The 72,089-nt window shown below is 35.5% G+C and overlaps 1 protein-coding gene across 1 annotated transcript; it reads left to right on the forward strand.

The window, feature by feature from the left end:
- The first annotated feature begins 19,993 nt into the window (after positions 1 to 19,993).
- On the forward strand, positions 19,994 to 52,687 carry LOC145675427 (glutamate receptor ionotropic, delta-1-like). The gene is made up of 2 exons (XM_081745833.1): positions 19,994 to 20,792; positions 52,674 to 52,687. Exons 1-2 carry the CDS (start codon positions 19,994 to 19,996, stop codon positions 52,685 to 52,687), a joined length of 813 nt encoding a protein of 270 aa, XP_081601959.1.
- Positions 52,688 to 72,089: the final 19,402 nt, after the last annotated feature.

The raw sequence follows: 72,089 nt of genomic DNA on the forward strand, positions 1-72,089 counted from the left end.
GAACTCGGGTCCCGCGATCAGAAGTTCAATACTCTAACCACTCACCTACCGCGTCACTACACGTTTCATTTAAAATTTTAACTAGTTAAAGTCGTTGCATGTAAGACTATACAAATACTATAATAAGTAGACGTTCCCTATGAGTGTCACAATGACTTACTCGAGATTTCCTTATTTAACTCAAAAACAAGTTATATAGACCTTCGTCAATGAGTAAAATATCACGAACGTTCAAGTTGAGACTACCTCATCGTTTTTACCTGATTCCGATTTACATTACTACTATTCTTCCTCATCGTAACTTCTAATTTCCAAAGAAGAAAGGCCTGAAGCATTTACGCCGGTCCCAAGAGTTTCAGTACTCGCGCGCTACCCTAGCGAGCTGTTTGAAGTTGGTCATGTAAAATGTACAGAAAAATTTGAGCAAGAGAACAGAACCTAACCAACCCCTGCGAGGCTTCTAATCCGTTTCTACTACTACTACTACTACTACTACTATTACTACTACTACCAGTGGCGTATTTACGATTTTGTTTCGGGAGGAGCTTTGCTAACTTTCGGGGAGGGGGCTTTCCTGAAAATGTGAAAATTCTGCAAGATATTTCATATACTTTACTATATTAAGATTTCGGTGGGGGGGGGGCTTGAGCCCGGAAGCCCCCATAAATACGCCACTGACTACTACTATTATTATTTATTATTATTATTTATTATTATTATTATTATTATTATTATTATTATTATTATTATTATTATTACTTTTACTATGAATCCATATACTAAAACAGCAAATTTATTTTAATGAAAAACTTATGAAAATTAAAAAATAACCCTTGTGCAGAGTTCGAACTCAAGCCAAAACTATCTTCATTACTAGAGTGTTCCCCTAGTACGCTCGGCCATGAAGTCTGACTCGGAACTAGAAATAATAATAATAATAATAATAATAATAATAATAATAATAATAATAATAATAATAATAATAATTATTATTATTATTATTATTATTATTATTATTATTATTATTATTATTATTATTATTATTATTATTATTATTATTATTATAGAGGATAACGTAATTACAACACCAATTACATAAACTTTATCTTCCCATTCAGAAATATTACTAATTACCACGACTGGATTTGAACCCAAGTAGCTGCAATGAGAGTTTCCTGCTTTCACATTTTTTTTTTTCAAGAAATCGCCCCAACCGGATTATTGTTCGTCATTGGCACCTCATGTCCTTTCGACGTATTCCAAACACTACGGGAAGACGAACACAGAAATACTGAGGACAATTAAAATTCCAACTTTGCTCCTCAGAGGAATTCGAACCCTTAGTGGATTGCGCCTGATTATCAGCAGCCTCATGATCATGTGGCCTCATATGAACATAAGAAAATAAACTAGTAATTATGGAACATAAATATAGAACTGTCTATTTCTACACGTGTTGATACAACTTAAAGAATATGAAAATAATTTCTGTCGTCTTTTCTTCTTTGGAATTTAGAAGTTTTGTTAAAGACGAAATGTAATGTAAATCGGGATCATCCCTGCAACTGATGACCAGCGCCGTAACTTAGATTCTTTTCTCGGGGGCCTTTGGCGTGGGAGACCCGGGTTCAATTCCCGGCGGAAGCTCATGTGGTTTGGATTGCACGTTAATCAGTAGGTCCCAGAGATGGGCATTTTTGCTAACCCTCACTCACCCTCACCCTCAATTGACTCCCTCACCCTCACCCTCAGCCACCCTCACCCTCAGTTGGCTCCCTCACAGTCACCCTCACTCACCCTCACCCTCAATCGACTCCCTTACCCACACCCTCAGACACCCTCGCCCTCAATCGACTCCCTTAGCCTCAACCTCAGCCACCATCACCCTCAATCGTCTCTCTCAGACACGCCCTCAGCCACCCTCACCCTCAATCGACTCCCTCACCCTCAGCCACCCTCACCCTCAATCGACTCCCTTACCCACACCCTCAGACACCCTCGCCCTCAATCGACTCCCTTAGCCTCAACCTCAGCCACCATCACCCTCAATCGTCTCTCTCAGACACGCCCTCAGCCACCCTCACCCTCAGTCGACTCCTTCACCCTCACCCTCAGACACCCTCACCCTCAATCGACTCCCTTACCCACACCCTCAGACACCCTCGCCCTCAATCGACTCCCTTACCCACACCCTCAGCCACCCTCGCCCTCAATCGACTCCCTTAGCCTCATCCTCAGCCACCATCACCCTCAATCGTCTCTCTCAGACACGCCCTCAGCCACCCTCACCCTCAATCGATTTCCTCACCCTCAGCCACCCTCACCCTCAATCGACTTCCTCACCCTCAGCCACCCTCACCCTCAATCGACTCCCTCACCCTCATCCACCCTCACCCTCAATCGACTTCCTCACCCTCAGCCACCCTCTATCAACTCCCTCACAATAAGTAAGGGTTAATATGACTCTCATTCAAGTGATTGAAATTTATATTACGTAGATATACGTTATACCTACGGTATAATATTATTTATATTTCATATACTTGTATATATATAATAAATGGCCATTTTGCACTGGGATCGCTTGCGCTCGGGTTCACCAAGACAAGAAATAATATCAAAGGGTCGCAGACATTAGCTCACCGGCAATAAGCTCACCGGGCATAAGCTCACCTTTGTTAATGCAGAAGCGGCTAATAATATAATTATATTATAATATTATAAGATAATTAATGCAATAAAGAATACAATAATGATAATTAAATACATTTATAGGTTAACTAATTTAATTACAAAGGAAAATAAACCTGAATAAAATTTTAAAAAGCACCTGAAAAATGACAAACAGAAAATATGGGAAAAATGAAAATCAGATTTTGAATGTTAACATGAAGTAGATTTTGAATATTAAAATATAAATTGAAAACGGATTTGAACAAACAAAAGAGTACTACTTCCTTTTACTGAAGAAAGTAATCCAACCCCCTCCCCTATGCTGAAACTCTCGGTGCAGGAAATTTTGCAGCACAGAAATATTGGTAAACGAAATTTTGGTGAAAGTCTCTCTCCTTGTTAAGTTTTTTTTTTTTTACTATGGCTGAAATCAACTCACAAATATTTCATTTTCCTTTAGAAAAAAATGAAATGAAATCTTTTAAGTTTTACGTCCCACGATTATGCCAGTTAGGCTAAAGAAGACGGATGAATATCGAATGAAATGGTGGGATGAAGAAAGTGGGAGAACCCCGAGGATACCCACGCACAAGGTAGTTGTCCACCACAAGGTTTACTGAGATGTAACCCGGGATCCAAGCACCAGAGGTGAAAACTCTACCACTGAGCTACCGCTCTCCCCCTTTAGAAAGATGTATGATGGGTATGAAGAGGTATTAAAATCTAGATTTTGACTAGTAGTACACCTAATTCAGTAGAAAATAGAGCTATTAATGCTATATACAGTATCAGTTGTCAGATATCAGAATAAAATAATAAGGATGTTGCAGGGTTTAATGTGTTAAACGTGGGTTGGCTTTGAGGAACTTGTAATAAAATGCTCCAAATATTTAAATCTGGGCTTTGACTACTAGTAGGCCTACCTTCTCAATAGAAAGTAGGCTATATTACTAACGTCATATAGGAGTTATTGGACATCAGAATAAAATATTAAGAATGATGCAGAGTTCAAGTCTTAAGGCTGTTATTATACTTGCAGACCAATGCTCATCAAATGAATCTTTCTTATTTTATTTATTAAGAACAAAACAACAACTTATTAACCAAAAGTAAAACTTTTTTGTTAGTAAATTAGAAAGAGTTTTCTTTGAGTGTTAGGCTGCAAACACGACGACAGCACTAAGAAGCAAGCCCTAATTACATCTGAGTATGATAAATTCGTAAAAAAAAAAAAAAAAAAAAAAAAAAAAAGTTACAAACCAGAATCACGAATCCCGTTAGGTAACCAAATTCTATTATGTAAGTATGCATGCCTAATCATGAAAATATTTTAATGCAGTGATGAATTGTCCGACCTATAACATGCACGTAGCCAGGATTTCATGATAGGGGGGGAGGTCCGTGACATGAAATTCTGTGGTCATCACACCAGGGGCTCGATCATTCTAAACAATTTTACTGGAACATATATTGGTTTGTTTAGCTAGGATTTCATAACGGGGGGGAGGGGGTGGACATGAAATTCTGAAGGCCCAGAAGCTCGATCAATCTAAACTACTTTACTATTAACATATATTGATTTGTGAGGATATATTGGTAAGTATTTTAATAAACTATGAAGAAATCTCGAGTAAAAAAAAACGTACTAAAAAAGATTATACAATATTTACATCCTTCGTCTGTTTATTCAAATATAACAATTTTCCTTTCATTATGACCTCAACTATTATAAAAAGTACATATTCACTATTATAAAAAGTACATACTCAATAATGTCTTGTAAAATAATTTGCAATATCTGCGTTCCTTATTATTCCGTGAACTACTGTCTGTTTCAAATGACAGGTTAAAGGAGCAGTAGAAAATTGTTTTTGAAATAACATATTCGATATTGCAAGGGTGCGATGACGAAAAATTATGATAAAAAAGGTTCACGCTGTTACATAACAGCACTATGCTTTCGGAAGCTTGAAATCTCCCTGACTAGTAGCAGAAATTCTGAGAATTCCGCAACTTTTCTAGAAATTTCGAATTCCCTGACTCATCCAGGATATATTGCTCACCTCGCAACCATGTATTGCAAGTAATACAAATTTCCTCATAAGAAAGAGTAACCAAAAGCTTCCTGTAGTTTATTTTTTTTTTACGCTGATCCTTCTTTTCCTCATTACATTTTCTTTCATCCTTCCCTAATTTTTTTTCCATTTCTGGTCTCGAAGGGGGGGGGGTCCTCCTTCCTGCTTATTAGAAAAATTTGGTTCCAAAATTTCCAGGGCAAAAATTACGCCTACTGTCGCCGATGCTTAACACATTAAACTTGCAATATTCCTATTTTATTCGGATATCTGATAACTGCTATACAACATTAGTAGCTCTGCTTTCTACTGAATTATTAGGCCTATTTGTAATTGTAGTCAATGTCTAGATTTTAATATCCAGGGTATTTTGTTACAAGTTCCTCAAGGTCTGTCCACGTTTAATACAACGCAACTCCCAAATTTTTTTTTTCTTTTTTACACCTGATAAATGATATAAGATAGTAGCTCCATTTTCCGCTTAGGAAGTAGCTAACGCCTAAATTTCAATATTCGGTGAATTTTATTAAAAGTCCGTGAAGGGAGCTTATGTTTACTATCGGTGAGCTTTTGTCCGCCCCTGTAATATAAGACTACCGGTCAGCTTATGTCCGACGGGCGGCGGTAATTTTGTCACCGGAAAGTTCGTCACGGTAATTTCGTCACCGGTAATTTTGTCACCAAAATATTATCTCTTATCTCAAATATGATACCTAAAATACGTAACTATTTATTTAATAATAATTATAATAATAATAATAATAATAATAATAGTAATAATAATAATAATAATAATTATTATTATTATTATTATTATTATTATTATTATTATTATTATTATTATTATTATTATTATTAAATAAATAGTTACACATTTTAGATATCGTATTTGAGATAAGAAATAAAAGTTTCCAGTAATTCTATCACAGAAATACATATCATATAGGAAATTTTGTCACGGTTATTTTTTCATCTTTCTTGAACTAAGTAGAGGCAAAGTACGAGGGCAAGTCAAGAAAGACTTGGACTGATTTTTTTCCCGGCAGTTCTGTTAACGCTGGAGCTTCATAGTTTGGCATACAAGTAGGGTGGGTCTTGCTGTGCATATATATATAAAATGTTGTTAAGGAATCATTGCATGTTTGGTAACCACGACTTTTTATTGCAGGTGATGTTCTGCGCCGCCTCTAGAAGTCGCCTGTAGAAGAAATGGAGTCATTACGAGATGAACAATTTGCAGCTATACGGTTCTGCTATCGCCTGGGGAAAAGTGCAACAGAAACTCTAGGAATGTTGAGAGCAGCCTACAAAGATGACGCTCTGCCACGAAGTACCGTGTTCTGGTGGTTCAAAGAGTTTAAAGAGGGCCGAATGACAATCACGAAAGCTGGTGGACCAGGTGTATCAGCGTCAGCTATTACTGAGGTGAACATTAACACGGCAGCAGTCATTGTTAGAGAAGATCGCCGCATCAGTATCGACGATCTGGCAGCCGCACTACGCATATCTCATGGCAGTGCCTTCAAAATTTTGCATGACCACCTCCACATGAGCCGAGTGTGTGCACGATGGATTCCGCGACTCCTGACACCAGAGCAGAAGGCCGTTCGACTGGAGAGTTGCAGGGAGCTGTTGCAAAGGTTTGAGGATGGTGGAGACGCCTACCGCACCGTGCGACTTTTTTCTATTCCCTGCCCTAAAAATCCAGACTCCGTGGACGCCGCTTCTCCGATAATTCCGAGGTTCTGAAGGCATCGGAGGCGGTTTTGAAGGACCTCTCAAAGAATGGCCTGCGACACGTGTTTGAGGACTGGAAGACTCGAATGAAAAAGTGCTTTCAAATGGGCGGGGACTACTTTGAAAAGGATCATGTGCCTGTTGCTGAGTAATAATAAATTGCCTAGAAAAAAATCAGTCCAAGTATTTCTTGACTAGCCCTCGTAAGTGACCTAAACAACTTACGTTATTTTAATCAAACTTGGAAAACAATTCTATTGGTGTTGAACTCTGCAAAATTTAAGTTTCGGGTACTCGACGCAGAAGCAAGCACCAGTACAAGAAAATAGTGCCAGCTTCAGCAAATGTTAAAAGCAAAGGCAACGTGGGGGAAGTAATGGGTTTATATATATCACTATTTACAAATATTAAGTTTCGCCAATATCAAAATTTCAGAACAGAAAATTGCAAACAAATATGGGAAGGTATGCCAATCCGTTCATTTTCCCGCAAACTAGACGAAAATTTTCATCGTTCTTGTACCGTTCTCAGAGCCCAAACTCTTGGACCTTCCTCCATGTTAACTGAGTCATGTGTAAAGAGTGATCTTTTTTAGGAGCTATTTCAACTCTGATTAAACATTGGCAAATTGTTATTAGATATATATGTGAAGAAAACAAATTTATATAAAGAAAGAAAAACATATAAATATTTCTAACAGTTTCCCTTAAATATAGCCTTATGGAACTATTAACAAGTGAAACACGGATGGTGGACGGAAACTTTTCAATGGCTCCTTAAAAAAAAATCACGCAGGCCCTATGTTATTTGAGGTGAGACTTCCTTTACTAGGTGTATGCCCTAATGCAGAGCAAGACACAAAATTCATATGAAGAACTATTTCGTGCGGTGGTGCATCAGTGCAGTGAATTTAGTGAATACTCTAAATAGTGAATAGTGGACCCTGTAACCTTGGTTATGGATTTCGAGATAGCGGAAATGCAGACTGTAAAAGCAACTTTCGGAAACTCAACTCGTGTACAGCATTGCCTTTTTCACCTGACTCGCTCAACGTGGAGAAAGGTCCAAGAGATTGGATTCCAGTACGGTACAAGAGCAATGAAAATTTTCGACTATTATGCGAGAAAAAGAACGGATTGTAATTTCTTCCCGCAGCAGATGTGCATCAGGAATACAAGAGGCTTCGGAGGAAGAGCTGGAACTTCTGGACTATTTTGATACTACTTAATTCAACAAGTTGAAGAAATGGTTTCAACTGTGCTGCATCAAGATGCTGTGGGTCAACCACCAAAAAAGAAAACTAGAAGAGTTTTTTTTTTTTTTTTTTTAGATTTTGCAGAAACGGCTCCAGTCTTTTTGCATAATGTATAACACTGGAACTAAATGTTTGAAAAATTTTTGCTTGTTGTTTCCTATCATGTTATGAATAGTAGAAAATCAACATGTAAAACCCTTATTGCATTATAACAAGTTATATTTTATTCTATTTTCTGTTCTGAAATTTTGAAAAATTTAAAATTTGTAAATAGTGATATATAAATCCATTAGCGGCCCATTTTGCCTGTGCTTTTAACATTTGCTGAAGCTGGCATTATGTTCTTTTATTATTGTTTGTTCTTGTTATTATTGTTCGTATCCGAAACTTCGATTTTCCAGAGTCGAACAACAACTGAATTGTTTTCCAAGTTTGATTAAGATAAGATTAGCTGTTTTGGTCGTTTACTTTGTCTCTACTTAATTCAACAAAGATGAAAAAATGACCATGACAAAATTTCCTACATTCTAATATTTTGGTGACAAAATTACAGGTGACGAAATTACTGTCAAAATTTCCGGTGACGAAATAACCTACATGCTAATATTTTGGTGACGAAATTACCGGTGATGAAATTACAGTGACGAAAATTCCGATGGCGAAATTTCCGGTGACGAAAATGTCCGACACCCACATCAAAACTTTATTTAGATCGCGGTGACTCAGTAGTAGAGGGTTCATCTCTTGTGAGTGGGGTATCTGGTTCGATCCCAGCTCGTGCCAAATGGGTTTTGTGGTTGACAAACACTGTATGCGTGAGTTTTCTCGGATTGCCCCACTTCCTCCTATTACTTTTTCATTCTATCACTTTGTTCATTATCATCATCGCCGTCTTCTGTATCTAGCCTACACAGTACACACTCTATAAAGTATAAAATTCGAAGATTTAATTTTCTTTTTTTCAGAAAAAAGAATGCAACAAGACTAAGTACCATATGTAATTTTTATACTTGTAAATGTCCAATATTCTGTATTTTCCTCCTGGAGATGTATTTTGGCGGACAATCTTCGCAAGAAATACTCGAAGTTTACATAGAAAAAAAAAAGCTGGGAGTAGGTGGTTTTAGTCTCTCTTCCGGGGGTTACTTTGCACCGGCCCAAAATAACCCTTAGATAGGAAATTATTACTACTGGCATCTCCTTTCTTCTAAATTTTGGTAAATAAAAAAAGAAAGAAAGAAAGAAAGAAAGAAATCCTACTATTTGGGCGGGCTTCAGCCTGAGAACTCCAAACCCCGTAAATCTTCCAATGATTACGGTTGAGATTATATTCTTGGACATAAAGAGCAACCAAGGAAAATAAGTTCACGGGGATTTTTTTTTCATTCCTCAGTTGACATTCTTGTGGGATATATGGTAAACTATCAGAATGTGGTTCCTGTGCCGGTACTAGAAAATACATACTTTTCTTTATAAATATCGATAAATCATAGAAAGTACTGATACCGGCACGAAATTCTAATATCAATATTTGTAGATTGAGTGCAATTTTGTGTAGGAAGTGAAATGTATAAATATTGAAGGGAAAACATTGCAAAGAAACATTATGTTTGTATGTTTTAAGTTTTTCTTTTTCTTTTCTTTTCTTTTCTTTTCTTTTCTTTTCATTTCTTTCTTTTTTTTTTTTTGTATGTATGTGTTGCAAAGTATCCTCACCTATAGGGTTACTTTGCACCAAAGTTTATATTCCAATAATCACGGTCATACTGAATGTTTACTAATGCACTTGCATGAATGTTTTCCTTATATATCTATTATATGTTTAAAATACAATGTTTTAAATCTTTACGTTTATAAGTTACATGCGATTTTCTTTAAAATTCCTTACACCTGGTGCAAAGTATCCAAGTCTTACGGTGCTTCTATTTGAGCTTTTTCGTCCGGTTTTTTTTTTTTTTTTTTTTTTGTTTTCCAAGTCCAGAGGCCTTGTAGAAGACATTACGTATGGTTTCAGACCGTCCTGCGTCCAGACATAGGTGGTGATGACGTCATAAGTCAAAAATTTCTTATCTCATTTTCTAAGCCTATGTTCAATATTTTTGGGCGGGCTTATTTTTCTACGTAGAAGATTGAAATTTTGCACAAATATTCAGTCCACCGAGTAGTATTTACCAGATTTTTTGTTCCGATGTCAGTGCTAAAACAGGGGGGGGGGACCAGAGGGGCAAAGGGGTGAAAAAAGGGATATTTTTACCCCCAAAATCCCGTTTCTCGTCATTTTCCCGCCTCACATACATGATGGGGACGCGTGAGTCATACCGTCTGAAAGGCAGTTCCATTCTGAAGAGAATGACGGTCGAATCATTGTCCTAGGGTAATTAGGGACGTCTCAGGGATTTTTTGAAAAATATACTTCTATATAGGGAAAAATGGGACATGGTGGGTATATATATATATTTTTTTTGGCGGGCTTACTTTTGCACCTAGAAGATTGAAATTTTGCACAAACATTCAGTCCACGGAGTAGTATTTACCAGATTTTTTGTTCCGATGTCAGTGCTAAAAGAGGGGGGGGGAACCAGAGGGGCAAAGGGGTGAAAAAGGGATATTTTTACCCCCAAAATCCCGTTTCTCGTCATTTTCCCGCCTCACATACATGATGGAGACACGTGAGTCATACCGTCTGAAAGGCAGTTCCATTCTGAAGAGAATGACGTCTCAGTGAATTTTTTTCAAAATATACTTCTGTATAGTGTAACATGGGGAAATTTCTGAATTTTTTTTCCTGACGGGCTTATTTTTACACCTAAAGATTGAAATTGTGTATAAACATTCAGTCCACCGAGTAGTATTTAACAGATTTTCTTTCAGATTTCTGCGTTAAAACAGGGGGGATCCAGAGGGGCTAAAAGTTGAAAAAAGGGAAATTTAGACCAAAAAATCCCTTTTTCAGCAATTTCCCGCCTTAGATACATGATGGAGACATGTGAATAGTACCGCCTGAAAGGCAGTTCTATTCAGAAGAGAATATGGGCGACACATGACCCTAGGGTAATTAGGGATGTCTCAGGATTTTTTTCCCTGAAATCATAGTGTTTTGTGGTAATTTGGGGCATGGTGGGAAATTTTGATAAAATTTCTCCCTCCCTTACTATTCAAGATAGAAACTTGAAATTTGGCACGAATGGCAAAATGGCAAAATGTTGTCGCCAGTGGGTGGGACGAATAACCCTTCGTCCTGTAATGACGCAGAAATTTCTTTGAATTTAGTGCAGGTGTCTTCAGAATAATAACTTCTACACAAAAGTGACATTTGTCTTCAAACTTTAAAAAGTGGGTAAAAGATTTTTCCACATAGGAAATATATACCACATAGACCTATTACAAAGTGTATTTTTGCTGGAAATTGTAACGAAATTCACTAAACTAATTTCGTGCAAATAATTAACTCAATTCCTTATATAAATCTTATATATATCCTTATATGTTAATAATTATAAGAAACAATATGTTAAAAGTTACTGTTGAAAACAACGCTTTCTGAACATCGTCACCATTATCACTCCTATAATTTGCATTACGAGACGAGAATTTTTTCGAGTCTTGTGAGCAACACTAATTCCCCCAAATCTTAGATTTCAAACATCATTTCAGTGCTAAACGATTCGTATATAAAACCTATAAATTATAAAAGTAATTATACGACCACAATGAAGAGTGACGCATTTATGAACCTTTAAAGATACTCAAATCATTACACAATATACTCCAATAAGTAATATGGTTTAAATGTTGTTAGATTATACCCTTCTTAGATTTCCCGTGCCGTAGAAGGAATCTGAGAACTTCTAAATGAGGGAATACATTTTGTACATAAATTTACAGATCGAGACGGGAAGTGAGTCCTTGAGAATCGAGACAAGACAAGACGAGACTTCTACAAAATTTACGAAACGAAATCGAAAGATATAAAGGATTCTCTATTCAAATTTTATCTGAACATATTCATGGTAATATTAAGCGTGGATTAGCCAATGATTTCAGTAAATAGTAGTGGGCGTGGGGGATGACTACGAATTCTTACTCATCGGTTTTTAATTTAGAAACCGGTAGCGCATTCAAAACTATGGAACTCATATTTTTCTTTGCAATTCCAGCCTCTTTATCTACATGGTGGTGTATCAGAGCGGAATAAGTTTGTTAGTTCTTCCTTTATGTTTCCTGAACTCCTAGTGCTACTAACGTCAGTGTTTCTTCCAGTGTTCCAGATACACTTCGCGGGTGGGTTGGGACAAAGTCCCCGGAACTAAGATAAATTATAAATTGCGAACATATTTTACTTTTGTGAACGTTGTTTTAGGAAATAGTGTCCCAGTGTAGCCCTTAACATTTTGATGCTGCCCCCTCCAAATTCTCTTGAAGAAAGACTGATCCTACTAAAATAGGATATTTGTATCATGCTCAATGTCTCGTACATTCACAGATAAATTAGATATTTCACATTTGCACACTCACTTTTATCCAAACGTTTGAATTACTTTTTTCCCTCGATGTTAACTTGTTTACGGCAGATTAGGCTTTAAGATTCCTAATCAACAGCAGGGTGAAAGTTAGGTGTTTTTAAAAATTATTCCTCATCACATGAGGGAAAATCTCAAAGAAGGCAGCTGGTATTAAACATGGTTATTTTCTTCAAATTTCCTAAATACTGATTAGATTCTGACTTCCATCATGCCTACTATACAAAACTCGATAAAGTTACTGGTATGAAGCCATATCTCCTTTTTTGTACTGAAAAATATTATTTTCGAGCATCCTCTTTTTCGGAAATCAGAAACATGTTATATTTATCATTAAATGCCACAGCAGTAGATAGGAAAACTCTTTCCAAATTGGGTGGGGCCGGTGGCTCAGTGGTAGATCATTCACTTCCGGTGCTTGGGGTCCCCGACTCGAACCCAGCTCGCGACGTGTGGACTTTGTGGTGGACAAACACCGTGCTCGTGGGTTTTCTCGGGGTTTTCCCGTTTGCTCCCACTTTTTTCATCCCACCATTTCATTCATTTCTCATCATCACCGTCTTTTTTACCCTAACCGGCATATCCGGCGGACGTAAAAGTCAAAGATTTTCTTTCCAAATTAGGTGCTTTGACCCGGTAAGGGGCGTCACTTCAAACTATCGTTTTCCTCATCGAGACTCATAGTTCAATCTGGAGTAGAAACTTATTTTAGGATCTAGTTTCCATGATTTTCACTCGAAAGACGAAGATGATTATGTATAAAATTATAAGTACCGGTACTTCTTGTTCATTATCGTATTAAGTTTATCTAATCTCTTCTTTCTTATAATATTCAATGTATTTTTTTCTTAAGAGAAAAGTAAAATATCAAACTTAAATATTTAATAATAAATTTATAAGAACTAGCTCCAGTATGCATTTCCATATGGACAGTATGCATTTCCATACCTGGACCGTGTACGCAAATTCTATCGGGCTGTTTGAATGCTTGTTGTGACTTTAGTTTTAAGACGGAAAAGAAACATTTATGCTGGTGTATCTACCTTACAGTCGCAACCTCGCCTCTTACGACTTTACCAGATATCCAAGAAAAGTGAAGGGCGTCGATTTGGCCATAAAAATCTATCATTAATTCCAGGAAAGGTGATAGGAGAGCACGACAAGTTTTATCCTTACTGTACTCAAGGTTTAATAAACATAAGTGTTGGTGTTCTATTTTCCAGCACCAAATCTCGCACACAGAGTATAGAATGCATTTAAATATATTAAAGAGTTAATAATAATCCTAATGAATTATATCATTACATATTTTGAAATAGTATATTACGTTGGTTTGTCGTAGTGAGATAATCTACCATATTTTAGTATACTGTACTCGTAAATGTCATTAAATATATGTTAATTAATTTGGTAATAGACAATGTGAGATTACGATGGAATGGCAAACGGTGGCAGAGTTGGGAATTAACATTGTGCTTTCTCTACTCGTTTGATAACTTCATATTCATATGCCATTCAAATCAAATACGCTGTAAATAAGCATCATCAAAGCGTCAAAGTGAAAACGGTTGACCTTCAAGGGACTGAACTGAAAGAGTTGTACATCATCAGAAAGCCCTGTCAGTGGTTTTACTTGTAACGCGCTACAAAAACTACATAATTCTAGTAGCAATAATTCTGGAAACTTTTCAAAAATCATACATTTTCTCTTACAAATGCATTATTTTAGATATTCTAGCATGTTCTATGACTACATTTTCTTTCTTACCTTATTGCTCTGTATTTCTACTCTACTTCAGATGTGTTTTTAAAATAAATATTCATTATTATTTCATTTTATTTAAATATATTGAATCTCTAACCTAAGAAAACGACTATGCACTCTAAAAGCCACATTTAAAAATTCAAGTACAATGTGATATTGTACAACAGGATGGCACGTTTCGTTCCTATTGCTCAGCAGGTAGATCGTATGATATTTTTAGACCAATCAGCAGCAGTTTTTCTTGAAGTATTGCGTAGCTGATTACAAATTTCAGTGCACATTTGATTTTTCAATGATAAGGACGTTATTAGTGTTTCTAACTTCTATGACCATGTAACAATACCTTGAAACAAGCCGAAACGAATGGATTGGTGACCAGCAAACGAACTAAAGCTGTTACCCTTCGTGAAGAAGGTTATACCTAGCAAGAAATAGCGAATAGGTTGGGGGATGTTACCATGAAATCAGGCGCCATATAAGCGCTATCGTGACACACGATCAACAAATTTGACTAAAATTATTGGCAGGAATCAAAAATTTCTGAATATGATGTGCGCAAGATTTGTCGCTTGTCGTTGCAAGATCGTCGGTGATCAGCAAAAGATATTAATAACATTATTAAATCATCATTTTTGAAAATATCTGACCGAACCGTTCGAAGAAAGTTGCGTGGAAATGTATTGCGAGGACTCCGAGAAAGAAGCGATATCTCAACAAAAAGCAAAGAAAAAACATACTGAATGGGCTTTAGCACCTGATGAACAGTAGAGTAAGGTTATTTGGAGTGACGAGACAAGAATCAGCATCATTGTAAATTACGGTGTAAAGTTTCTTCGTAGGCTACCTGGCGAACCTTTTACCACAAAGTATTGCAATTATAATGAACCGCCTTCTGAGTGTTATGATTTGAGATTGCATATCTACATATGGGTTCTGGCGTTTGGCTGTAACAGAAGGTAATATTAACGTGGCAAAGTATCAGGATAATGTGCTGGAAGACAATCTTCTGCCAACTATCAGAGATTTGTTTGATAGTGGTTCTTGGAAATGCATCTTTCAGCAGGATGGAGCATCCTCTCATACTGCCAAAAATGCATCAAATGGTTCCGTCATTACCCAATTACTGTTCTACCATGGCCTGGAAACAGTTCCAATAAGCGTGGGACGTAAAACTCAAAGATTTCATTTCATTTTTTTGAAAACAGTCCTAATCTCAACCCGACCGAAAATCTTTGGTCAAGGCTCAAAATATTGGTGTCACGCTACAACCCAAGTAATAAGAGGGAGTTAATAGAAGCTATTGTCCAGGCTTAGTTTAAAGTAATCACACCAGAATATTTATCTTGATCCGTGAACACAGTGCCTCGAAGAATAGAATTTGTCTTTAAAAACAAGGTATATCCCACCAAATACTGAAACAGACTGCCACAGTTCTTGACTATTTTTTAATACATACATTATTTAAAACTGTCGTTTTTTATTCAAACTTTATATTATACATAACTATAATTAATACCATTGTTAATTTTAACGTATTAATACTAAAACGTATCCACGGAAGACATAAACGCAAAATATTATCAAATTTTTAATTTCCTTGCCAAATTCTGGCATGTTTCTTAAATTTTTGAAAACTTTTCAGAAGTCTGACCAGTAGTGTGTACAGAAAATAAGCCTATAACGTTCATTCAACTGTCATTACAGAAACTTTGAGAATACCATTCCAATCCTGTTATTTTTCGTCTACATTTAAATTCTCATCCTTTAATATGATCTAAAATACATGCTTTGAGTACCTGGTAAAATACGGAGATGCATTTCATATCATTACATGCTATTACTTTTTATATTTCACCTAGTTTTTTGGAAATGCTCCAGATGACATAAGTTATTTTCACCATATGTATTCTGCCATTATTGGTAGGTCACGTGCTGTAACTGAGTAGCCTCCATGTTCCATGGTCTTCCGCTAACCTCTTCGTCTTCACGTACCATTTGTCTGTTTTTATATCGTCCATTAACTTTAGCGTAATTCGCCCCTTCCTTTTCCTTCCTGCCTCATACTCTCTAAAATGTCCCTCATGATACAGTTTACTCTTAGCCAATGCCCCAACCAGTTTCTCTCCCTCTTCTTAATAATATCTAAAGTTGTACTTTTCTCCTCCCTATCATTCGTTTTCCGCTACACCCAGCTGATTTTCTCTATTCTCCTCTACAACCACATTTCACCATTTTTGCATAATGTCCATATGGACAATACCCGACATGAAGCATATTATGAGTCTTTTTCTCATCTCTTTGTTTAGAGTCCCCCAAAATATTGTTTTCCTCCTCCTAAGACCTTCTTTCGCCATTCTTACAGTTGCTTTTATTTCACTATCATACTTCATATCATCACTAATAATAGTACCCACGTATTGAAAACGAGTCACCTGTTCTATTTTCTCCCCTCCTACTTCTATATTTGACACCCACCGCTTCGTTCCAATCACCATGGCTTTTGTCCAACATTTATTTTCACTCCATATTTTTATAACATCTTATTGATTTTCTCTTCAGACTCCGCAACAAGCACCATATCATCTGCAAACCGTATACATCTAATCATTCTACCTGTTCATTGCGTAGGTTCTTTGTCACTATTGTAGATAGATATTAAATAATGTTAGCGAGGGACAATATCCCTGCCAATTGCACTCTCCTCTGTCATTTCCTCTCCTGTTCTAACACTTACTTATTAGTTCATATATAAGTTTCTTATGAGTCTTCGATCTTTCCATTTCACTCCAACTTCCTTTAGAAGTTCCAACAACAATTCCCACTTCACGCAATCAAAAGCCCTTTCTAGATCAATAAATACCATATACACGTCTTTCCCTTTTTCTATAAACCTTTCGCCAATCATCCTTAGTAATTCAATTGCATCTTTTGCACCCTTACCTCTCCTGAATCCGAACTGTTCCTTCTCAAGTTCTTGATTTGTTTCTCCATACAGTCTTCTCCATAAATCTTTGCTGCACGAGATATGAGATTAGTCGTTCTATAATCCTCACATCTCTTTTTGGGTTCGATTTCTCAGCCATCGATATTATGATCGTCTTCAGGAAATACTTTTGCTACTCACTTATATCATATATTTCATTTCTCAATTGGAAAAATACTCTATTGCCCCTGTCTCCCATATTCCTAATGAATTTCGATAGATATATTATCTATTCCGGTTGCTGTTCTATTCTTAATCTCGGATATAGCTTATTCAAACTCCTTCAGGACAATACTAAAACCTTTATCATTATCGCTAACTTCATTTTCTACTTCAACATCCAGGCTACATGGTCTATTTCTATTGTCCTTTTTATTTTCTATTGCCATCGTTATACCTCCCTTGTTTTGTTCGAAGTTCCATAGATTTCACCTACTTGTACGTTTCCTCATACTTCCCAACTCTTTTCAATTCTTCTATGTTAACCCATTTTCTTTCCTAAAATTCTTCCCTTACTCCGTCTGTTTCCCTTGACAACTCGTTGTTTAACTTCCTGTACATTTTTCTGCCTTCTTCTCTATCAACCTGTTTACACGTCTTCCTTTCACTCGCTTTCTGCAACATCTGTTCTCAAACCCAATTTTTCTTAGCAGTTTTGTGCTCGCGGTGACCTACTACTTCTTCTACAGCCTGCTGTATGAGAAGTTTAATACGTTCCTATCGTTTGTTACTACCTGCATCTATCCATTCCTCGTCTGAGTATTTTTCTTCGAATTTCTCAACAAAAAGATTTCTTACTTCCTCGTTTTTCAACTTTTCAATATTCAACAGCCTGTTACCTAATTTTCTTCTTCCTACATTTTTCAGTTGAATACCTACTTCAGCCAGCACAAGCTTTTGATCAGAGAATCGATTATCGCTGATGAGATCTATATATGCAAGCTTACATAAGTTTAAATGTTTTATTTTATGATGTTCTTAGAAATTAGAGATAATGGGAAATTAGGCATACTTGCCCTATTTTTCCTTAATATTGGAAATATTTTGTTCTATTATTATGCTTTCTTTATTATTACATTACTATTACTGTAAGGGACATAAACTGTTCGAAAGGGAATGCAAGTATATCTAGAATCAACACAACCAATTTATTTATCATGAAGATAACAATATAAACATTTTTTTATATTGAGCTGTGTCCCAAGGAACTGATGTGGTTTGAAAAAATTAGGTGACGAAACCAGTTTTAATTATAAGGATCCCCACCTTACAGTGCAACCACATGTTATTAATACAACAGGAACTATTGTTTACAAACACCAATTCAGCAGACGACATACATAAAACGAAGAAGACAGGAAGCCAGCACAACGGGAATCGAGGAGGAACGCGCCACCTAGAAATGGCCCTAAAAATGAACTCGAAGAGGACAGAAATACCAGTTGACTACTGATGACTTAACCTACACCTGCTCCTGAGCTCGTCTTGGGCGAAGGAGTACTGCCTTGCCTAAATCCCTGGAAGCTGCCATGAGTTAAGCTGATTTCTGACCACAACAGAAACCTCTGAACGCTGCCATGAGCTAATGAGGTTACCGAAGTTCCGTAAACTGAAGTCGCTGCAAAACGCCCTGGAGGCTGTTATGAGCTAAAGTGTTCCCGTATAAAACATTTCCTTCATTCACCTCACTTCTTATAGGGAAGATTTTAAGATACTCTCTATAGATAGAAAGACTATTTTGTAACATCTGTAAAAAATAAATTAGGTGCAGGGCTAAAATTCCGGACTATTATTCTATCTACCAATATAGACATAATAGTATGTATTCATTATCATTCCTGATATGACTATTACTACAGATTGCTTCAGTACGTCAAAAATTTGCTAGCTCTGCCATGTTAAGTAGATTATTACAAAACATTCGGAATAATTTCGGTTTTCCCGCTATCTTCGATAATATAAACCAATTAATAACGATAGTCATTTCAACAACCTTACTTTGCCGTCTATCTTCAAGTTAAATATGTTATGATTACCTCACTTTGTGAGAGAGATTTTAGTGAGATATTTGGTAGAAAAATATTTCTATAGATCTCCCACGAAATGTAAGTAACAGTTTTATGCAGCTTACGTGGTAAAATTATATGATAAACTGCAAGAAAATTTCTGGGGATTTATTGTAAATGTATAGTGATAATAACTGTTGACATGAATGGATAAGATACATTGTTTGCAGAAGCTGTCTAAAATGTATTAAGGCTGATTATGTATTTTTCAGGTAATGGATAATAAAAGATGATACAGTTCTCCATTCCGATAACTTTGTTCCTAATATATGCTACAGCTAGTTCCAAAATTCTCCAAGAACAATATAGCAGGTTTGAAAACAAAACTGTGAAAGACATGATCAATAAAATCATCGCATCCTTCTTTCATGAAGATATCTACTCTGCTTCAATCACAGGTGAAGAATGTGAACTTAAAAATGAAATATCACAATCCATTTTACAAGCTCTCAAATATTTCCCAGTTCTAATATCAGACACTAGATCTATGGGCAACACATCTGAAATTAAAATCCCAAGCGAAATATACATTGTTACAAGCAGAAGTGTTGATAATATCCTACAAATCTTTACCAATCTTCTTGCAACATCAACATTATCATACTTTGTGGTTGTACCTTGTTATAAATCTACTAAATTGGAAGTTATCCTTAGCGACGAACTATTCAAATACTTTCCCAACGTAATAGTCATAAGCTGTAACAACAGCAACGTACATTGTAGTATTTACAGTCACACATATTCTCTGAAAGTTAGTATTATAAAAGTTGATGAGTGGAACGGAGAAACATTTATCTTAAACCATACACTCTTCCCTAACAAACTACGTAATCTAGGAGGAAAGGAATTTATTGTTACAAGTACACCCTTTCCTCCATATGTCGTGCTTTATAAACAATATGAAAATAACAGTATAGAGATGTTAGAAGAACCCATCCCTGGTCTTGAGAAGTTCTTAGATTTCACTGGCGTCGAAGGCAATCTCTTAAATGAGTTGTCTCTTCTTCGGAACCTAAGCTTTTCCTTTAAGTTACCAGAAGACAAATGGGGAGAGTACAAAGACAACGGAACAGCCACTGGAATGGTAGCCGATATTGTTAACCGTAATGCAGATATGGGTATTGGAGATTGTTGGTTGGAATACGAAGGGAAATATCCAACAGATACATCTACTTCCTACCTGAGAGTATGTCTGACTTTAATAACACCACGACCAAAGGAAATTTCGAAGGCCTATGCCCTAATATTTCCATTTAGTAGTTTAGTTTGGTATTGTATCATCGCAGCAGTGATATTTCCAATGGTATTTCTTACTATTTTCTCACATGCTCTGAGAATCATGAATCCAATGGAACAAAACTCCAAATATGTAGATATCAAGGAAAGCTTTACAGACGTAATAAGATTAGTAACTCAAACTGGGATAGAAGAATCAAACAAGGCTGTCTTGCGACATTTTCTATTCCTTATAACAGTAATGTACATGATATTGATTTTTGCCTATTGCACTGACCTATTATCATGTTTTACTGTTACTATTTATGAACGTCCAATTAGAACTTTTAGTGAAGTAGTAGATATTGGTTTGAAATGGTTAGGGTTTGAAACATATATGGTAAACCTTTTACATGAGTCAAGCGTTGCCAGTCATAAAATATTTGAAGAAAATTTTATTTTATTAGAGAATGGGGCCAATATGGAAGAAATGGCCGCTACAGGTAAGTATGGTATTTTTGTAGAATATCATAAACCTGGTATAATAAGTGGCACAGAGTACTTAAAAACAGAAACTCTTGACCAATTTCAGCTTCTAAAAGAGTGTATCTTTGAAGTAAGAGTTGTAGCAACGTTTCCTATTGGATCAGCATTTAAACACGTGTTCAATGAAGATGTTACAATATTTATTGAATCAGGAATTATAAGTTACTGGGAAAGACATTTGATCCAATTGTACAGTAAGCACAGTATACAGCAATTATTTCATATATGTTGGGCAAGTGATACGGACCCAAAAAGTATGTCTGTATCTGATTTACAAGGCACATTTCTATTTATGTGTTTCGGTCATCTATTTTCAGCTGTAGCTTTTATTTACGAAATTTATGATTCAAAATTGTCTTTGAAATTATTAGCAAGTCACTTTCACATCGAAAACCTTACTGGTAGACTGAAAGTGAATTTTTGAACCCTAATTACAGTAATGTGGCGACGGTAATATCTGAGTGATGTTTGGTAGGAGAATGGAGTTGGGATAAAATATTTAAATGATGGTTCAATTGGATTGGTGAATAAGGACTTATTCGGTAACGTTAGCCAGATAACTAGAAGAAAATGAATTGTCGTAGTGGTATTCCTCTTTGTCTTTAACCAAAGAAGATGAAAAGACCACTGCTGAGTTGGATTGTGAAGATATCTGCGAGAGAACCGATCGAAATGATTCAAGGATGAGCCACTATGTTGTACAGCGGGGGACACTTCTAAATGGTACAGCCATATGGAGATTTACGGCTAAGGTGTACCATTTAGAAGTGTCCCCTGCTGTACAATGATATTCAAGTCACATTTTTACTTAGAAGACTTTATAGCTTTGAAAAAAAATGTATTGCTATGAATTTTTAATTTTATATTGTCTAAATTTCAATTATCTATATGTAATATCAATATTTAATTTACATCACTTTTATTGCTTTATATTACCTACTAGGAAAAAGCAATTTGTTCGTGTCTTGTCAATTTTGCTGCAATTAGTACTGCAATTGAGGTAGTATCCGGAAAAAGGTCATATAGGCCTATGTGAACTTTTCCCAACTACCGTTTTTTCTAACACGCCATAATGTCGAAAATACTCTATGCAGGAGCGGATCCAGGGGGGCAATAGGGGCGATCATCCCCTCAGAAGAGGAAACTTTATTTTATATATAAATAAAACTCATCCCAGAGTTCGGACCTCTTAAAATTAGTTGTAAGTAGCAGTATTGCAACCCATCGCCCCCCAGAAGTCCGTCTTAGATCCGCCCCTGACTTTGTGAAAATTTCAGTTCAATAACTCAACACTTGAGTTCAGTAGCACAGTTCTTGTAAACACAAGTTTCAGAGTAGTTGTTGTTGTGAGTTTGTTGAATCATAACATAACCTTCTGATACAGTGTTCTCGTAGTTTGTGCGTTAAATGTTCATTATTAATTAACTATAATGATAGATAAAACAGAGCCAGTTGAAAAGAAGAAACGGTTGATGCATAGATATGTAAAAAAGAAACAAAAAAAATTCAAAAATGAGTAAAGTTCGAGGTGAAGAATATGCTACACACGAAAATAACGTAATTCGATAAAAAACGTTTACATTGGTTAGTGGGCGTTTTGGGAATAGATGTTATGAACATTTTCCACTTCAAGAAAACCATATCTTATTTGACTCATTCTACAATGGGCAAAACAAGGCAGTTCAAGATGCCTACCGATCAGTTTGTATGACCCTGTGTGCTAATATCAATCGTCGTAACAACCAAGGAAACTTCGCCTCAAAACATGGTCTTACTCCATCAAGCAGAATGGCGCTCACTATTTTTCAGCTATCTGTTAGACGCTTTCATATTATTCAGTCGAAGTCTTAAGTGGAGTCAATTTTCAGGAACGGAGAGGTATTCGCGATAACTTTTACATAAGTTACAATCTGATGTTTTAGATGCAATGAAGGCGCATTTACAACTAATACCTCTTGATTTTAGCCACTATTGTTCACATAAAACAAATATGAAGTAATTTTAAAATCCAGAACTCACTGTTAAAACCCTTTTGATAAGTTTAAAATCTATAATCATGAAACAACCAACAGTCCTCTGAAACTTACGTATGAAAACTATCGTAACCTGTTTAAAAGCCATTTTAACTACGGGTTGGCACGTCATAAGACAGACATATGCGATTTTTGTCTGTTCTTTTTCTTCCACATACATATTTCTCCCCAAGAATTAGTTTTGTAATCTTACAACCAAGATAATTTTGGAAACCTAACTCCTGGTTGGAAAAAGGGCACATAACGTATTTCTTTTATTTAACTGTCTAATTAAAACTACATTTTTTAAAATATCGAACACACAGTACGGATAAAAAGTACATAGTTATTAAAAACACTTATGATAAAACATGAAATCAATCATTTATATATTACTTGTTATCAGTGTTAAAAAATTTGGAGGCTCAATACGTATCTCAAAAGCAAATTTTGACCTATGTGCTCCTTTTCTGGATGCCGCCTGTATTAGAAAAAACATGTGAAGAATTTGGTTAGTATGAGGTGATAACTTTCGAAATTGTATTGAAACTGAAAGTGGTATTATATATGTATAATGCCTTCAGTTTTAGTGGGGAGTAAGTTATGGATCCTTGCGTACTACTGATTGGAAATAGATATTTTATGGGTGTATCATTGTCTTTGTTTTATGTTTATAAAAGAAAAGTGACATGAATATAAATATTTGAATCGTATTGTATACAAAATGTAATTTGTTCTCTCTTTTTAATTTGTTCCGAAAATGTCTTAATTGTTGTATTTAATTGTATTTAGTTTTATAAACAATGTAGGTTTTGTATTGTTTGTATGCTTAATTGGCGATGTCATTGTTATACAATAAGGGAAAGTGTTTCTTTATTTGTTTATTTACAAAATAAGTTATTCTATTGCATTTTTGAATTTTCTCTGAAGACGTAATTCTTATATTTGATTTTAGCAGAATTCTGTCGTTGTAAAGAAAACGATAGAATGAGAAAGCCTTTCTTTTATTTACAAAGTAATACAATAGTATTACGAAGGTTAGTTGCGTCATTTACAGCAGAAATGTTATCATTGTTACTTCTATTGGTAGTTTCGTTGCTACATGAAGAATCAAGAATCCTTTGATCTTCATGAAAAAGCCTCGTGTCAACATTGCGTATGACAAGTAGCTCTCTCAGTGGAAGAATAATTTAACTGATAAATAATAAGAATTGTGTCTGTTGAAGGTGGAAAGATCGGTTATGTTTAAAATATTTAAATTAAGAACAGCATATCATAGGGTGGGTATATCTTGTTTAACTTGGTTCGATTGGATCCAGCAAGATAGCCTCGTTGTACATGTATTTTATCAATGAATAATGTCATACATTATTATGAGTGAATTAAAATATTAGTTAGTACGTAAACTGTGTTTATAACAAAATAGGCTGTACGTCATTTTACATAATCGAATACAAAGCTCTCTCTTAAAACTAAGTTATTAAAATATTGATTGTAACTATGTTTGCTCATCTGAAATAAGAATTACATCCAAATATTATCAAATGAACTTTTCAAACGAGTGATAATATATGTTATTATGATCTATTTAAAATTGAATTGAAAGCATAATTTTCTCTTAAAAGAATTTTATTAATATGTTTTTTAATACATAAACTATGCTTACTCAAAAGCTAATAACAATAATATGTAAATATTACAAACTAATTATTTTTTTCCAATAAATGATAACATAAGTTGTTATTCATGAATTAAAATTAAATTGAGAGTATAGCTTTAACTTGGGACTAACTTTCTTGGAATGATTTTAAAATTATAAGTAAAATAAATTATTTACTGATTTTTGAAGTTTGCTTAAAACTGATATGAAACATAGCGTTCGATTGATAATTCTCTCCGTATAGAACTATTTTCTTTAAGGTGGATCACCACCCGGAATTCAATACATATTTTAGATCATTCCCTTAATTACTGCGCAATGAAACGTTACATATTATATTGTACTGTAAGATAACGTTATGTTTCAGCTACAACAAAACACACTGATTCATATGGTTGTCTTCTGATATCGAAAAAGATAACAAATAAAAGAAAATATTTGATTAGTTTTACAATGAGCACAAAAGATGACACTCGCTGTTAGATCTTAGTAGAAGTGCTCAGTTTTATGAAATGTTTATTTGTATGTGTAAAGTATTTTAAATTAGGATCTTATTAGGAAATAGATATATTGTTTGTCCGTTTTTCATGTTATGTTTCACATTTTATTTAAATATTAATTTACATTTAAGGAAATAGATTTTGATAAGAAGCTTGCGCAGAACGCCATAATGCGTTGTTGCCAAATTGGAACGCTTACTGTGGTAGTGATAATAAGAAAATTACTGAATTCTGGCGTTGCAGTTTGAGAAGCGGAACTTAGCTGTGAGTGGCGGGAAAGATCGAAAACCAATTTCTCAAGGAATTATCCAAGCAGAATTCCATCATTACTTCCTTTATTATCTGGCGTCAGTAACATTCGACACTATCTGGCAACGCTGCACTACTCAATCTGCGTTTAGCATAGCACCGAGAACACCTAGTGATCCACCTTAACTGCGTCTGCAAACATTTGTTGTGAAACAGATGAAACGGGAGATTATGTTTAATATATTTGAATTAGAAAAATGATGCCGTGGAACTGGAAAATGACATATTCATGTTAAGAATATTAAAAAGTAAAAACTATCTTTTCTTATATTTTTAACAACTCCAACACTTGCATTTAAAAATTAAGTAAGGTCTGTACACAATCCAACATTTTGTATTTTAAATGTTTGTAATCTGGTTTTAAATGACGTTTCTTTTAATTCAACTTTTAGTTCAGATATATTTTTTTAAAGTTTTGTTTCTTTAGATATGACTTTTTAAAATGGAAATAATTCATTCAGTTTAATTCCGTTTTGTTTACCATCATATTGTTTTATACTGTCAATCAGTTCTACTTTTCTTAATCAGAAACAACCTCTTATTCCCTTCCTTTGGATAACTCTCTCAATTCAATGACTGAATATTACTGCAAGCAGGAAACAACCAATTTAAACTTATTTTTACATATCACAATCCTCTCTACGTACGAACTCAATAACTTACAAGAAGTGAGAAAGTGACTTGACTGGATCGGGACTCGAACCTGAGATCTTCGGCATACAGTTTCGATGCGTTAACACTACCCTAAACAGTCGGCTTTCCAGGACAGCCAAACACTCACTGCTGCAGTCGTGCTCTGTACTCAGAATACATGGTAGTGGTTAACATATCTGCATGGTATACCGGAGATTCCAGGTTCGAGTCTCGGTCCAATCAAATCACTTTTTGTAAGTTACTCAATTGCTCCATCTTTATCTAAACTTTTCACGTTGTTGTTTTCTACTTTCACTGTTTGATTTTTTTGTTATATGATTTTACAGTAATATTAAAACTCATATTCTCTGTTATAAAGGAAATTTTTCTTCACATTAATGCAACAGTTAATGTTCATATGTCCTTCAAAAATCCTTATGTTTATTAACATGTTCTGTTAGAAATTTGGCTTTATGGGGATAACTTATCAAAGTGAATAATAATATAATAAATTAATTCATGCTTACAAATCTTCTTATTTATTATACACAAACATCTTTTAAATATTTATACTTTTTAAACCAAAAATGAAATTAACTATATTTATACACAGAAGCATTGTAATTGAGCATGTCATATGCTAAAGAAATATTCTCTTAAACTTGTATTCCATCGTGTGTATTATCATTTAAGTACTAATAAAGAATTAATTAATTTTTGCATTTCTATTGGCTTGCATGATCATTTGTTCAAAAACGCTACTAAAGAAAATAATAAATAATTTATACAAAAATAAATTTGTATGTTCTGAAGAAGTCAGATTTGATACTAAAACACTTGGGCAGATAAGCATTGGTCTCCTGTATGTTATAGCGATTATCAAGATGAATATAAACTTCAAAACGGCACACCAAGATTTCTCACATAAATATAAAGATAAAATTAATGGGAAAATCATTTAAAGAAAAAAACGCTTATCAGAAGATTTTATAAGAGCATTTTCAGATAACTTTGATTAGACATAGATTAGTAGATGTCTATGTTTATCCAAGATTTTATAAGAGAATTTGCATATAAAATTAGTTAGGGTCAAAGTCCAATTGCACAATCTAATAACAGGTTCTAACGTAGTAGCACTCATCAATCATTACATCTTTCTTTTAAATATACTATATTTAATGAATAATAGCTGGCAAGTTGGAATTCTTTAACATTAGCAGTATCCATCTTTCCACCCAGATTCCTCTTACTTGAATGAATTCATTGTTGCATACAAATTGATGATGTCATGCTGCCACATCATTGAAATGGAATGTTGCTGAAGTTGTAAGATTCAATTCACACAAAAAAAAAAATCAGTAAACATTAAGATCGAATTGTATATTAAATCAAAATCGATTACCTCTTCCAACGAATCCTGTGTAGAACAAGTATATAGATTTGATCTTTAAGAAACGTAATAGTTGTTCTTGTTTTGATGCTTCCATGAGTAAATAACTTGCTGGTAAAATAATATTATTATCATTTTTAAGAATCCAAGTTTTCTAGGAATAATTTTGCTAGACACGATCCTATAAGGAACATTCGGTTGTAAATTGATTTTTGATTTCATTTCAGTTTTAGTTGAGCGTCTCTTTCAGCAGCGAGGCTATATGATACATGGTTACAGCTTAACACGGAATCAGAACCACATTAACTCCCGCCAGGAAACGAACCTAGGTCTCCCACGCCAAAGGTGCGTATGCTAACAGCTTGTTGGAGATTGACATGACATGATGAGGTACGGACATTGCGTTGTTTTCGGTGTATTCAAATGGGTTCTCAAGATGACCTGTGACCGTGATCTGACCGTGACCTCTGACCTTGATACCTGATTGACGCATATTTGGTCGGCTTGCGACATAGAATCATACCATACAGCTTTTCCTTTGTTATCACTTCGATTTACTTTTGCTCAGGCTCTTTCAGAATTTATCATTGCAATCCCATAAGGAAAAAATCGAAATTTGATCGAATTTTAAAAAAATCGAATCTCTTCAATCTTTAGTACGAGTGATATGCTTCTATGGCAAAATAAAACTTATGTCCTTCTAAAGTTACAACGAGTTGCGCGGCTTTACCTGATACCACTTTTGCACAGTGAACAAATGAAATTGACACACGAATTAACCCTAGAACGCAGAACATGAGTCAAAAATGACCCAGTAGTAATTTATGTATAGATTTTTGTCTGCAATATTTGTTGCACAGTAGTTTTTCTCCGTGACATCTTCTATTGGTTTGTTTACTACATAAAAATAATGTATTTAAGTTTTTGGTTTTGTATTTATTTTTTACATTTTATTATATGTATTTCTATACGTAGTATACATAACATGGGTCATTTCTGACCCGCGGTATATTTTAGTATTAGATTACTATTATATATTAGTATTAGTATATAATACTAATACTAATCTTTATAGTAGTATTAGATTAGTTCTTTACTATAACAAATTAGTATTTGTTTTACTAAAATGTTATTATATTTGTAGTAGTATTATTACTACTAGTCTTGTACTTTGAACTTGATTTTTTTTAGAAATATATACTCTGAACAGACTAATCTTATGGACCATGTTATGGACCCATGGACTCATCATAAAGACCCATGTTATGGAAACTAAGGTACAATTCATGTCATGCGTTTAAGGGTTAATCTCACCCTCTGTATAATAAGTAGATAGATAAAACAGTTACAATATTTAAGGGCTGTGCCAATGCAATCCCAAAATTTAAGAGGAATGTATCAATGTAGGTAAGTCCTATGAAAATAAGACTTGAGCATGTACTTAACCATGTAACAATTTGTTGTAGTAAAGTGTGTAAGAAGATCAAATAGGGCAATAACATCCAATTTTGAAGTTAGCCAATTGTTTATCAATAGGAGGTAAGCAGAACCATCCAAATTTACATGAATCCCAGAGAATGTATACTGAATTTTGCTATTTGCAATTCCCAAATTTAAGCAGTTGTCCTATGTACACTTCCGAAAATTTTAACAAGGTAGCATCAAATAATATAAATAAAAAGGAGTGAACACCTGTATAATACGGTGTATGTTGAAGGCTCATCAAACAACATAAATTAGATCAAATACCCTACCATGTGGCGATACTAGTATTTGATAATTTAGGGAATAAAAAAAAGTCTAGACCCCTATACTCATCTATATAATCATACAAAATAAGAAGGCTTTATCCATGGCGGAGGTCAAAAACAAACGAATTTTGAATAGTAAACAATTTTATGCGCATGAAAGGGAACGAGATACTTCAACCGAGCTAACAGTGGTTATTTGAGTCGTAGAGAACATTTGCAAAATTTTATTTTTTAACAATTCCCAAATTTAAATGGTGATCATAGGTACCCCTCCCGAAATTTTAGAGTGTGTTAATGTAACCATGTCTTACAAACAAAATGAACACCTATAACTAACTACCTCTATGGCCTACGGAACCCGGTCATTCAATGCCGCGTTTACAAAAGCTCTCCAGTAACTTCTATCCTTAGCTAACTGGATCCAGTTTTTACTTTGTATTCCTATTTCCGCGAAATCTATCTTAATACTTTCCTCTCATCTGCACCTAGGTTTTCCTAATGGTCGTTTTCGATTGGTCTTTCAGTTAAGACTTTTATAGCCTTCCTATTTTCTTCCATCCTGGCTATGTGATCTGCCAACCTGAGCTTCCTACATTTGATAACCCTGACAATGTTTGGTAAATCGTACTACGGCCCTAACTAACTTCCATGTATTTAGTTTACTCTGCATTTACTTCTGTACTCATGTCCCTGCAAGCGTTTAATAAGACCTCTGCATTTCTTTCTATTGTTCTCCTATCATCCCCTATTAAATCTACATCATGAAAATGCGCCATAACCTTGTGAACACCTATACTCATTCATATAACCAAATACTATAAGATTAATAAAAAAGAAAGTTTGTTGTGTTAATTTGGTAGCTGTTGTATTAAAATATAATTATCTTAAAGGGAAATAGCATTCAAATCTATCAGACCTGAAGCATCTGAGCGTAAGAGATAGGTTCTATTTTTATCTGTGTGGAAATCAATAGAAGAACCGTTACAACCTCTAAATGCTGAAACTACAATTTGATAACATAAAGAAAATTACTACTTTACAGAAAGAGAATAATTACACAATCAATAGTTTCTCAGAGCTGTTACTGAATTAAATGTCTTGAACCAATATTCGCAAAGATACCGATACAAAATGCTCAGACTCTTCTTTTAACTAAATTTTACATGTGTTAATAAAATAAAATTTACATGAACATGATATGAGAAACTCTCAACCCAAGTCCAAGGTTTCTTCTGACGTGCATGACTAATACATTCTCAGACGATTCGTTACTTCCCTCGGTCTGTCTCTCTTGGTAGACAACAAGAGCAATGCTGCCCCCCGATTCAAGTTCTCCCATTGTTATTACAATTTTTCACTCATTAATTTTCAATCAGATGCTAAACTATAAGTCTTTAGCAATTAAAATTTCCATTTGCTTACATATCATACTTGTCCTTCAGGAAAGGTAATTTTTGAAATGAAAACATATTAATGGTCCATTAAGAATTAATGGACCATTAAGTACAGTCACAATGTCTTGTTCTTTCTATTACACTTTATCACTAAAAACTTGTAACTTAACTGCATCTCTATTAATTATATATTTTTTCACAAAATCTCTGTCCTCATAACGGTAATAAATCCTTATCCAGGAGGATACTCCGGAAGTTAAAATCTTCGACACATTTATACTCATGAAAGGAAAAGAAAGGGACCACCCAAATTTTACGGTGATATATATTTGGGGCCTTGAGAATATACAGAGTGGCCCGAAAGTAGGTATACAGTCCCGTACTGATCGGTCATGACATTATATATCATTTACTTATTGTTATTCATACAGGTATTGACTTAGTTTCTTCCTTATCTGTTCTTAATTTATTTTCACTTATACCTTAAGCTACGAAAAAACCAAAGCAAAAGAAATTCATTATCTTAATAAATTAAAATGTTATACTTGATCGATGCTGGTCTGTATACCTACTTTTGGATCACCTTGTATTGCAATCTTTACTTTTAATAATTCCTAAGTTTGATGGGTGGTCCTAGGTACCAGCCCCAAAATTTAAGAGAATAGCATCAATGTACCCAGTTCTGTAAAAGATAATGGACCCCTGTATTCACTCATATAACCATGTAATAAAGCTTCATGAAAAAGAATAATTAGGTTAAAAAATCTCCAAATTTTAAAATTTTTTTCAATGTTATACCCGCGAAAGGCATGAAAGGGAATCAGTCGGACCACTCAAATTTACAATGATACATATTAGTGTTCTAAAAAACCTTTTACCAATTATTATTTTTTGACCATGCTGAAATTTATGCGGTGGCCCTATGTACCCCTCCCAACATTTCAGAGGGAAGCATCAGTGTACCAATTCTTTGAAAGAGAATATATCTCCATACTCAAACATATAACCATTGACGGTAATAACGCGTTATCGAAAAGAATAAACTAGGTCACAAACCTCCGAAATTTGAATTTTGTTCAATTATCTATGCAGGGACCATGGCTCCTCTACCCGAGATCAAGGGGCACAAAAGTGTCCTCAGGTGCTGTCATTGCTACTAATGTCTTTATATTACAGAAAGGGAATGGAAATGTAGCTAATTTAATATTTATCATTTGATGCAAGAATATTTCATAACCTCTATCGACCCAAAAGTAATCTATAACTCGAATTTCAGTGAATGCTTTGCAACATTTTACTTTGAGGTTGAATACACAAAAAATATTTATTTTAAACAAAAAATATTTGTATTAGTGGCCTTCTGACGTCATGTAGCCTAGGGGCTACAGTGAGTCGTAATGATGATATTTCCAAGTATTTACACATTATGTTAAATAATAGTGTCGTAAGCGTTTTACACCCTCTCATATTGTAATATTTAAACAAATCCATTTGCAGTGATAGCTGGTATACAATAAATATTATTTTCAGCTTTTACATTAAATTTTACCCATTAAGTATTTACATTAAACATTTCTTTATGAACTTTTACATATGCATACATCATGTGTTGAAGACAGCATGTTGTGATACCCATCAAACTTTAGAAGAAGGTATTTTTAGGTCTGAAACCTTCTGAAACAAGTTCGGTTGGCATGAGGGGTAAAAACGAGAGGGAACACGGGAGGATGCCGTTCCGTCACTTCCAAAAATGTCTATGATGTCCTTCACCTCCAAGAAACATTACAAAGAGAAAGATAGGCACCTAGAAGGACGTGACGACATCCGTTACCCTCCCTTTTCACATCCACTTTTAGCCCTGGTTGCCATTCAAACATAAGATTATCTTACAAATTGTACATTGCACGTATGTAAACTCTGTGAATCCACTCAGTCTGCATCTAGATCGGGGATCCGTCTCTCACGTAATCACGAGGTGTAAACGTGACCGTTCTTGGAAGTGCTTCTGGTAGCAATGGTGTAACTGTACGCGTTTCTTCCCTCTGGAAGTAGTGGCTGGTGAGGGTTGCTCTGTTTCAGAATTTGAATCAGATTCTTCAATTTGTAAGGATGTATTGCTCTTCTCATTGGATATGTCAACTCTGCAGCAATTACCATTCTGTACTCAAAGCAACCAAGAGTATATTTCTTTGCAAATCTGTTAGATTTGGCAACTGCGATACTCAAGAAAAGCATCAGCAAGTGAAAAGCAAAAGACTGGTGGATAACTCTAAGTGTCCACTTATTAATAATTGCTAGCATAGCATACTTTGAAATTACCCTGTTTAAGAGATCAACACCATCTATGTTGTTGTTGTAATGTTTTATCGTCTTGACGCCTATTTGTCTTCTTCACCCTCCAAACAGCTTTCATTCCCATTTTGGCTCCGGATGTAATTTTTATCAGCATCACTGATTTCAGGTAGTTAAAGATCAGATATATTCCTATCAATAATATCCTAAAGATTTCGTATGTCAGTATTCGGTACAACTTTGAACAAAGAAAAAATAGTGCTGCCTAAATTCTCTGTGACTGCCGCTAGCGCTTGCTGCACTCCGTATTAATATTAGGAAAGTTATTAATAACTCTTTCTATTTGCTTCCAAATTATACTAAATGAATGCTAAAACTTTAACCTCACAAAAGCTAGACAAATAAACATATTTATACATACGAGTTCAGAGAAAAGATATTGCAGTTTAGTGTCCTGAATGAAAGACGCCTATCAACACTACTTTACTATGTAAAATAGTCGCCTGAACCCAATCTAGCAGCTGCGCTACATACAAAAGAGTAACAAGATGGAAAGTCTATTTCTGTGAAATTACACCAACAATCAATTTCTACATATTCTCCGTTTTATATTTTTTTCACTTCATAATAAAAAAGGCGAGTTTTGCAGAAAAATTATAGATTTACCTTCTTTTTTCTTCCTTAACCTCAGACGTAATTCCTATGTCATCTTTACAAAGTCATCATTACCCTACAACTGCACAGTTTCTTGAATTAAAAATGACAGACGCGTTGCGTTGTGTGTAGCAAAAGCACTGCAAGTAGTCATTCACATAACCAAAGCTTAGGTCTTTCATTTTAAAAAAATGAAATCTAGATGTAGCATATATGCTACAAATGGTGGATAGAGGATAAACTTATTGGTATCGTGTGTATTTATTTATTTATCATAACAACACAACAGGCATTCTGCCCATTTACAGTGTTTACATATGTGGTAAACGGCTTTATTTTTTACAGATTTTTTTACTAATTCAGCTTATCGGATTACAAATTCTATTCCTAAACACCCTTTCAGATATATTGGAAACATCTATCACTTCACACTTTTCTTCAATACTATTGTAGTAAGAGTGAATTCTCCATAAGGGGGATTTATATAGGACGTGCTTTCTTATAGTACATGATACTATAATTCTTCAACCTTCCGTTTTAGACGTTGGAACTTGCAGAAATATATTAGAAGTTAGTTCTATGCAGGCTATTTTATTATTTATTATTTTATACAGGAAAACTAAATCATTAACATACCTATGTTGCTCTAATGTCAGTATTTTGAAGTTGTTTAGTATGATATGTATGCAGGTTACAATCCTGTTGTTTTTATACATTAATAGTTTCAGAAACTTACACTGTACTCTTTCAATCGTTTGTGTACATTTTGCATTACAAATACAATAATATTACAAATGTGTATGAAGAGTCCAAATAACAGAAGCGTATTGCAGTTGAGGTCTTATATAGGAATAATATAATTTCAAAATTGTCATGTGGCAACGGATGCCTTCACTTACACGATAAACAAAGCCAAGCAAAAACATATTCATCATTAGTGCTTTCTTTAGAACTATTAATTTTACATCGACGCAGAAACAATTTGTGCTTAGTTTTTCTAGCAGACATAGAGAAACAATATTGCGATTTCAAAAAATATTAGAATATAAAAACTGTGAGTGACAGGCCCCGAAATGAAAGATCAATTGTCGTACAGCGCCGTAGCTGGGCGGAACGAGCAGCACGATTGACCCGGGCGCTCATAGCAAAAGGGCGCCGAAGAAGCAAGAAGAAAAGAAGAGTGTTCGGAAAAAGTAAACGACACTCTGCCTGGAAAAAGTATTGGTTCACTATTAAATCAATATTGTTGTCAGTTTGTAAAGATTTTCTTGCTAGCTCAGCTCGCAACCCTAACGTTTCAATAACAGCCACAACAACCTTTTACTGTCATTTAATAAAACTTATTATGATTTGTTAATGATAATGTAATATACAGGGTACCGAGTAATGAGTTATAGTGTATGCAGGAGTGTTTTCAAAATCAGGAAAGGTCAAAGTCTGAAATACGTGTTCGAAGTTTTTGATGGTGACGACTTTCCTTAGTTAATCTCGCTTTTCTACCCAATCAGATTATTCACGATGGTGAGAATAAAGGTATGAAAATGAGAGGAGTCAAGAGACACACGCAAGCTGCTGTTTGCACGACCAAACGAATTTCGTCTTTTTCTAAGGCTGAACACAACCGATGCTTTATTATTATCGTTCCATTGACACACACACATGTAATGCTTCCAATTTGAAAGAATTTATTGGGGTAATTTCTTTATCAACTACTTTTATCGCCAGCATATTTTTTGTGAGTACATATCTTGTTGTTGTTGTTTTTGTGTATGTGTATGTGTGTGTTAGTGTATTCTTAATATGTTAATTAATAATAAGTAAGCCCATATTCAGAACTTTTATTCACGCTTCTCTTATTTGTGATAGAGCTCTCACAACCGGTGCATGGCATCACTAGTTCTTTCCCAGGCAGCACCAAGTGAGCTTTGTGCTCGGCAAACAAGTGTTTCTGTGAGTTTTCTGAATATGCTTTTGATTTCCCACACTATCATCATTTCACCATTGCCTCATCTCCCTTAACCTCGATCCATAATCATTGAACGTAAAACTATCAGAAAATATGTATTTTAAATGCACCAATCGTGTATCAAGTAAATATAAAGTAACCAAGAAAGTTCTGACGCCTTTTCACCCACCACCTTCGAACATCGATACGTCACCCAAGACGTACTTGGAAGATTAAAAATAGTCCCCACCAGCACTGACGATCTTCAGTCAACTTTCTGGAAGGCCATGGATTCCATTGCGGTAGAACTTGGGGGGGCAAAGAAGATATCAAGTGCATTTTGCATCTCTACTAGGGATTTCAATTGACGTCTTATAAAGTGATTTTCCAAGAAATGGAATAGGTGATAATCGAACGGTGCAATGTTCGGGAAGTATGGCATATGCAGTAGTGTTTCCCATGCAAGGCATAGAATGGTGTCCCGGCTCATCGTAGCCACGTGGAGGTTAGCGTTGTCCTGCAACAGGATCCCTTTGCGATTCAGAGTTTTGAGTTTTTCTTGAACACGGCTCAACTACTGACACTACACAGATTCATTGATGGTCTGACCAGTTGGTAACAGTTCCCGATGCACGATGCCGTGAGCAGTCCACCAAACATACAGGAGGACCATCTGGTACATTGGTGGTTTTGTTTTTTTGGAAAAAAAGTTCATGGGGTGCTAACGAATGATAACGGCGCCGTGGAGCTTCGCACAGGACCCACTTCTCATCACATGTTAACACCCTGTCAAGAAATGGTTCCTTCCTCAGACGAGACAGCATAGAAACACAAGTGCTTCTGGGCCGGAGTCAAATCATGTGGGACCCATTGATCCAACTTGTAGTACTTCCCAAGTTGATGGAGGTGCTGACTAATGGTTTCTCCAATCACACTAAATTGTAGTTCCAGTTCCTGACATGTCTGGTCACTGTTCGAATTAATTGCTGCCTGAAGATATTCCTTTTATACATATATTCGTCTTCCGACATGTGATATATCTTCGAGTGTTTCGTCACCGTCCTTAAACTTGTTAAACCATAACTGCACAGTAAGCGTAGTCACAACACCCTCATCAAAGACCTTACATACCTTGCGCACCATGCAGCGGCGTCTAACCTCAGTTTAAACTCGTACAGCATACACACTTATGAGACTCTAAGGAGGTTCCATATTCACTCAGTCCTTATGAAAGTTCACTATGTAACTGAACTACCACAACCAGGTAGTATGTCAGGCTTTTGGTGCCCTTATACCCACACCAACAATTGACCTTCGCCTTTTCTCCATTCGCATTCAACTCACGGTGTGAGGTCCAATTGAACACATGTCCACACAAATGGAACTCTAAATCACTAACAACCAAACTCCGTAATTGATATATTCAATATGTATCACATAATCTATATAACGAAAACAACGGTAGTCAACTTGTCTACAAGTAATAGATCTTTCATATTATAGAAAAAAATGATGCAAGACGTTGAGAGTTTGTCCGACACATTCAATAAACAAAAATATATTTAATACTCTATTTGTAGCGACATTGATTTTCCCTTTCATAAAAACAAGTGAATTGTTGTTTTAATTTTCGGACCGTAGAACTGACACCTTTTTACTTTCCAAATATGGAAATAACCCTAAATGTCAGATACATATTGAGTAATTTAGTTTTGTTTGTCACTCCTCTGAAATTAGCTTCCATGGAATTGGCTGGTTTTCGAACCCAACGATCCAATTATATTGTTTATGTATCAGGCAACAGCAGTTTAGTTCTCTTAATAATTAGGAATATTGTTTGTTCCATGTTGAACGACGGAGTTATTTTTTAATATTTCCATTCAAAATAAGGTCAACACAGATAGGATTGGAAGAAAATTTACTACTCTTCTAGATATAAGATTCATTATGCAGTACTGGCCTAATTTTTAGATTGCACATTGATAAACAAAAAATAAATATAGATTTGAAACTGATAAGTAAGGAACTTATTTCTTTGAAAATGTTCTTTCAGTGTAGTAGCAAATGATGTAATAAATAGCTCCTATTTATTTAGATAATTAGCTTCTGTCTATTTAGATAATTAGCTTCTGTCTATTTAGATAATTAGATTCTGTCTGGAAATAATTAGCTTCTGTCTATTAACATAAAATTGGAATAAGGTAAAACCAACCTTCTTCTTTATAACTTGTATATTTTTGTGAGAAGCATATATTCTGTTATGGTTTGTAAAGGAAATCAGTCCTATAAAACTTCAGTTTTCTATGGGACCACGAAACAGTGTTTTTGTCCTACTATAAAGAGTTTACTAACACAATTCAAGATGAGCTTTTACGAATTTAGAGGAATGAGCATTTTATTTGAAAATGGAAAAAAGAGACTGATATACGTTATAACGATAATATCGCAGTCATTGGAAGTAAGTATAAGGTAGCATGCTTGAAATCAAGAAAATTTGTGTTTAATAATTCCTGGCCTTGTACACACTTACGAGTTTAATTATATTGTAAACTACGGCTGTCGAACTAAAATTTTACTTGGAGTGGATTGTTTTTTTCTCTCCGGCGTTTCTCGAGCAACGCATACACACTTGCCATCCTTAGGAACACCTTAGCAGCACTAACTTGTCTAGGATAAACTATATGCTACATTTTGTTTTGTCTTGAGTTACAGCATATCATTTCTTATCACAGGCCAATCTAGAAGGTAAAAACTGGGAGTCCAGCCAGAACCCAGACTTTGATAATTATATCATGACTTTACCATAAATTTCAAAACTGTATAAATAAGAGCTTAAATTACGTTTGTCACTAAACAAACTTTTGGGCTAGATCCTCCACTGTTTCTTATGTTGTTCTTAAATGCATACACATGCGTGAAGTGGCATAGTGACATAGATGCCTATCAATTACTAAGATGGTGAAAGAATACTGATTGTTCTCGATTCACATAATATACGGTGAAGCAGACGAAATAATCAGACAGTGACTGAAATAATTGTTAAACTCACTGAAAATGCATTGCTTGTATACTCATGAACAAAACTTCTTTGCTGGTTTCATAAAATTATAGGTGACAATAAGCGAGCTTCGTCTACGTTCTACGAGCAAATAGTATAGCTAATGATAAAAACAACTTAAATTAGAATTTCTTCTCATACGCGCCGTCAGAATTTTGGTAACCTGGGGGAAGGCTAGGATGGGACAACACATCCTACAATTGTTCCCAGAACGCTCTGCACTATTGGGCCTGAAGATCTCAAAAATAGTTCCTAAATCTTACTTAAAAAATCTAGAAAAACACTGTATGATAGTAAGTAACTTATTAGAGAGTTAAGAAGTCCCTCAAATATATCCAATCATAGGAAACAAGAAATATACAAAATAGAAACGTTTATTGTAGGAAATCTAAAAATCGAAGTTACCCAGTACACCCACTGTGGCGCCGACTATGTTTTTTCTTGAACTTTACATGGTAAAAGCGTTTCTTGGAAAAGGAACGAACTTCCATATATGATTGTATAATCTTATTAAAGAAAATATTTAACAGCACCACAACTTTGGAAACTTTCAAAGTCAGTTTTGTAGGTTTTGCTCCAAAGGTTTATTTTCTATATTTATATTTAGTGTCTTTCTTTGTTTGCTGTTTCCGCCTGGTTCGGTTGCAAATTCGGTAGTGTTCATTAGAAGTATGATCCAAAATACATTCTAATAAACCGAGTAGGTAGAGTAGGTCATATCTTCCATTCCAGGTTACTAATGTCAACTGGAGAAAAAGAAAAAAGAAATTGAATGAGTGCTATTCTAATGATAAATCTCTATCAGAAATACCCTATATTAAAAGTCTTAACTGAATCAATGAAAATTTACAAATTTTATAAAGGAAAGTTGGATGTTCCTTATAGATGTACCAGACCTTGCATGTTTCAAATTTCAAATGTAGATAAAACACATTGAATTATAGGATGGAAACAAATTTTGTGTCGAACTAGTATAAATTAAATAAGCCATTCTTTCATTTATTAACAAAACAAATATTTAATCTACGGTTACTCTTTGCTTAAACGAAACGAATAACTCACAAATGGAATACACTAATCTTTCTCTTGCGTTACTTTATAAAATAATAACAAAGGGAAGGATATTCACCCTGCAATTTCGTAACTTTTAAGCAGGTCAGTGCGATAGTAAGCATTAACAGAATACCAATGGACATTATTATTACATTGGCAGTTCTGAGCCTGACATAGCCCCTCAATGAGCTGTTTCTCAAATCAACTACTCCTGCAATAGTCATGTTAAAGTTTTGGAAACCAAGACTATTGCATATAGTATAGCATCATGACAAATTGGAGGTAGCAGCATTAATATTTTGAAATGATGTTTACTATTATTATAATGTTTCTTGTTCATTATATTTTATGACTCATAGAAAACATATCACAAGAGAAATAGGCCCAAGGTTGTACTTAGCAGGCCTTATCAATCCTACAAGTAAATAAGTAACGATAAGTTGGAATAAGTTGCTACAACATTTATAATTTTCGGAACATTAGTTATATATTATTGTTGTATGTCATATATTGTAATTAACAGTATTTTGCCTTTAGTATGCTGCACGATCTCTTGAAGAAAACTTTATTCTTAAGGCGTCTACACCTAAAGACACAAAATACAAAATATCAACTCTATAAAGAAATTTAAAATATTAAATTAGGCCTATACACGAATAGTAGACTAGTCTAGTAGATAGCAGAAAGTCTTTTTCGTACTATTGCTGCTACTACTACTACGTACTACTAATATAACAACACTATCCATGGCTTTGAATTAGATATTGTAAGGAAAGAAACACTAACCAAAGCTTAAACACACATTCAATTTTAAACTATTATATGTTACAGTTTCGGATATCTAATATATCCTTCATCAGACACTAGAACATAAATGAAGATATATATATATATATATATATATATATATATATATATATATATATATATATATATATATATATAGTTAGATAGACAGATATATAAATGAGTTTACATTCTATTGGCCGAAGCCTTCCCGTGTCCATTTTCCAACCAATCACGTTCCGCCATTTGTGGCCATTTCAATTTCATCTTGTTTATGCTATCTAAAATTCTCTACCATAATCCATTAATACACTAGGTAAGCTCTTATCCAGTTCATCAGCTTATCTCTTCCTACCTTCTTTATCCAATCTGCTTCTTTCCACTTCCTTATTATCATTCTCTTCTTTATCTCCAATACTTCCGTCTTACTCTAGTTAATTTCGCGATTAGTCTCCTTAACATGTTTGTGTATCGCATTGGTATCTTTCTTCCTCCTCACATCATCTTTATGTTGTTTTAACATTTCTTTCATTCTCTTTCCTGTCTCTCCTACATATGACATATCACAGTCCCTGTAGCTGACTCCTTCTTCCTCTTCATTAATCTTTTTGGTGCCTTTTCTATTCTTCTTCTTTATTGATCTCAATACGTTTCCTCTATTCCTTCTATAATCTCAAAAAGAGGGGCAAGTTAGGAAATTGTACCAGAAGGGGTGCTCGCGGAGGTGTTCTGCCACAAGAGGAGCGGCGTGGATACTAATACGAAGAGAAAGTTCATAACAAATATGATAAGAAGAATAGAAATGCTGGAAGGAAGAAGGTGAACATAGAGACATTCTACAGACAGTTAGAGAAGAATGGTTCCAGCAGGAAGCACTTAGAGAAGAAAGAAGAACACAGGAGGAGGAAGAGAGGAAGGAAGAGGATGAGAGTGGAAGATGGCATGGTATAGAAAGTATGGGAAAAGAAAACGGAGAAACTGAAGAAAGGAGGGGTCACAGCTTATAGAATGCCTGAGAGCAATGCAATTTAGACTTTTCATTTTTAAATAAGATGATTCAATGACTATATATAGTCATTTCCGTTCTAGTGTCTGATGAAGGATATGATAGATATCCGAAACCGTTACACATTACAGTTTAAACTACAGTGTGTGTGTGTGTTCAAGCTTTGGTCAGTGTTTCTTTTTCACTACTACTACCACTACTACTACTACTACTAATAATAATAATAATAATTATAATATAATCGATTTTTTTCTCGAATGATGTTTCAAGTTTAATTTCCGATGATTATACTTGGAGCAAAAGAAGATGGTGATGGTTAAATGGCTGATTATGGTGAAATGAGGAAAGTTCGAGGAACGGGAGAATCCTGAAAAAAAAAAAAACACTCACGTGGTGTTTTCCAGATGGGTAAAACATAGTGATAACTAGTAGTAATGTGCATTGGTGAACCGAGCGATCCTCAAATTTCTAATTCATAATTTTAACCCCAAACATTAAGAATAAATCAATAATCATCAAGACATACAGTATACTCCATAAAAATCCGGATGTTTTAATTAAAATTTTACTGAAAAATATTCTCTTTAACATCGGCGAGGATTCAGTTCTTCATAATTGACTCATTTGTACTCCAAGCAGTACAGATGACTGAGATTTCTCAGAAAAAAATAAGCTATATTTAAAAAAAGAAAAAATACTAAACTTAAAACAAATTTATTTTTAAAATCTTGAGAGGGAGTGTTAAATGAATTTTCATGTTTGGCTGACTTCAACTCTAAACATGGGGAATGTGTGAACCCTTTCAAGATTTTTGGTAAGTTTTGTTACCATGGCGTAGTATCGTCTTTGACTTCTTATTTAGGTTCTATAACAGGTATTTAAGCCGCTTTTTTATTGGTCAAGTCAAGGATGGACTAAAGAACACCCAGGAATGCGTTTTGGAACTCGTTGGTCAATTTAGGGGTGCGATTTTTTATTTTTTCTTAAGTCAAATTTCAAAAATTTTTCACGCCTTTATTTTTCAGGACACCCGCTTGAAGCTTTGCGTGCAAATTGTGTGTGCTATTGGGTATTTCTATTTTTTTTAGATTCCTATAGGGACGGACCTGAGGAGCGCAAGTGTTCCGATGGGTTGATTTTTTTTTTTTTTTTAGAAAAATTCCGGTTTCACTCGATTTTCCGGTTCAAGTGTATGATACGGACATATGAGTGGTACCATTGGAAAAAGATTCTTACAATGAAGAAAATAACGTTTAAGCCATGCCTCTAGGCCAAATAGTAATGACGCAGTAAAATTTTATAACATGTATATACTGTATATGTATATAGGCCTAAATTCACACTTTCAATATTTTTTTCTGCCCTTTGTTTTCAAGACACAAGATTTAAATTTTGCTCACGTATTGTGTACATAACAGACGGATGCGCACAAGTCGAGTCGAGTCGAGATTTAAGCCTGTCTCGACTCGACTCGAGAAAATGTTGTCTCGACTCGTGTCTCGACTCGAAAATATGTTGCTGTCTCGACTCGTGTCTCGACTCGACAGTCTCTGTCTCGACTCGACTCGAATTCGAGTCGAGACGTCTCGAAATTCGAGTCGAGACAAAATATACGAGTTAAAATATACACACACATCACCCAGACCATTATGACTACCTACCTAATTGTTAGTATGTCCACCTTTTGGCACGAATAACAACGGCAACGCGTCTTGGCGTGGTCGCAATGTTCCTCGGTGGGTCGCTGGAGAGAGTTGGCACCACATATGCACACACAGGTAATCTAATTCTTGTAAATTCCAGGGAAGGGGTGATGCGCCCTCAGGTCACGTTCAATCACATCCCAGATGTGATCGATTGGGTTCAGATCCGGAGAGTTTGGGGGCCAGCACATCACTTGGAACTCGCTCCTGTGTTCCTCGAACCACTCCATCACACTCCTGGACTTGTGACATGGTGCATTATCTTGTCGAAAAATGCCACTACCGATGAGAAACATGTCCGTCATGAAGGGATGTACGTAGTCTGCAAGAAGCGTGTGACGCCTCGGCCGTCATGGTGCCTTGCTCGAGCTCCACTAGACACATGGATGCTCACCTGAATGTTCCCCAGATAATAATTAAACCGCAGCCAGTTTGTCTCCGTCCCGCAGTACAGTTGTCAAGGAGCTGTTCCCTTGGAACACGACGGATTCGCACCCTCACATCGTCATGATGAAGATGATATCGGGATTCATCAGATAATGCAACGCTCTGCCATTGTGCCAAGCTCTAGTGGCGATGGTAACGTATTCATTTCAGTTGTAGTTGCCGATGTCGTGGTGTTAACATTCGCCATCGGTAGGAGTGTTCGGTGCACTGTGTGTTCAGACTAGTGTTGTGAAGGTCTGTGAAAAAAAACAGAAATTTTGGGTTTTAAAAAAACAGTTTTTTTACGGTTTTCCCGAGCTGGGGAAAAAACGGAAAATTCGGGTATTATCAGAATCATCACTTTTGCTAATCACAGAATCATTTTAGTTAATATGTTAAATCAAACATATTTCATACAGATATCTTCATTGTTCTATGTAAAATTCCGGAAATTTTGAAACCATTAGAAAAAAATCATTTGTTCGGAAATATTGGCAAAAACAGGAAAATATAGTTTAAAAACTATTTGTTGGCTTGATGCTAGTAATCTTACTTGCTGTAACATGTCTGCAACATATACAATGGGAAGTCGAAAATTCGAACTAATTGGGACCACAGGTAGTTCGGATTTTCAAATTGTTCGGATTTTCGAAAATGACCAAGAAAATGCCATTTAGGCTTACATACACTGTACGGTATGTTCTTCTATCGATACAGTGGTTATTGAGTACATACAGTAATTACAATACCGTACGTAAGGCTACTTACATTTAGTGTTTCTGAAGAACCTGCTTGTACTCTAAATAACACTGTTCTTGTAAATCACACTTAAAATTTATAGGCCTAAGAAAAAAATAAAAATAAAAATACATGACGAACAATTACATATAAATGAACTTTTGTAAAAACACTGACTTCACATAACGTCGATGGACACGCTATTTTTTGTTTCTCGCTAACGGAAACATACTTAAAGCAACAGGTTTTAATTCTACTTTACACACATATACCGCACAAGTGAGTAAATTTGAGCAGCGAGAAATATATTATGTGAAACTTCCGTTAGTTATTATTACAGACTAGCAGAATATCCGTTCTTCGCACGGGGAGAATACGTTTCATTTTGGACGCAAAGGGCACCAAAACTGTCCCCAATGAAGTTGCGGAGCCCCAAAACTATGAATTTGACATTAATACCAATAATTTTCAATTATCTTTACATGTCACCATCCCCCTTAGAGTACTAATGGGGCTGAATTTGTGGATTTAAACGTGGATTGAGTGTGGATTGGATGTGGATTGAGTGTGAATTCACACTCAAGTATACACTGCATAAAATGGGCTTCAATCCTGCTTTACACTGGATAAAACTGCAAATATGGTTTAGCCTCTCCCTTGATCATATCCTGGATCCGCCACTATACTGTATATAATGCTCAAAAAAATTAGGAGTTCAGCTGAAACATCACACAAGACGTTAAGAGAGTGTATGAATAAGCTTGTGTTTGACTCATATATATCATACAAGAAGGAATGCTTTAAGATACACTAGAAAAATGGGGCACATACTGGTGTTGGGGCACGGAAAACCTTGTTCACATGGCTCATGACACAAGACGGTTATGTGTGTACCTCTCGAACTGCTCACAAACAGGCAAGGCAACAACACTGATTGTTCCTTAATATGTCATATGATCACTTCGAATAGCCAAAAGAGCCTCGCACCTGCGTGGCATGGATTCAATCAGATTATCGATGAGTTCTTGGGGAATGTTTTGTCACTCATCCAGAAGAGCGACTTCCAGATGGTTAATGGATTTACTGGCCTAGCGGCAATTCGTCTGCCATGCATATCCCAGACATGCTCAATTGGAATGAGATCCGGAGAGCATGCTGGCCACTTCATCCGAGCGATACCCTCAGCATCCAGCATCTCATCCACTAACCGAGCTCTGTGAGGACGAGTATTGTCATCCATGAAAAGGAACGAATCACCAATGGCACCAGCATAGGGAAGAACAAGAGTTTTCATGATCTCATCCCTATATCTGAGAGCCGTCAAAGAGCCATTTCGGATGATGTGGAGCTCAGTACGCTCACCAATGCTGATTCCTGCCCACACCATCAGTCCACCACCATGATACTGGGATCTTTCTCGCACAAACATGGGATTCTGTCGTGTTCCACAATCTCTCCAGGTGAAAACACGTCGATTATCAGGCTCCACACTGAATCGAGACTCGTCAGAGAACAAAACATGGCCCCATTCATTGCGTCCCAACCCACGATGTTCCTCTGCCTACGCTCTTTGATCAACGCGGTGTCGTGCAGTTAATGGGACACACATATCATAGGCCTACGTGCGTAGAGACCACCTTCTCGAAGGCGATTGCGGACCGTTTGAGTGGATATTGTGCGTCCTGTTGTTGTTCGGAAGGCTCGCTGAAGCAGAGTTGTATTCTGACGCCGGTTTCGACGAGCTGTTAACAAGAGGTAACGATCGTCTCTGGCTTTGGTTGCTAGTGAACGGCTCTGTCCTTGTCTTCTTCGAACACTTCAAGTTGTTTGTAATCGATTCCACAATCGGGAAATTATACTTTGTGCCACTCCTATGGCATGTGACACCTCCCGCTGTAACTGACCAGCTTCCAGCCTGCCGACAGCTCGCCATGCCAACGATTCTGGCAAATCACGTTGTTGCGCAATTTCACTACGTAGATTTGTGACGCACTAAACACAATGAGAACAAAGGTATCCTGGAGCTGGAATGTGTTGGCAGCGCCACACTACGAAATGATACCTGTTAGCGCCACGTCACTGATCACGTGCACAGATGTTTCAAACGGTTCGTTTGCACGTTGGGCCTTCAGGATTTTAATCTGAACTGGACAAGATACAGTGTTCTCACATTATTCGTAAGAAGTTTTACATGTGTTTTCATCTGATTCCCTAATTTTTTTGATCAATATATATATATATTAGATAAATATAACCATTCTTCGCATGAAAGTCAAGGCCTGTGGAAGTATTACCCTCATTTCCGCGACCGCGAAAACTATGGATCTGAGACTAAATCGATCATTTTGGATTACTTTTACATGTCTCGGTATATCTCCCCCCCGCCCCCCGCTGATTCTCAGTCCGCATACAATGGTAGCTGAATTTGCAAGTGATTACCAATGAAAGTGTCACCATTCATTTCAGCGACCGCGAAAACTATGGATTTGACACTAATATCTGTCATTTTGTATTACTTTTACATGTTTCGGTATCCCCCACCCCCCGCTGCCTCCCGGCCCACATGCACTGGTAGCTGAATTAGCAAGTGATCACTAATGAAAGTGTCACCATTCATCTCAGCGACCGCGAAAACTATGGATTTGACACTAATATCGGTCATTGTGGATTACTTTTACATCTCTCGGTATATCCCCCCCACTGATTCTCGGCCCGTATACAATGGTATCTGAATTTGCAAATCATCGCTAATGGAAGTGTCACCATTGTTCTCAGCGATCACGAAAACTATGGATTTGACACTAATACTGGTCATTTTGTATTACTTTTTCATGTTTCGTTATCCCCGCCCCCGATTACTCCCGGTCCGCATACAATAGTAGCTGAATTTGCAAGTGATCACTAATGAAAGTGTCACCATTCATCTCAGCAACCGCGAAAAGTATGGATTTGACACTAATATCGGTCATTTTGGATTACTTTTACTTGTCTCGGTTCCCCTTCTCCCCGCTGACTCCCGGCCCACATGCAATTGTAGCTGAATTTGCAAATCATCGCTAATGGAAGTGTCACTATTGATCTCAGAGACCGCGAAAACTATGGATTTGACACTAATATCGGTCATTGTGGATTACTTTTATATGTCTCGATATCTCAACTCTCCCTTCCCGTTGAACCCCGACCCGGTGCCGCATAGCATGAATTTGTAAGTTAATGTGATCGGAGTTTCACCATTGATTTCAGCGACCGCGAAAACTATGAATTCAACACTAATATCTGTTATTTTCTACTACTTTTACATGTCCCGGTAAACAACCCCTGAGACCCCCCTGGTTCGAATTTTGACAAAATCGTTTAACTCTCGTCTGGAGCCTGGACCAAGGTATTCGTGACTAAAATTTGGTAACTCTTGGTCAATTTGTCTGGTTCCCAAGCCGGTTCCCGTAAACGCCTCCCCATGAGACTCCCCTGGTTCGAAATTTGAAAACAACTTTTCGTCTTGATCTCGGGCCTAGGCCAAGGTACCCCTGACCAAAATTTGGTAACTCTCGGTCCACTCGTCTGGTCCCCAGGCCGCATACAGACAGACAAACACACAAACAAACTGTTTATTTTATTTATATTAGATTAGATAGATTCTTGGAAATTATACCAGATTTTCATATTATCTTTCCGAACTAATTTTAAAGACCCCTGGAGGACCCCTTTCTCAAAGAAATTGCTGGGGAAACACTTGTACAAACTTCAGTTTTCGTACCGGATGATTACCGAGACCTGGTGGGAAAAAAAACTGCTTTTGCGTTCGAATTAAAAAAAAATAGTTCTCCTCAGGTTAGTATTCACTGAGAATATTTTTATAAAATTTAAATATTATTTGTAAATCAGTGGACTTTGAATACATCCACATCGTATCCACTGAGTTGCGAAATTGTGTACCTCCAGACATGGACGGCCGAAGAAAATTTTCTAGGAGAACATCTTCAATGTTTGCTATATTAGTCTGGCATTTAATGTGCATGGTTTGTTATATTACGTATACATTTTCGTGAGCCAGGGAGGTTCATTCTTATCAAACACGGAGATTATGAAGGAGCAGATCTACTGTACAAAATATAATAAAAACATCTCTTTCGGATTTCTATCATCCCGCAGTCCAACCCCGAGACGGAAACGTAAGAGATAGGCTTTTTGTTTTTAAACAAGATAACGTGTCTAGCGAATGCTTTACATTGTGAAGATTATATTAGTGAAAATTAAACGAATATAATTTTACAACTTAATATACATATTACTAAATGTTTAGCTCCCCGTTGCTATGTTGTTAGCGATGCGCCTTTCTCGAACGAGGTTTGATTCATGGTAGGAGCTCATGTGTTTCAAATCCGACATTAAACTGTACGTTCACGTCTTGTAGAGCTTTGCTCCTAAAAACAACGCTAAACTATAATCTAATTTAATATTATTAATATTAAAAAAATAATGACTTATCAATGTGACGTCAATTTGGCAGTCCATTTTATACTTTCACTTAATCCAGTGGATATTATTATAACAATTACGAGACACACGCGCATATAAATACTCAGAAACAAGCACATACACACGTACACATACACAAATATGAACACTTCAAATCTATTTACATGTGTTGGACTGCACTGCATCAAGTATCTTCTCATGTATCTGCATTTTTTGATTGATGCACAGATTTGTTATTTGTACGCATCAATCATTTTAGAATTTTCGGGAAGGTTCAGGGTTCGTTCTTCATTTAAAGAGTCGGTTCTCTGTATTGAAAACAGAATGAGGGGAGGATGGGGGAATTTATACTTTATGAATGGACTAGCAGCGTTCACCCCGCTTCGCTGCGGTCACCCCGGAACGCAATAAACTTTGTTACTTAGATAATTTTTACTTTTTCGCTTTCAAATTGCAGTAAATGTTAACATTATAGCGCCTGTCATTTATGTTAACCCGCCGAGTGACCCGCTTCGCTGCGGTCACCCCGGAACGCAATAAACTTTGTTACTTAGATAATTTTTACTTTTTCGCTTTCAAATTGCAGTAAATGTTAAAATTATAGCGCCTGTCATTTATGTTAACCCGCCGAGTCACATGGTCATGCGGGTTGCATATAAATACGTTTATTTTTACCTATGATGAACTAATAACAAAGGATTTGTACGTATGGACACTTGAATGGTCAATTATCTCAAGACACTGGTAATTAAAAATTAAAGTGATATGATAAAAACCATCTAGGGTCCAAATCCTAATAACCCCCCAAAAATGAAAGAAATTGGTTCAGCCGTATTAGCGTGATGAGTTCACAAAGGATTTGTGCGTTCTCTTTTATATATATAGATAACATTTTAACAAATATATACAAAACATGCCGCTTCCGACGCAGCACTAAAGCATTTCTTTTAGCGGTGTACTACTAGTGGTACCCTGATGATAATACCCCCTCCCCTTTCAAGTTGTTAAGTGAGAAGGGACAGAAACATCCCAGACACTCAGGGTTCAGTTGACAATAATAAAACTATGGGTAAGTAAACATCTTGTGCAGAGTCACGTTTTGCTTATTTTTGAACATTTCTGTGAAATCAACAATACAACAGCGGAAATACTAACTGGTTTTATTACTCCAACCATCGCTTCAACAAAGGATAATTCCCAACGGTCAGTGTTCTCTTTCTCTTTTTCTGTCCTCGTTATTATTCTCCACATCTTTAATGAAGTAGCGGGCGCCCAACCCCTCGACATTTGGACGTCTTTTTCTGTTGGTTTCGCCACTTGTTGAAGACACATCACCACAGCACTCTTCGAACACCTGACAAGTCCTGCAGTTTCCGAAATTCTCGTGCCGAGTGTTTCTGAGCGAGTACTTTCTTCAAAATAATATTAAAAATTATAGAAAGATTTTCGAGACATTCGAGTCGAGTCGAGATTTTTACCAGCTGTCTCGACTCGACTCGAGTCTCGACTCGAAAATTCGAGTCGAGAAATACGTTTGTCTAGACTCGTCTCGAATTTTACAAAGAGTGTCTCGACTCGAATCTCGACTCGAATTCGAGTCGAGTCGAGTCGAGATTCGAGACATGTCTCGACTCGAGCGCATCCCTAGTCAGATCTCTACCTGTACCCAGGCCCAGACCAGAGGGGCAAAATATTTTGGCTGGAAGTTTCCAAAAAACCTCCGGGTTTTTCCGGTTCAGATGTAGCTATGTTAGGGATATGTGAATGGTATCTCTTGAAAGGGCTCCTTATTCTGAAGGAAATGGCGCTTAAGCCATGCCTCTAGGTCAAATAGTAATGACGCAGAACATTTTGTATGTACATATTTATACGAAAAAATGGGTCACCTTGAGACATTCAAAAATTTCTCCCGACCTTAATTTTCAAGATACAAGATTAAAAGTTTGCACTCGTATTATGCACATAGCAGAGTAAGTTTTGAAAAGAAAATGAGATCCATAAGTGAACCCAGGCCCGGACTAGAAGGGCACAAACATTTCGAAAATAAATTTTTTGAAACATCTTCCGGCTTTACTCGATTTTCCCATTTTGCTATTGGAAAGTACGCTCTATCTTGAAAATATGAGGTAAGAACCATGATCCTACGATAAATTTGAAGGAAGCAGTAGCTGTTTGAGTGAAAGTCTAAAATTTACCTCAAAAAATCGAAATCCTAAAAGTGTTAAACATACAGACCCTACAATATATTAAAACGGATTGTAGCAGCTAAAAAGAAGACCACTGCAATGAAAATTACATCTGAACTCAATTCCAGCCTACAGAACCCGGTTTCATCGAAAACAGTGGTACGGGAACTTCATAAAATGAAAATTCATGGCCGGGCCGCTATCGCCAAACCCTGATCACAGCAGTAAATGCGAAGAGTTGTATCCAATGGTGCAAGGACCATAAGGCGTGAACTCATGACCAATGAAAACACGTAATGTGGTCCGGTGAATTGACCTTCACCTTTTTTCCAGCAACCGGTCGTGTTTGCGTACGGAGAACACCATCGCAGGCCTATAATACAGAATGTCTGTTCCCAACTGTAAAGCATGGGGGTGGTTCTGTTACAGTATGGACAGTAATATCCTAGTTCCGCAGGTCCCATTATAGCCTTGCATGGAATGATGAATGCTAAGGCGTATGAGGCCATTTTGGGGGACCAGGTTCTTCACATGGACCAAATATTGTTCCCAGATGGTGATGGCATCAACCAAGATGATTTGGCACCCTGTCACGTTGCAAAACAGTGAAATCATGGTTTAAGAAGCATGACCAGGAGCTATCACACCTCCCCTGGGTCCCACAATCACCCGTTCTGAACATCATTGAGCCATTGTGGTCTCAGTTAGAAAGGCGTGTTAGGACTCATTACCCTCCACCAGCATCCCTTAAGAAACTGGAGTGTTTTAGAGGAACAATGGTACAAAAATTCCACACACCACAATTCAAGAGCTGTATACGTGCATTCCACGTCGGATCCAAGCTGTTTTGGACGCAAAAGGAGGCCCCACACCATAGTAGGTATGATTTTCATACTTTGGTAAACGTTTTAGATTTTTTATCCAACCCCTGCATATTGTCCATTCCGGTTGCTTTTCCACTCTTAATTTCGGATATAGCTTTTTGAAACTCATCCCGAAGAATATTAAATCCATTACTATGTTCAGTTTCTACTTCAGCATCTAGGCCACGTAGTCTATTCCTACCTCATATAAGTTCTCAACATATTCTTTCCATCTTCCTAATACTTCCCTTCTCTCGCTGACCATCTTGTCTTTCTTTAATTTTTACTGCCGTCGTTGTACCTCCCTTGTTACATCCGAAGTTCCATAAATTTCCCTTCGGTTTACATTTCCTCATATTTCCCAACTCTTTCTAGTTCTTCTATTGTTTCGCAATTTCTTTCGTAAAATACTTCTTATAGGGAAGATTTTAAGATACTCACTTTGTAGATGCAAACACTATTTTGTAACATTTTTATAAAATAAATCAGCTGAAGGGCTAGTATCCCGGACTGTTATTATCTTTACCAAAATAGACATTTCAATATGTACACATTCACAATCTTGATATGATTATTACTACATATTGCTTTAGTTCTTTAGGAATTTGCTAGCTCTGCCATATGCAGTTGATTATTATAACTCCTTTGGAATAATTTCGGTTTTCCCGCTAGCTCCGATAATAAACTAATGAGTCACGATAGCCATTTCACCAACCTTTCCTTGCCATCTATCTTCAACTTAAATATGTTATGATTACCTCACTTTGTGAGGAAGATTTGAGTACGATATTTGGTAGAAAAATATTTCTGTAGATTTCCCACGAAATGTAAGTAGCAGTTTTATTCAGCTTAAGTTGCAAAATGAAATGATAAAATCCAAGAAAATTTCTGGGCAATTATTGTAAATGCATCTTAACGGCAACTGTTGATATGGTTGCCATCAAATACATTGTTTGTAGAAACTGTAAAAATGTATTAAGGTTCTTTGTATCTTTTTCAGGTAATGCATACTGAAAGATGACAGGATTCTCCATTCCACTAACTTTGCTCCTAGTTTATGCTACTGCTCCTTCCAAAATTCTTCAGGAACAATACAACAGGTTTGAAAACAAAACTGTGACAGACATGATCAATAAAATCATCGCATCCTTCTTTCATGAAGATATCTACTGTGCTTCAATCACAGGTGAAAAATGTGAACTTAAAAATGAAATATCGCATTCCATTTTACAAGCTTTCAAATATTTCCCAGTTCTAATATCAGACACTAGGTCTGTTGGCAACACATCTGAAATTAAAATCCCAAGTGATATATTTATTGTTACAGCCACAACTGGTGATAATATGCTGGAAATATTTAACAATTTTCTCGCAACATCTACATTATCGTACTTCGTGGTTGTACCTTGTTATAAATCAACTAAATTGGAATTTATCCTTAGCGACGAACTATTCCAATACTTTCCCAACGTAATAGTTATAAGCTGTAACAACAGTAACGTACATTGTAGTATTTACAGTCACATATATTCTCTGAAAGTTAGTCTTATGAAAGTTGATGAGTGGAACGACGAAGCATTTATCTCAAACCATACACTCTTCCCTAACAAATTACGTAATCTAGGAGGAAAGGAATTTATTGTTACAAGTACACCCTTTCCTCCATATATTGCGTTCTATAAACAATCTGAAAACGATAATATAGAAATGTTGGAAAAGCCGATCCCTGATCTTCAGAAGTTCTTGAATGTTTCTGGTGTCGAAGGAAATCTGTTGAACGAGTTGTCGCTCCTCCGCAATTTCAGCTTTTCCTTTAAGTTACCAGAAGAAAAGTGGGGAAAGTACGAAGACAACGGAACAGCCACAGGAATAGTAGGAGATATTATGAACCGCAACGCAGACATAGGTATTGGAGATTGTTGGTTGGAATACGAAGGGAAATATCCAATATATGATAGTACATCCATTTCTTACATGAAAATATGTGTGACATTAATAACACCACGACCAAAGGAAATTTCGAAGGCCTATGCCCTAATATTTCCATTTAGTTGTTTAGTTTGGTATTGTATCATCGCAGCAGTGATATTTCCAATGGTGTTTCTTACGATTTTCTCACATGCTCTGAGAATCATGAATCCAACGAAAATAAACTCTAGATATCCAGACATCAAACAAGGGTTTTCAGATGTAATAAGGTTATTGACCCAAGCTGGGACAAAACAACAAAACGAGCCTGTCTTGCGACATTTTCTATTTCTTATAACAGTAATGTACATGATATTGACTTTTGCCTATTGCACTGACCTATTATCATCTTTTACTGTTACTATTTATGAACGTTCAATTAGAACATTTAGCGAAGTAGTGGATATTGGTTTGAAATGGCTAGGATTTGAAATATATATGGTAAACCTTTTACATGAGTCAAGAGTCGTCAGTCATAAAATATTTGCTGAAAATTTTATATTTTTAGAGAATGGAGTCAATATGGAAGAAATGGCCGCTACAGATGAGTATGGTATTTTCATAGAATATCATAAACCTGGTATCATAACTGGCACAGAATACTTAAAAGCAGAAACTCTTAACGAATTTGAGCTTCTAAAAGAGTGTATCTTTGAGGTGAGAATTATAGCATTATTTCCTAGAGGGTCCCCATTTACACACATATTCAATGAAGATGCCACAATATTTATTGAGTCAGGAATTATAAATTACTGGGAAAGACATTTGATCCAATTGTATTGTAACCACAGCAAAGACCAATTGTTTCATATATGTTTGGCATGTGATACTGACCCAAAAAGTATTTCTGTGTTTGATATACAAGGCACTTTTCTATTTATGTGTTTTGGTCATCTAGTTTCGGCTGTAGCTTTCATTTATGAAATTTATGTTTCAAAATTGTTTTTGAAATTAAAAGCAAGTCACTTTCACATTCGAAACCTTATTGCTAGACTGAACCTGAAACTTCGTATCCTAATTAGAATGATGTGGGGACGCTACTAATTTAAATGTTTTTTTTTTTAAAGGAAAATGGAGTTCAGGTAAAATATTTAAATAATGGATCAATAGTATTGGCAAGTAACGACTTATTCGTTATAGCAAGTTAGCAAAATAATTACAAGAAAATGAAATATCATAGCTGTATTCCTCTTTGTCATGGTAACAAAGGAAGATGAAAAAGAAAACATTATGGGTTGGATTGTAGAGATATCTGCAAGAGAATCAATCAAGATGGTTCCTGGATTAGCCACTGTCTTGTACAGCGGGGGACACTTCTAAATGGTACACCTTAACACACACCTAAATGGTAAATCTCCATATATGGCTGTACCATTTAGAAGTGTCCCCCGCTGTACAAAGATATTTTCTAGTTTTTTTTTTTTTTTTTTTTTGTTTCTTACTGGAAACGTTTTTTTTTTTTTTTTAAATTTTACGTGGTCTAAATTTCAATTAGCAAGGGCTAATATCAACATTTATTTTTCATAAATTGTATTCTTTTATATTACGTACTAGAAAAAAAGCAATTCTTTCATGTAATGCCAATTTTGCTGCAATTAATACAGCAACTAGGAAAACCTTTAATTATTTATCTACTAGCAGTGTCAAATATACCTGTGTAAAGCATTTGGTGTGCATGACGTGATATTTTCTCAAATAACATTGAAACCGGATGCGACATGCAAAGTTACGTTAATTATGAAGCCATGTGTACATGGTCGTTTCGCCTCGAAGAACCACCACTTTTTGGGAAAAGCAAAAACATTCCGAACTCATAAAATTTTGTAAATACACTGGAACACTTGAAACATGCAATAAAATTGGTTTTGCATATATTATGCACTGGACATTGTTGTTTCTTGCTTCAACAATATTATATTACTATTTTTGTGTTTAAGTAACACCTCTTTGGCCTTTATAAGCATATAGAGAATTTGTACGTGATAAGAAACCTTTAATTTCAATCTATAATTTTTCTTTGTTGTGCTGAAACAATTGAATTTTATATTATGGCATTATAAGGGACGTTGGCTGACAGCTTGATGGTTTATTTGCACGGGATAATTTATTTTCGACATAAATGTCACATAGCTCTTCTTCGAAGCGCAGCGACCATATATTATTGTAAATAAATATAAAGATTTTACTCTTCGTGGATAAAATATGTAGTTTGCTTTGCCTTTTGACAGAAATGTGTGTATTTAATTGGCTTCACCAATATGCAGTCATTGTAAAGAAAATGATGGAATTTGAAAGTGTCTTTTATTTGAAAAGTAATACAATAAATAGTATTATGAAGATTAGTTCCGCCAGTTAGGGAAGAAATGCTTCTTCTTTCTAATAGTAAGAATATTTTGATTTGATTTTTTTGAGTTTATCATGCCGTTCAGCAGCGAGGCTATATGAGACGTGGACCTATTGATTAAAGTGGAATCCGAACAACATGAGCTCCCGCCGGGAATCGAACCCGGTTCTCCCACTTCAAAGACGTGTACGCTAACCGCTTAGAAACGAAGAAATTTAGTAAGGAATATTAATTAAAAAGTGAGTAATAAGAAACAACTTCTATCTTTTCCATTGTTTTGCAGTGTAATATACGAGTGTACATATACAATTTTGGATGTACAATTAAATTTAATGGAATTCGACATAAGTCTGTGTTTTAGGATTATTTTCAGTGGCGTATTTAGGGGGGGGCTTCCGGGCTTAAGCCCCCCCCCGAAATCTTACTTACTATAGTAAAGCATATGAAATATTTTGCAAAATTTTCACATTTTCAGGCAAAGCCCCCTCCGAAAGTTAGCAAAGCCCCCCCCGAAACAAAATCGTAAATACGCCACTGATTATTTTGTATAGTCTAACTGGAGTGGGGAATGATTCAAAGTGTTGTTGAGTTTTGATGTATTCCAATAAAGTGAAAACTGTACCTAATGCAACGAATGCAACGAATGTTTCGGGAAGCTGCAAAAATATTTCTTTAAATGTCGCAGCATATGCTTGTAGTATTTACTCTCTTTCTAAGAGTAATAACATATATAAAAGTATGAGCGGATTAAAAATATAAGTTGTTTAATAATTTCCAGTTTCAATATATCTTTTGCAAAACAAGCCTCATTATTCATTACTATGATTATTTGATTAATATTATCCTTTCCATTTATTTGTTTTGCAAATTTGTTATTAAATAAGCCCCTAATCTGATTACTCAATTTTCCACACAGAATTTTAAGATGTTCTTGAGCAAGGAGTCAATCTCTTCTTACACCTTCGTTGTTTAAGAGTACAAAGGGCTAGATCTACTTGCGTTACTCTTGTCAATTTAATTAATAAAATACGAAACACGATATACGGTATTTTAACTGAAAAAAAACAGTATCCTAATAGTTATACAACCTTTCGTTAAACAAAGTGTTAGAAGCAACCAAGAAAGCTAACATTGATATACAAATATCCAGATCATGTCTTGCCCCCCCCCCAATTTTAATGTCCAACTGCCGCCACTGAATGCCACCATTGTTATTTTTATTGATGGTTTCGTTGTTAGATGAGGAGACAAGAATCTTATAATGTATCTCTCTCTGCGGAGGACTCACCTAACTGATATGTACATCACACAATATACTGATAATAAAAATGGAGTCTGTTGAAGATGAAAAGATAGGTTATCTTTAAAATATATAAATTAGAAAGAGAATAATAAGGGACAGCCATCTTGTTTAAATTTGTTTCTATTAGATGCAGCAGGATATCCTCTCTGTGCACGAATTTTAACAATGAATTAAAATTTTACTTTTTGTATAAGCCACTTTACTCATAAGAAAATACAACTAAGTCATTGAACACTATTGAATGGATTCTCTTAAACAAAGTTTTTGAAATATTTATTAGTACTTAAACTAAGTTTGCTCATACGAAAATAAGAGTAATAGACAAATACTAGCGAATTAACTTTTCCAACGAATAGTATGTTATTATGTACTATTTAAAATTGAATTTAAAGTATGATTTTCTCTTAAAAGTTATTTATTAAAATGTTTATTGGTACGTAAACTATTACACAAAAGAAAATAAGAATAATGTGTAAATATTACGAAATAATTATTTTTTCCAATGAACAATAAGTTATTATAAGTGAATTAAATTGAATTGAAAGCATAGCTTTCTCTCAGGATTAACTTACAGGATTTGGAATGATTTCAAAATTATGAACGAAATAAAAATATACAGACTTTTCTTGTTTATTTGAAACTGACAAAAAAACAGCGTTTGACTTCTAACACTCTCAGTATAAAACTATTTTCTTTAACTGCGTCTGGTCATATTTGTTACCTTAACGGTAAAAGAGAAGATTATGTTTAATACATTTAAAGTAGAAAATGATACCATGGCGTCGGTAACTTGTTTTTGGCGAGCAAGAAATATGGCTGGAAGATTCTGGAACTTCTGACATCGATCTATGGTCTCCAGACGCTACCAACTGGGTAATGGATTACCTATTCGCACCTAGCGACCAGGTTCCAGTTTACCAGACAGTAGCGAGTATACACGGCTCAAGTCCAGCTTAACCCTAACAGCACAATTACATAGCAGGCATATGAGTAGTAATTGCATGACTTGGCCTAACTTTGGACTTTGACCCCGACCTTTATGACGTCATAGGTCAAAGGTCAATGACCTTGGCCCGGGGTCAATGACCTAAGGGTACCTAGGACCACCCCCTCTAAATTTTGGCAGGGGTACCTTGGCCCACCCCCTAAATTTTGGCAGAGGTACATAGGACCACCCCCCTTAAATTTTGGAAATTGCCAAATTTAAAAATAGGGTGTGGTAGCCTAGGACCATAGTATGTACCTCTATCAGTATTGGGTGTCTATGTCGTTCCCTTTTATGGGTAAAAAATTGCCAAAAATTTAAATTTCGGGGGTTTTTGACCTAATTTATCCCCTTGGATGAGGTGTTATTACCCTATATAGTTATATGGGCGTATACAGGGGTCCATTACCTTTCATAAGACATGGGTATATTAATGCACCCCTTGAAAAATTTGGGAGGGGGTACGTTGGCCCACCCCTTCAATTTTGGAAATTACCCAATTTAAACATTTGGTATTATAGTACCGGACCCTAATATGTATCATGATAAATTTGGGTGGTCCACCTCGTTCACTTCTAGGGGTACACAATTGCCAAAATATAAACGTAAGCAATACGTTGTACCACGTGTTTGGTTTCGACCTAAGTTATCCCTTTGATGAGGTGTTATTACCCTATATGGTTATATGGGCGTATACAGGAGTCCATTACCTTTCATAAGACATGGGAATATTAATGCACCCCTTTAAAAATTTGGGAGGGGTACCTTGGCCCACCCCTTCATTTTTAGAAATTGCCCAATTTAAACATTTGGTATTATAGTATAGGACGCTAATATGGATCACTATAAATTTGGCTGGTCCACCTCGTTCCCTTTTAGGGGTACAAATTGCCAAAATATAAACATAAGCAATACGTTGTACCACGTGTTTGGTTTTTAACCTAATTTATCTCCTTGGATGAGGTCCTATTACCTTATATGGTTATATGGTCATGTATAGGTGTTCATTCCCTATCATAAGACATAGGTACATTGGTGCACTCCTTTAAATTTTTAGGAGGGGGTACCCTGGCCCACCCCTTCAATTTCAGAAATTCTCCAATTTAAGCATTTGGTATTATAGTACAGGACCTCATTATGTATCATGATAAATTTGGATGGTCCATCTCGTTCCCTTTCATGGGTACGAAATTGCCAAATTTAGGTACAACCACGTGTTTGGTTTTTGATTTAATTTATTCCCTTGGATGAGGTCCTATTACCTTATATGGTTATATGGTCATGTATAGGGGTCCATTTCCTATCATAAGACATAGGTACATTTTTGCACGCCTTTAAATTTTTGGGAGAGGTACCTTCGCCCACCCCTTTAATTTTGGAAATTGTTCAATTTAAACATTTGGTATTACAGTATAGGACCCTAATATGGATCACTATAAATTTGGGTGGTCCACCTCGTTCCCTTTTTAGGGGTACAAAATTGCCAAAATATAAACGTAAGCAATACGTTGTACCACGTGTTTGGTTTTTGACCTAATTTATCTCCTTGGATGAGGTCCTATTACCTTATATGGTTATATTGTAATGTATAGGTGTTCATTTCCTATCATAAGACATAGGTACATTGGTGCATCCCTTTCAATTTTAGGAGAGGTACGTACCTTGGCCCGCCCCTTAAATTTTGGAATTTTTTTGATTTAAGCATTCGGTATTATAGTACAGGACCTTAATATGTATCATGATAAATTTGGATGGTCCACATCGTCCACTTTCATGGGTACGAAATTGCCAAAATATAAACGTAAGCAATACGTTGTACCACGTGTTTGACATTTTGACCCAATTTATCTCTTGGATGAGGTCCTATTACCTTATATGTTTATATGGTTATGTATAGGGGTCTATTCCCTATCATAAGACATAGGTACATTTGTGCACCCCTTTAAAATTTGTTAGGGGTACCTTGGCCCATCCCTTAAATTTTAGAAATTGCTCATTTTATATATTTGGTATTATAGTACTGGACCCTAACATGTATTATGATAAATTTGGGTGGTTTACCTCGTTTCTCTTTCATGGGTACATGTTATATGGGTATGTACAGAGGTTTATTACCTTTATATGTTTATGTTCCCTTTTAAATTTGGGGAATTATCAAATAACAAAATTCGGTAAACCTTTTTCTAGGACCCATTGTAGATGTTGGTGTTCCTCTTATGGCCAAATATTCAAAATTTAAAGGTTATTGACCGGCTTTATTATTGAATAAGTACAGGATTTATTACTTTTTCATAACACACAGGTGTATTTGTGTACCAATCTTAAATTTTGGGAGGGGTACATTTCTTATTGTCATATCAATAATTGGTAATGGTTCTTAAAATTGGATAGTATCTCATTCATTGGGTAAATCATTGTGAAATATGAGTATGATCACGTAATCAGTTATTGACCTATGATGGAATTAGGAGTCCAGGACATTGGAACATTGAAACTTTGTAGGATAATTTGAGAATTGCGTTATTGGTTTTGATTATTCCCGCCAAATATAAACGTAAGCAAGACGTTGTACCACGTGATTATCCTTGATGAGGTAGTGTACAGGGATTCATTTCCTTTGTTGTGGTACTTCTTAAGTTTGAGTACACACACACACTTCTAGAAAACAGTTGGTTCTACTCAGGTAAACAATTGACGGACATTATTGACCTTATTGAACATATAATGATATGATTAACTCTAAGACTTAGGTATATCAAGAGAAGTATTCTTTAAATTTGGGAATGGTGATAAACAGAATTTTAACATAAGGTGCGAAATTTGAAACAATACATTGAACTTTAGTCACAGCTCATAGTCTAAGATCATTGGTGGTGATTGATTTGAAATCTGATAGCTAACCTTATTGAATCTTATGACTCATAGACGAAAGGCAATACATGCTACAACACTGGCAAAGTTATTGTTAATGCAATTTGATTGGTTGATCACTATCTTTCCTGCAATCTGATTGGTTGATCACTATCTTTCGTGCAATCTGATTGGTTGATGATTTTCAAATCTTTGCTGTATTCAGTTTTAAGTTTTGTTTAACATTTAAAAATCTTGGTTTCGTTCAACATTTTTCACTCACTGATAAATATGATCAAAACCGTTTATTTGTTAATCGAATAGTTAAAAACCGGATAAAGTTTGACGGTTAACCGTGAAACGTAAAATTTTTTTAGTTTGAAATTTTTTTGCTTGAAATTTTTTTGAAAATTTTTTTGTTTCCAAATTTTTTGTTTCAAAATTTTGTTTGAGAATTTTCGTTTGAAATTTTTGTTTGAAATTTTTTTCGTTTGAAATTTTTTGTTTGAAAATTTTTGTTCGAAAATTTTGTTTAAAATTTTTTATTTAAAATTTTTCGTTTCCAAATTTTTTGTTTGAAATTTTTTGTTTCAAAATTTTGTTTGAAATTTTTTTTCGCTTCAAAATTTTGTTTGAATTTTTTTCGTTTGAAATTTTTTGTTTGAATTTTTTTTCGTTTCAAAATTTTGTTTCAAAGATTTTTGTTTGAAATTTTTGTTTCAAAGTTTGAGTTGACATTTTTAAAAGTTTGTGCATTTATTAGTAAAGAACTGGAGCTGTTTAGAACAAAAACCTTTGACAACATTGTGGTGCAATAGTACACGTCAGAACCTGGGGTTGTACTTGAAATGAAAAAACACAATTCATTGAAATGGATCATTTTATTACACTCCACATACATCCATACCAGATAGTGGTTCTGGATATTGTTGATACAATGTATTTTGAACTTCTTGCACTAGTTTGTCTTTAGCATATAGTTTTAATTCCAGTTGAAGTCTTTTAAGGTCTAATGCAATATCAATTGGTGGAAACTCAATGTCCATTTGATCACAAATAAACTGTTTATCAATACAGGTATGCACCCACGAACGATGTTGACAACCATCTCAATATCTAGATACATGTTGTACAATATGCATAACACATTTTTCAAAATAGTACTTTTTCAGGAATATACTAGTTTTGTTGCACACTTCCACTGCATGTTTAACACACTGAAATACGCTGATGAATTTGTTCCATTCCGTTTGTGTTAGATACACCATGTTGCGAGGGACATGGAATGTACTCTTTTTACGTAACAGCACCATCTTCTCTTCGAGGACTGTACGCAGCACCACTTCATGATTTGAGCCTAATGATTTGACTATGGTCACATTTAGCTCATCATGAAAATAATCGTTCATTTGGTCGATTCGTGAACATAATATTTGCCATTCTTCACAGGTCAGTTGTACACCAAATTGTTCTGCTTTGCCCAATCGAATCACAGGTTCAAATGTTCTAGCACTGATACCAATCATCACATGTTTTGTTTGAAATATATTTATTGGATAATAGTTTGCGAAGATGAACTCTTTATCGTTAGAAGTACACATCTTTCCTCCTGAAAAGCACTTGCTCAAATGATTTCGTGGGATGACACTGTATTTGCTGGTTTATAGTTATTGCTGACGTCATTGGTAAGGAATGTGCTGACGTTTGAATTCATGATTTCATCACAGTTGCTGACGTCATGCCGACCAACCAAATTCATACTACTACAGCTGACGTCATTGGAAAGAAATGTGCTGATTCATGATTTCATCACAATGGCTGACGAATCTGGCTGTGTACTAAATTCAAGTTGATGACTTCGACCCAAGAATCCTTTGTAACATAAAGATACAGATCCAGTATTTAAGAAACGAAGCAGTTCTTGTTTTGATGCTTCCATGGGTAAATATCTTGCTGGTAAAATTATATTCTTATCATTTTCAAGCTTCACTACGATTCTTAATCCAAACTTTGTAGGGATCATTTGGCTAGCTAAGATTCTATAAGGTACATTCTGTTGTAAATCAGTAATCTTGGTAAATGATTTCATCACATCACGTGTGTTTAGAAACTGCAGACAAGTAGCCATGATGACGTTATCATGAATACTAACTCGAACGATACTTATATATGATGCAAAACTGATGACGTTGCATTATCATGTTCTGACGTGTACTATTGCACCATGATAAACAACGTTGCCAGATGTTTTTGTTCTAAACAGTTCCGGCTAGTGCATACCTGTATTGATAAACAGTTTATTTGTGATCAAATGGACATTGAGTTTCCATCAATTGATATTGCAATAGATCTTAAAAGCCTTCAACTGGAATTAAAATTATACGCTAAAGACAAACTAGTGGAAGAAGTTCAAAATACATTGTATCGACAATATCCAAATCCTTTATCTGGTATGGATGTGTGTGATTAACCAGTGCAGTGTAATAAAATGATCCATTTCAATGATTTGTTTTTTTCATTTCAAGTACAACCCCATGTTCTGACGTGTACTATTGCATCATAATAAACAGTGTTACCAGAGGTTTTTGTTTTAAACAGTTCCTGTTCTTTACTAATGAGTGCACAAACTTTTAAAAATGTCGAACCAAACTTTGAAACAAAAATTTCGAGAACAAAATTTTCAAACAAAAATTTTCAAACGAAAAAAATTTCAAACAAAATTTTGAAACGAAAAATTTCAAAACAAAAAATTTTCAAACAAAAAGTTTTGAAACAAAAATTTCAAACGAAAAAAATTCAAACAAAATTTTGAAGCGAAAAAAAATTTCAAACAAAATTTTGAAACAAAAAATTTCAAACAAAAAATTTGGAAACGAAAAATTTTAAACAAAAAATTTTAAACAAAATTTTCGAACAAAAATTTTCAAACAAAAAATTTCAAACGAAAAAAATTTCAAACAAAAATTTCAAACGAAAATTCTCAAACAAAATTTTGAAACAAAAAAATTTGGAAACGAAAAAATTTTCAAAAAAATTTCAAGCAAAAAAATTTCAAACTAAAAAAATTTTACGTTTCACGGTTAACCGTCAAACTTTATCCGGTTTTTAACTATTCGATTAACAAATAAACGGTTTTGATCATATTTATCAGTGAGTGAAAAATGTTGAACGAAACCAAGATTTTTAAATGTTAAACAAAACTTAAAACTGAATACAGCAAAGATTTGAAAATCATCAACCAATCAGATTGCACGAAAGATAGTGATCAACCAATCAGATTGCAGGGAAGATAGTGATCAACCAATCAAATTGCATTAACAATAACTTTGCCAGTGTTGTAGCATGTATTGCCTTTCGTCTATGAGTCATAAGATTCAATAAGGTTAGCTATCAGATTTCAAATCAATCACCACCAATGATCTTAGACTATGAGCTGTGACTAAAGTTCAATGTATTGTTTCAAATTTCGCACCTTATGTTAAAATTCTGTTTATCACCATTCCCAAATTTAAAGAATACTTCTCTTGATATACCTAAGTCTTAGAGTTAATCATATCATTATATGTTCAATAAGGTCAATAATGTCCGTCAATTGTTTACCTGAGTAGAACCAACTGTTTTCTAGAAGTGTGTGTGTGTACTCAAACTTAAGAAGTACCACAACAAAGGAAATGAATCCCTGTACACTACCTCATCAAGGACAATCACGTGGTACAACGTCTTGCTTACGTTTATATTTGGCGGGAATAATCAAAACCAATAACGCAATTCTCAAATTATCCTACAAAGTTTCAATGTTCCAATGTCCTGGACTCCTAATTCCATCATAGGTCAATAACTGATTACGTGATCATACTCATATTTCACAATGATTTACCCAATGAATGAGATACTATCCAATTTTAAGAACCATTACCAATTATTGATATGACAATAAGAAATGTACCCCTCCCAAAATTTAAGATTGGTACACAAATACACCTGTGTGTTATGAAAAAGTAATAAATCCTGTACTTATTCAATAATAAAGCCGGTCAATAACCTTTAAATTTTGAATATTTGGCCATAAGAGGAACACCAACATCTACAATGGGTCCTAGAAAAAGGTTTACCGAATTTTGTTATTTGATAATTCCCCAAATTTAAAAGGGAACATAAACATATAAAGGTAATAAACCTCTGTACATACCCATATAACATGTACCCATGAAAGAGAAACGAGGTAAACCACCCAAATTTATCATAATACATGTTAGGGTCCAGTACTATAATACCAAATATATAAAATGAGCAATTTCTAAAATTTAAGGGATGGGCCAAGGTACCCCTAACAAATTTTAAAGGGGTGCACAAATGTACCTATGTCTTATGATAGGGAATAGACCCCTATACATAACCATATAAACATATAAGGTAATAGGACCTCATCCAAGAGATAAATTGGGTCAAAATGTCAAACACGTGGTACAACGTATTGCTTACGTTTATATTTTGGCAATTTCGTACCCATGAAAGTGGACGATGTGGACCATCCAAATTTATCATGATACATATTAAGGTCCTGTACTATAATACCGAATGCTTAAATCAAAAAAATTCCAAAATTTAAGGGGCGGGCCAAGGTACGTACCTCTCCTAAAATTGAAAGGGATGCACCAATGTACCTATGTCTTATGATAGGAAATGAACACCTATACATTACAATATAACCATATAAGGTAATAGGACCTCATCCAAGGAGATAAATTAGGTCAAAAACCAAACACGTGGTACAACGTATTGCTTACGTTTATATTTTGGCAATTTTGTACCCCTAAAAAGGGAACGAGGTGGACCACCCAAATTTATAGTGATCCATATTAGGGTCCTATACTGTAATACCAAATGTTTAAATTGAACAATTTCCAAAATTAAAGGGGTGGGCGAAGGTACCTCTCCCAAAAATTTAAAGGCGTGCAAAAATGTACCTATGTCTTATGATAGGAAATGGACCCCTATACATGACCATATAACCATATAAGGTAATAGGACCTCATCCAAGGGAATAAATTAAATCAAAAACCAAACACGTGGTTGTACCTAAATTTGGCAATTTCGTACCCATGAAAGGGAACGAGATGGACCATCCAAATTTATCATGATACATAATGAGGTCCTGTACTATAATACCAAATGCTTAAATTGGAGAATTTCTGAAATTGAAGGGGTGGGCCAGGGTACCCCCTCCTAAAAATTTAAAGGAGTGCACCAATGTACCTATGTCTTATGATAGGGAATGAACACCTATACATGACCATATAACCATATAAGGTAATAGGACCTCATCCAAGGAGATAAATTAGGTTAAAAACCAAACACGTGGTACAACGTATTGCTTATGTTTATATTTTGGCAATTTGTACCCCTAAAAGGGAACGAGGTGGACCAGCCAAATTTATAGTGATCCATATTAGCGTCCTATACTATAATACCAAATGTTTAAATTGGGCAATTTCTAAAAATGAAGGGGTGGGCCAAGGTACCCCTCTCAAATTTTTAAAGGGGTGCATTAATATACCCATGTCTTATGAAAGGTAATGGACCCCTGTATACGCCCATATAACTATATAGGGTAATAATACCTCATCAAAGGGGATAAATTAGGTCAAAAACCCCCGAAATTTAAATTTTTGGCAATTTTTTACCCATAAAAGGGAACGACATAGACACCCAATACTGATAGAGGTACATACTATGGTCCTAGGCTACCACACCCTATTTTTAAATTTGGCAATTTCCAAAATTTAAGGGGGGTGGTCCTATGTACCCCTGCCAAAATTTAGGGGGTGGGCCAAGGTACCCCTGCCAAAATTTAGAGGGTGTGGTCCTAGGTACCCCTAGGTCATTGACCCCGGGCCAAGGTCATTGATCTTTGACCTATGACGTCATAAAGGTCGGGGTCAAAGTTCAAAGTTAGGCCAAGTCATGCAATTACTACTATATGCCTATCATGTTCCCTCAGGTACATGGGAATGTGTTCAGTATGTGCCTTATATACTTCTAAGAAAGAAATCACATGGATGGCAAGTGATAGTCACAGTCTATGTCCGCCCCCTAGGCACATGCCTGACATGTACCTGGGGGAACATGCCTAGTATGTTCTAGGTATGTTCCCCATGCCGTAAGTATCAACGAACCACAAAATTACTCCCCCAAAATATATCAAATCGCCTATATGTGTAATGTGTTTACATTAAGATGAGTCTAAAAACACATTAAACAAGTAACAAAATGTAACCTAGGTTGGGCGCGAACCACTAACCTTTGGATTACTAGTCGCGTGCTCTTCCGACTTGGCCACAGAGGCGATGAAGAGAACGTTGCTTATAAATGGATAAATTATTGAGGTCTTTTGCATCCGGGGTATAAATGTTAGAAAGACAAAAGCCATGGTGATTGGAACGAAGGGGTCTATGTCAAATATAAAAGTAGGAGGGGAGAAAATAGAACAAGTGAATAGTTTTCGATACCTGGGTAGTATTCTTAGTAATAACATGAAATGCGAACGTGAAACAAAAGCAAGGATAGGAATGGCGAAAGAAGCCTTTAGGAGGAAGAAAAGTCTGTTTTGTGGGACCTTGAATAAAGAGTTGAGAAAAAGACTCATAAAATGTTTCGTGTGGAGTGTTGTACTGTATGGGACGGAAACGTGGATATTACGTAAAGGTGACGAAAATCGAATGGAAGCCTTCGAAATGTGGGTGTGGAGAAGAATGGAAAGAATTAGTTGGGTAGAGCGGAAAACGAATGAGAAAGTGTTAGAAATGGTGGGTGAGAAAAGAACACTTTTAGATATCATTAGGAAGAGGAAGGGAAACTGGTTGGGACATTGCCTAAGAAGAGATTGTATCATGAGGGAAGTCCTAGAGGGTATGGTGGCGGGAAAGAAAGGGAGGGGGCGAAGGAGACTACAATTAATGGATTATATTAAAACAGACAGATCATACGCGAAGACGAAAGGGTTAGTCCTGGAGCATGGAAGCTTCTCAGCTGCAGCAAGTGACCTGCAAATAAAGGCAGAATACCTATGATGATGGTGATTTGCATCCGGCTAATCAGAGTGCTCCTTTAACCGCATATTTTAGACTATAACCGTTTGGGATCAGATTAGATCTCCTTGCCATGTAATTTTATAACAAATTGACGAGTGTCTATTCAGTTTATTTCATGGTTCTTCCATACTCACTTTCAAATGATCGACGACAGTTGCCAACTAATAAAGCTGAAGCGTTTGTTGCTTCTAGTACACAATCGCTTAGAAAAAGAAGCGACATATGCATCAAATGTGAGTGATGAATTTAGAAAACCTAAATGGCGAATACTAACCCACCTCGTGCTGTTAGGTTATTTGAAACAATATGTTCCTTAAGGACGTACCTAGAACATGACAGATATATGTCCCAAGTGACGACATGAAAACAAATGACTATCACAGCACGAAACTGAGGCAGGTATATAAATGATATATTTGTGGTGCATAGTAGCCAATATCAATTAAGTGTAGCAAGTACCTAGAACTGGAGTACCTAGAAGTACATACTTAGCACATGAATATCATATGTGCCAAGTGTCGAATACCTAAAAAGTAGCTGGGACACAAAATGGCACATTCCTAGCCACATCTTGTATTGCTTACAACCACCACAATCAATATCTACTACTTTAGGTCTATACTTATTACGTAGGGTATAACATAGTCACCACTTAAATCAAAATAAGCTACTACAATAATCTATAATTTATAAAATTTCTCCGACAGAGTTTTCTCACTATCTATACTATTTGAATGGCACAAGAAAAGCTTTTAACAAAGTTTAAAATCATAAAATTCTATTTTCACTATACATTTATTCGAAAATTTCATTATGCAAACATAAGAAAGAGTAATTGTAAATACTTAAAAATATGTAATATTATTTTTAGTATTTATGATATTTTCGAAGTGATTACACGTACACGATGAAGAATATTTATCAAGGTTTAAAATGAACCTTTTTTTATGCTTTTCTTTCCAAGATGGAAAGACGAGTACAGTTATAACGCACCAAAAATTTCACTTGTGTTGGTGCATGAATCAAACCCAAACTTACATTACATATAAAGCTTAAATTTTCCTATTACAAAAATATTCTTAACATTACATGGATTTCAAACCAAATTCCTCTACGACTTAATACAATCACATATGTTCCCTAAGGTCACACCGACTGTTCTTGTCATCAGTAATATGATTTGAACTTCTGAATATAAGAAAATTAATCCTTATTTTACTATACAGTAGTGTCAAGAAATCAGCAAACAAGACAGTATTCGGTTTTTAACCCAACAAAAATTAAAAGAGGAAACGTGGGCAAAATTAATTATTCAATCAAATATATTCGATAATACATTGTGCAATCATATAAATTGAAATGTTAGAAAATTTAATTTTCTGCAAAATATCCAATATACCCATTATGTTAAAAGCTCTTCCATTCCGAACATGTTATCAATCATTGAATCAGGTAAAGCAAAATAGGAACTTCTGATTTAGTATTTGTCCATAATAACAAACACTGGATAGCTATCAGATGAATTAAATTTTTATAATCCAATTTCGATTCCTTTTTAAAATTAATTTAAATTTCTAATCAGAGTAAATTATAAATATTAACATTTTCCTTTAAAAAAGCATTAATCTATTCAATCAATAAATAAAGATAATTAATCGAATCAACCTATCTGATTATTTCAAAAGAAACGACGAAATAATCTTCAAATTCAATATACAACCGTGTACTAAACAATATTGAGCTCATGGTATAAATGTCAGAGGCTTTTTTATAACGCTAAATCATTTTCTCCCAATCTTGATTTTTAAATTTTCAAAAAATAAACCATGGCGTTTCACGAAAATTTCTTTCGAATAAAGCAGTATGATTTCATACCCTCTTAGATTGTTTACTCGAATTTTCTATACAAGCTAAACTTACTGTACTATTCTCTGCTCGAGCAGAATTTGGGGGCGGCAAAAAATTTGGATTTTTTTTAAAGATTCACAATAAAATAATATTTAAAACTAGCAACCCACTCAGTCCCGCGCAAGAGCGAGAAAATATGTTCATGTGTTTAATTCGCTCTAGCTACAGTAGTTGCTAATTAGCCAGCTTATCTGATTAATTTTAAAAAATCATCCTCTCCCTCCCTCACCCTAAGGTTCAGGATGAATTTGAACATCAATTGATACCATTAAACTCAGCAACCTAAAACTATGAATTCAACACTAATATCTGTCGGTTTCAAATACTTTTAAAATCTCGCCCCCTCCCTGGAGTGTAAAGTCTGACCTTGAAGTTGGATAGGATTAAAACTGTCACTATTCATCTCAGCGACCTCAAAAGCTGTGAATTCAATTCTAATATTGTTTGTTTTCAGGGGACGGGAAATTTTGTGAGGGGGCGGCAAATTATTTAGAGCACAGGGGTGCACAATAGATAAATACGGGTCTGGTGACAATCATATGTGTCATATAGGACATATTGGAACTTTACAAATAAGAAGTGAGAAACTATGTTCTAGTAGTGATCTGTGATCTTTGTCTCCCCATTATGTACGCCTATTTGTATTACACACTTAATACATCTATGCAATACAATAGTATCCAAGACGAAAAAAACGATCACAGAATATTTAAACTGAAGACATTGAAAGCATAAGATATCTATGTTATGAGCAATCATCGTTTGTAACGGTTGATTTCATAGTGTCGCAAACAACACATGATAAAACAAAAGGTTACTATTTCCCCCCAAACAATACTAGACCAAAACAATCAACTGCGTATTTATCCCCAAGGCTTTAACAAGATAAATCAACAGGCATTACTAAAAATAACGCGTTACAGAAAGAGAAGTAGAATACTTACGTAATCGTGTCATTTTTCTGTTTCTGCGATATTTTCTTCCCTCCAAAAACACTACCTAGAACCAACGGAAAGCGTTCTTCAAGCTTCTATCAAATGCGCACCTACTCTGACAACAAGGAAGAGAAGGAAAACACGCGTGTCGTATGTGCCATGTTGTCGCAGTATCAGGACAAATAATGCTAATTTTGTGTGTCGTATACAATACTCAACGTCCAAAGAGGATAAGTGCGTTTGCACACGGCAACGATAATATCGGTGGAAGACTCGATAATATCGGTGTCGGTGTCGGCGTACTTTGCACACGTCGCCGACAATATCGGTGGAAGCCCCGACAATATCGTTACCGGTGATGAGCGAAGTAAGGGACACACACACACACACAAAAAATCTTCTCCATATATGAAAACAAATAAAAAAATAATAATTGGGAAAATTATTTTTTAAAACAAAGACTACAAAAACTGTTCTGAAGAGGTGTGGAGGACGGTACAAAACTTAGAAAAAATAGCACTATGCCTAAACATGTTTAGATTTAACAGTGTCGTTTTAAATAGATGTCGTAAACATATTATTTTCGTTTCGATGAGAATTGATGCTATGTACATTGCAAACTATATTAGTTTTAATTTTTGTTGGAACACTGTTACATATTGTATGTATATTATTTTGTTTTCCATGCAATTAATATTAATGTCATAGTAGATTAAATGATCAGATTCGAATTAGTAGTTCTGTTTTACATTGCTCCATACATACACTGGCGCAAATACCGGGGGGATGAAGGGGCATGTCCCCTCCAATCTTGGAACTGGGGAGATTGTCCCCCCCCAATAATCCGATTTGAAATGTGTTTTTTGGGAGAGAAATTTGATTGTGTCCGATCGCCAGAAAGGAAAGTGAGATCCAATTAATGTCTACTCAGAATAAGCCTCAAATCTGTCCGCCTCCCAATGTTGAAGACAACTCTGCTCCCCTGATCCTCCACAGCATTGTTTCTCGACTACAGAAATAGCTTGAACATCG

The sequence above is a fragment of the Thermobia domestica genome, chromosome 18 (genome assembly GCF_964235325.1).
Source record: "Thermobia domestica chromosome 18, izTheDome1.hap1.1, whole genome shotgun sequence".
In the NCBI taxonomy this organism is placed as follows: domain Eukaryota; kingdom Metazoa; phylum Arthropoda; class Insecta; order Zygentoma; family Lepismatidae; genus Thermobia; species Thermobia domestica.

Coding starts and splice junctions, on each gene's coding strand:
- LOC145675427 (XM_081745833.1), top strand. CDS start 19,994: ATGTTAGAAGAACCCATCCCTGGTCTTGAGAAGTTCTTAGATTTCACT.